We start from the raw sequence: 72089 nt of genomic DNA, 5'->3' as shown, positions 1-72089 counted from the left end.
TTTTTGAAGTTGAAGCCTCTCTGTGTCCAGAAGAACGGCTGTTGCGCTGATTTGCGGAGAATCCATCCCGGTTGCTCCATGAGCTTCTTCCGGCAAGATCCACTCCTTCTGATTTTGGCTTTTGGTGCCTCTTGCTCGAGGGCTACTTCAAAATTGGCCACACGGGCCTTTCATGGTGTTTGTCCGTTGAACTTTCTGAACGCTCTGAACGGGTTCAAAGTCGGAAAACAAATAGGTTGAATCTTGAGGCTGAGAGCGATCCTAGGCTGCGCAATCTCAAGAGCGATTCCACACAGGTCTTCGCAGGGCCGCGTAAAACATCTGTTTTTGAAAGTTTTTAAGAAAGCGAGAAATCGCTCGCGCCGAAGATAGTGTGGAACCAATCTGGATCAGGCCAGGATCCTTCCCAGTACTCACGCCGACAAGCATGATTTCATTCATAAAAAGGCTTAGCACGCCTTTCTTTCTCTCAAAATGATCAAAGTTTTGCAAAACCCGAGGAATTCCTTCCTCTTCGTTTTCATCACCGCAGTGTACAAAAGGTTTGTTTTTTTGAAAATCTTAGGTTAATGCAATGAGTTTGGCACGCAGAGGAGCAGGCGAGATGTACTGTCGACCCAATCGAATTCTCTGGCACTTATGCTGAAAGCGAGCATGAAGTTGAGATAGCAACAGCCGTTCCGTTCGGGTTTGTTGGTGCAACTAGCCCCTCGGCAGAAACAGACTCAAAACAAAAACAAATAATAACAAAATGGCGTTCGGGACAACAACCCCAGAATCACCTAGTATTATATACAACGGGGACTGACTCGATACAACTAGACAGACCCTTAAGCAAAAAAAGACTGACTCAAGACAAAGAGACAGACTCAAAACAAAAGACTGACTCGACATCCAAGCCAGGATTTACAAAACTCGGTTTCACCGATGCTCAAAAATGCGTGCCAGACGCTTCAAAAATACACCAAATGTTGCCCGCAGGCGGTTCACTTTACATACTCGCAGTATCTGAGCCCTCGAAATCCAACAGCTGGGTGGTAACGAGCTTGGCTGAGGTGGGTGGAAGGATAACCTTGTTATCGATCAAATCCTGCACTTCATGACGAAGGCGGGAACATCCATCGGTACTGTGACCGGACCGTTGATTGTACGCGCAGTACAAGGTAGCATCATGAGTGGCGGGGAGATTCTTCGGGAGTGGCCGGGGCTCCAAAGGCTTAAGATGCCCATTCTTCGCCAGTATTAGCAATGCCCTAGACAAAGGCATGTGGAGGTCGTGAAAGACCCTGCCCCCTCGGGGCAGGTACTTTGAAGTTTGAGGATTCTTGCCAGAGGCGCTGGCGAAAGGGTCGGCTGGCATTGCCTTGGCTTTTTGAACCTTTCCCGGTGCAGGGTTGGGAACTACAGGAATTGTCTGGGCATGACGGGGCCCATCCCGGTTTTCTACCTGGCTTGAACTGCCTTTGATCGGAGCGGGAAAAGCATCATCCACAGCTTTGATCACGATTACAGATGTTTGTTGCTTGTTCATCCCTCTGGCTTTCAGAGCCTCGACTGCCCACAGCAGTTGTTCAATAGGGTCGGCGTCTACCTTTGCCTTATCTTTTCCTTTGGCCTCAGCCTAATCAAGGGTCGGGGTTGATGCTGGCATGTCGCGGCTGTAGCTGGAAGCCACCTCTGGCTGGCTGAGCTCTATCACAATCCGCCCCAGTAGCGGGGGTTCCTGTGGCACGAAATTCCCGGCATACGGCGCCGCTGGCGGCGAAGCCGACATTCCATAGGCGAGGTCTGCCACAGACCTTTGGAGGTCACCTATCATTCCCATCAATTCGAAGGTGGTGGGCTCACGAGCCTGGTATAATTGGGGAGCCCAGACCGGGTGCACAACGGGCAATCTGGGTGGGTGTGACATACTGATGCCGGCCTCACTCTGCGGAGCGGTTCCCTGCTCCAATGCAGCCGTCATGACCACAACTTCTTCTGTATTTTGTGCCGCCATAAATCCTGCCTCAGCAAGGGGGAGACACTGGCTATTTTGTATCAACTCTGCGACTCTCTGAACTGAAAGGAGAAATAAACAGCATTTCAGCCTCAAACTGATCGAATACGGGCGTAGCCAAACAACTGTACCCTACTGCTGATCACTGTTCCCAGATTTATGTTCCCAAAATACTGAATCTGATACCCGCGGATAACTGATTCCTGATAACTGATTCTCAACAATACTGATTCTGGTGCCCTCGGGCCCGATACTCAAATTCGCAAACTGGTATATGCGTTCCTGTAGAGATACACTCTAAAAGCACATAGCAAGTAAGTGAGAGCCAAAACACCCCTATGTTGGGGTAGGGTTTCCCTGTCCTATTTTGTCAGGAGCTAGGGTTTCACTACGCACACAGCGGTTTTCAAACAACCTAACATCGGGTAAGCAACCTGTCCTAACTTGGAATAGTCACTATGGATCCGAACATGTACTAGGTCGAATGGTCAAAAAAGGTGCCCCGGTAAACCGGGGTTTGTGTTCCCATGCTGTCAGAGCCCATAGCCGGTCAGCCTTATGGACATGCCTTGACAAGACAAGCCTCCGGCAAACCGTTCAGGAATGGCAGATGGCAAACACTGTGTTCCTAGGCGCACCAATGCACATGCGATGCAAAGAAACACATAAGCGAGATCAAAACAGGATATCATGAATTCGAGTCAAGCTCTCTAAAAATCCCTAGCGGAGTCGCCAGAAACTGTAGACGTCCCCGAACGCCCCGGGAGGATGAGTCCCGTTCTGTTCATTTGGGGTTACTATAGTTCGGACTCGACTTGTGTCACGGTTCTTAATCTGAACCAAAGAGTCCAAATCTGGCAAATCGTTTTGAGAAACAGATTTTTGAAAAAGTAGTGCCAAACATGGACTGCTTTGCCAGATACAGAGTCGCCACCTAAATGTTTTTAAAATGGGGAAATTTAGGAAACCCAGACTCGGTGCCGAAGGCCACATGTCCATCATCACCGGAGTTGTCTCGGCTCGGGAGCTTGGGTACGATCGGGGAAGGTCAGCTATGAGCACCCCCTTTCGTCCGGTCCGAAGACCGGCCTCTACTAACCGTGATATCCGTTTTTGAAAACTTTATGTGTTCTTACTCCATTTATTAACCTAGAATTACTATGTTATGCGCGCAGCAAACAAGTATAGACTAGATTGCCTAATTTGGAAACAAGCATTGCATATCCGTTTGTTTTGGAAAATGCTTTGGATTTGCTACTCGCAAGTAGGCTAAAACACGGATTTTAATGAGTTTTTCCAATTCAAACAATCCAACCTTCACCCACAGGCATTTCAAACAGTTTAACACATAAGCATTTAGCCGCATGGCAAGCATACTGTCATGTTAACATTCACACACATGCGAGATGCTAAAGCATAAATACTTACATCGTACTCCGTGCCAAAACAGTAAACTAGTTAGCAAAACATGCGTGTCCTAGTTCATGCTAAATTGTCTAATGCAACACATACAGGATGCAATTAGATGGGCTTGGCTAATCTTAAACATGGCATGTGAAATGCAATCAACTATCACATAGTCAATTTTTGAATTGAAGTACAAATGCAGTTAGCGTGATGTACCGAGCCCAATGCATGCAATACAAATGCACGGATGCACACATGCATAGCATAAGGTATGCTAAAATAAATGTGCCCTAATCTACCATCATAAGCAGGTAAATAAAAGGGAAGAAAGAAGTGGGGATTGGAAGACATACACACCACCCACGCACACTTATTACAGATTTGCCCTCGCTCGGAGGGACCAAATAAATATTACAAATTAATTAACTACGCAAGCTAATTAATATTACAAATTAATTTAATTAACGAATTAAATAAACTAAGAAAAGCAGATAAATTGCCTCGGGAAACGCACCGCCATGCGCAAGCTGCCTCTGTTTTCTTTCCTCTGCTCCTCTGAAGGCTGTCAAAACCTCAGATCTGCATCCCTGGACACTGGGGAATACCACCGGCTGAGTGGGATTACCACCGGCAGTGGTATGTGACCATCGGCACAAAATGGAGTTGTCGGCAGAGTAAATATTGCCGGTCGGCACCTTACACTGCCGGTCGGCAAAGAAAGCCTGTAGAACCTGCAACTCACAGCAACAGAGGGCAAGACAAAGCATGGCAGCACAATTCAAGGCATATATGCACCAACCATGTCCCTTATCATGATAATGACTCAAAGGGACATGTGCCTCGATTCTTGGACCACCAATCACGCATTTCCATGCATGATGGCCCAAAGAACCAAGTATGCAACTTTGATTTCAAATGCATGCAAACCAATCAAACAAACTAGGCCCAATTCCTATCACCAATTCAAGGAACAAGGCATGCATGCAAGATGCAATGCAACCTAGGCATACAAGCTAAGGATGCGACATGGCATGGCAACAAACTCATGCAAGCATACAAGCATACATATGGCAATGCGAATAGATGGGAAGATGGGCTTAAACATGAATTAGGCAACTCTAAATAGGCCTAAAACAGTGGCCATAATGCCCAAAAATGAAGGCTAAACATACATGCACACATACACATGTTAAGGCCCAACACTTAGGCACAAAGCAAGCAACATTCAAGCACACTTGAAAGAGGCAATCATGAACAATTGGCATGCAATGCGAGCTCTAAAATCATGTTATAAAATGATGCCAAATCACATTAAACAAGACAAGCAAGTGCATGCAAGCATGGTCCAAGTACTTGAAGCAAGTCATGAAGCTTTGAAGCATGTTTATCACAACAAACATGGCATGCATTAAACTACTAAAACAGATTTTTAGCATGTCAAAACAAGGCCAAAGGACTCCTTAGATGGCATCTAAGTGGCTCAAATACAAAGGCATACATAGACACCAAAACATGGAGCATTGCTACACAAGCTTCCAAAGCATTAAAGAGGCATGCAAGGCAATCAAACAAGCATGGAAATGGGACTGAAATAACATGTGGAGGGACCCCAAATCACCAATTCGATGCAAAGATGTCATGCTACACATGCATATACTCAAGGCTAACAAGCCCAAATACAAAGGAGCTATATCAAGCATGCCAAAATCGACCCAAACACTTATGGACAGACCTAAAACATGGCAAAATAAGCACATAATCTTCACAAGACTAAGCCTAAAACATGCTCCCACAAAGGCTAACAACCTAAGGCACATTAAGGCATAAACAAGGCATTACATGGCAACTATACTAAGCATGCATGTTGTACCAAAACCAACTTAAAATCATGTTATATTATGGATATATAAGCATGAAAAACAGACCAAACATGCTCAACACACACTCAAGCATAATGCTCTCTCAAGAGGCCAAAACATGCCCTTTTCAAGGACAACAAGGAGAGGGGGTGGCCCTCTCCTTCTTGGGACTTCAAAGCATCATCCTCACCACTAAAATCCCTCAAGATTTCAGTGGTGAAGAGATCTCAACACCAAAATCCCGGAGCTAACACAAAATGGCTCAAAATGAGGCCTTTCAAGGCTTAAGGGTGGTCAACTACCCTCAAACAACAAAACACTCTTAATAAACAATAAAGAGGGCCTAAAAAAAGAACTTTTTTATGTTATACAATAAGCACAAAAACAACTCTAAGATAGGTATAAAATCAATGCAAAAATGGGGGAAAATGGGACTAGATTCTCACCCTTGAAGCCTTCTTCACAAATGATGCCCCAATGGCCTCCTTTAGCTTGGATCCTACACCAAAACTTCAAAACCAGTCCTTTAGAACCTCAAGAGCCAAAGGAAGGTGAAACACTAGGTGTTTGTGTGCAATAGTAAGACACAAAACACCTAGTGCACAAATGAGAGGGAAAGAGAGATAGAAAATGTATCTAACTCAAACCCTAGAACAAGAGCTCAACAATGGCTGTTTTTTGCTCTCTAAAATGTCTAAAGCCTCTAACCTTAGTCCTCCTCTCTTGTTAGAAGAGAGAGCCTCTCTCTATATGTCTTGTAAAGCTTACAAGACAAGCTTTACAAGAGGGAGATCCCTCCATACACGTGTATGGAGGGGAGCAAAAGTAGGACAGCTGTCTAAAAATATCTGCAAAAGCAGATGAACAGCAATCGGCCGGCCAAAAATGCCATCTTGGCCAAAAAGAGTGCCGACCGGCACAAAATAGTGCTGACCGGCAATATACATTGCCGGTGGCAGCAAAAACCAGCCGGTGGCCTCTAGCCACTGCCGGTGGTGGGTGGGGATGGTCTACAAGCCCTAGCCTGCCTCTCCAAGGCAAAACACAAGTGTTCGGTGTGAAACTGGACACTAAACGGTCGAGTTCGGGGATCCTGAGGCAAGGCGCGCGAGCCAAGACCTCCGGGAACTCCAAACGAACACAAACATGGAAGATCACCGTGTGTTCAAACGGTGACGTCCAAGTCTTGAGGACGGTCAAAAATGGGGTGTCTACAGCTTGCTACATTACCCCCGGTTACGAGACGGAGGCCAGTCAGGCATAGATCACCAGTTCAGTCACCAGTTTAGCGATCACTATCTGCTTCGCCTGTGCGCAGTCGAGCCCAATTTTCTGCTTCCACATCAGAAACAGAGTATACACCGAGTTTGATAGATCAGCACCCTTCAGACAGTATGGAGGATATGATGCGTCAACTCCAACAAACTATCGAGGCCATGTAGTGGGACACTGCTCGCCAAGCGGAGGTTACCATTCGCCAAACAGAGGTTGTAGCCCAGAAGGCTGAGTTAATTGCTAAGCTTCAACAGCAGCACAGCGACAACAAGCAGCAACTTCTACTTCGCACCCACCTAGGGTTCCAATACCCGGGGATACAGCTAATGTCTAGGAGAATACGGACATTCCAACAAGGCTAGTCCCACCTTAGACTTCCAAAGCACCGACTTACCCAACGGATACACCGTTAAAATTTGAGGTTGATCCAACTATTCTGAAAGTAAGTAAGCTCGAGAAGTTATTCAAACGAGCTCAGGAAGTTAACTCAATCCTGGACATAGAGGACGGCTACACAGATTTGGTGGTGACATTACCGGACAGATTTAAAATGCCTCACATAGACCGCTTCGACGGTTCTGGTGTTCCTATGGTCCACCTGAGGTTATTTTCAGATATTTTGCAGCCGATGGGCCTGACTAGACTGCAAAAGCTATCCCTTTTTGGCCGGACCCTGCCGGGTATTGCGGCTATCTAGTATGCTAAACTAGAGGATTCAATGAAGAGGAGTTGGGAAGAGATGGTCGAGGCCTTTGTCGCCCAATATTCTTACAATACTCAAATTGAGGTCACGACTCGTGATCTTGAGGCAACCCGGCAGGAGCCAAAGAAGGGCTTCTCTGACTTTGTCACTCGATAGAGGGCCAAGGCCTCCATGATGACAGCTCAGTCAACCGAAAAGGATTAGATAAGAATGTTTGCTCGCAACCTGCAACCCAAGCTGATGCAAAAGATGACTGTCTTACCCCTCCCCACATTTGCCGACCTTCATGAGATCGGGGTACAGATAAAAGATGCTATGAAGCAAGGTCTGATTGACCATGAAAAGGAGCAGCCCAAGAGGGCGTTTATACGCGGTTCGAATGCAACTATGACTAGCAATGCAGCCGCGAGAACTTATGAAGTCAGTATGGTCACCGCCACACCAAAAACAACCACACCCTTTACCGGCACATCTGGAGCCACCCCACAACCCACAAAGTACCCACCTAGAGGCCAGAGGACTTTCACCCCACTTTACATGTCTCTATCCAAGGCCTTGGGGGTCCTGATTAGAAAAGGACATCTGAAGCCCCTGGAGCCACACCCATTGCCAAATCCCCTCCCTCCTACACATAACCCGGCTAAGTATTGCGCCTTCCATCAGTAGCATGGTCATGACACCGACCAATGCTTCAGACTCCGTCATGATATTCAAGATCTCATCGACAACGAAGTAATAGCACCTCCTGGGAAGCCAAACGTCACTGCAAATCCCCTTCCATCACATAATCAACCTCCTCTTCCATCTAGGCAAGTAAACCTTATCTAAATAGTGGCCGTTCCATACGACCCCAGCATATACATCACTCCCCCCCAACTGCCTAAGCCGACACTGTTCATCCCAGAAAGCACAGACTTGTGCATGATAAGCATGTCCATATCCCAACCCAAACCCGTAGTGGTGGCTATGGAAGAAGAAGGCATACCTAAGGGCACCGTGAGCTTAACTGAAGAAGCATACAACCCTTGCCGCTTTATTGCGCCAGCCAGCCAGGTCAAGCCGAAGGTGGAATTGCCAATGGGGACGAAGGTTAATGTAGTCCGGGAGGATAGGCCAAGTTAGGGGCTGGATGATATAGCTGAGCTTGAGGAAGACATCAGTAACCTGCCGTTCTTTGATGAACAGGATCTGGGGGAGGTACAGATCAATTGGTTTGACATGAATGGGTCAACGGATAATACAGGGTGGCTTAGTGATGAGCCGGATGTTGATAAGGTGGCTCAACCAAAGCAGCAATAGTCAGAAACAGGAACATCTGCAATGGCTGGAACGGTTAATAACAAGGGGAAGTTGTCGGAAAGCACCAGTACTAAGAATTTTTCTCGGGAATTGAGTAGTGTTTATACAGCCGATACGGAACAGGAGGTCGCGCTACAACAGTTCGAACAGGAGAGAATTGAGATTGATCAGAAGGCTAGAAAAGCCAAGGGCCTCGCCGGGATAGAAAGTGTTGTGAACACAGGAACAACTACAGCGGAACCGGACAGTTGTTTGTTAGTTACTGAGGGAATGTGGTGGGAAGACGATGATTTGCATCTTGCCCATACTAATGAGGACTGGGGACAGAATCTGCCGGATAATACGTGGTATACTGAGGAAGTTGATCACATGATTCGAAGTGGGCAGTACTTTAAGCCCCCACACCTGGACCAGCCAGAGGCATCAGGGAAAGACAAGGAAGCAGAAAAATAGAAAGATAAACTATTAGAGAAAGAAGCTGTACTGAAGCAACTGAAGAAAATTGAAGCAGACATTTCCATTTGGGGATTGCTCATGGCCTCACGGGTGCATAGACAAGTCGTCCTATCAAAAATGGGTCGTCTCTGGGCTTTGACATTCACTCCGGTCATTTCATGACTTTCGAGTTCTGTCAAAGAGGGGTAACTATAGACACCCCATTTTTCATCGTCCTCAAGACTTGGATATTCTTGCAGGTACATCCAGTGACAAGTTTGATTGCTTGTCGGGCACTCGAATTCCGCGGTGGAGTGCCATAGGTTTAAGCTTTCCAAACCCTGCATCAATTCTGCCTCATTTCTGGACCATGTTTTGGTGCTTCCAACATGTTATTTTTGGTGCACTGCCGACCACTTTTGGGCACTGTCGGCCATAGACTTTGGCTTGCCAGCCATTGATGAGCCCTGCCGGCCATCAATGAGCCCCTACCAGCCATCACTGATGGTCGGCCGGCCACCAGTGCATCAGTAGATATTTTTCTAATATTTTGTGCCAGTTGTTGCACAGATTGGGTCATCTGCTTACACGTGGATGATTGGATCTTTACGAGAGGGTTTTGTATCTTCTATATATAGAAGTCATCCTCTTGCATGCAGGGGGTTACAAAAATCTTGTGAGGAAAATTTCTCTCTCTAGAATCCTCTCTCTCTCTCTCTCTCTCTCCCCCTATTTTGTGCTTGAAAGTGAGTTTTCTCTATATATTTGAACCAAGACCCTTGGCCAAATACCTTCACCTTGGAGCTAAGGTTCTTTGAGGCCTGGTTTGAGGTCTTAAGCTTCGTTTTGGCCTGGAAATTTAACTGTTTTAGTGCTGTGCTTCAAAGGTAAAGACTTACCTCTTTTAAGCCCTGTTTTTCATTGCTTGGCCATCTTTTTACACTGCTTTCAGGCTGGTTTTAACCTCTAAAAAATTCTATTTTTAAGGTTTTAAAATGGTGGTTTGAGTCTTGTTTAGTTAGGGGGTGGTCTCCTCCCCTTTGCTCTTTGGCTTGTGAAGCCTTTTGAGCCTCTTTTCAAAGCTTTTAAAACAGATTTTCTTGGCCTTTTAACCACTGAAACTTAGAGGTTTTTCAGTGGTAAAAAGTATGTTTTGACGTCCAAAATAAGAGGGGGTGGCCTCCCCTCCTTGTGTCTTGTTTGCATGTGTAGATAGCCTAACATGTGAGCATGTTTTCCTACCTCTTTGTGACTTGATCTCAGCATGTTTTAGCTACTAATTTAGCATGCTTTAGCTCTATTTTGTCTGGTCTTGGTCATATAAGCCTAGTTTTGCATGGTTGTAGTGTAAATGGCCTCACTAGTTTAGTGTGTTAAGGCCCTTAACATGTTGTGCATGAGATGATTGCATGTTGTAGCATCATTTTATACATGATTTCAGTGAATTTATCTCTGTCACACCCTCACATATTCCACTCTTTTATTGCTTTTGAGAGTTGTGCTTTGTGTCTTGTTTGTGAGCCAACATGCGAGCATGTTTTTCGTACCATTTATGCTTCCATCTTAGCATGTTTTAGCCACTGTTTTGGCATGTCTTAGCTCTGTCCAGAGTTGGTTTGGTTATTTGAGCATGATATTGCATGCTTCTAATGTAATGTTCTTCACTAGTTTTGATGCTTTTGGCTCTTAGCATGCCTTGCATGTGTTGCTTGCATGATTTAGTGTCTTTTGCATGCCATTTCAGCACTGAAAAGACTGTAACCTCACTCATTTCTTCATTTTTCTATTTGTTTAAGGGTTGGTTAACCTTATGGTTGTGTTTAAGCTTGAGATAGAGCTTGTGCTCAATGGCTTTAACTCTCTTTTGACGGTTCATCCTAGCTAAAGGCATGAACTCTCTCATGTCTTAAACCATCCTTTGGTTGACTCCTCTCTCATTAGAGGCCGCTCATCTTGGACAAACTAATTAAAGAATGACTTGGTAATGCTAAAATGAGTAAACAAGAATTGGACTAGTAAAACATGACCAAGATAAGCATGTTGTATTTGCATTGCATGTGTTCAACTGGACGTTATATTGAACACAAGGTAGATTGGTCCATTTCATACTCAAAGTGATGAAATGAGCCAAATCATCTTAGTCTCTATCACCCTTGATCATGCATGATAGGGGAGTGGCCCTTAGAGTCTTGTTTTTGTGCATTTATTAAAAAGTGTACAACTTGGATCTTTGGCCATCGTGCATTGAAAATGCTTGATTTGTGGTTTTGGATCCAAGAGCGCTACTCCTTTGATGTGTTGAGATGATAAGGAGGGGCACAGTGCAAACATACCCTTGGAAAACCCTCTGTTTTCCTCTGTTTGTGCTCTGTTACAGTGTGGTGATTCAGCACACCAGTGGCCGACAATGCTTCATCCTTGGCCGGCAGCACACCTTTTTGGCTGACAGGTGGCCGGCAGCAAGCACTCATGGCCGGCAGGCCACTGGTGCATTCCTCAACATTGGTTTGGTAAGGTGGACCAGAAAGTTCTTGGAGTAACCCTGCAAACAGAGCCTCTCAAGAGCAAACCGAAAGGCTTTTCGGGGCGAAAAATCGAATGCATGCATCTTCAATTTCCTAAAGCAAAGCTGAGGCAGTGTAGCTTAATACTTTACATGTTTAGTTACCATCTTGTTGTAATTTAATTAATTAGTTTGCTAATTAGTTAAGTGTTGTACTAAATAAGTAGCTTAGCTTAGCTATTTCTTTATTTCGTTGTGTAATAATTAGTCTAATTAGTTTAATTAGATTAGTTAGCCTAGCTTAGCTTATTTATTCAAACCCTTCTTCGAGAGGGTGCAATGTTGTAATAAGGGTGTGTGTGTGTGTGCATGTCTTCCAACCCCACGTGTTTCTCCCTTTTACTTAACCGCTTTTGATGGTTAGTTTAGGTCATGTTTTGATTAGCATACTTTATGCTTGGATGTTTGCATCATTCATTTGTCTTGCATGCACCGGGCTCGGTGCACCATTCAAACTGCATCGTATTTCAATACTTCTTTGAATATGTGAATCAAATTGTTGCATTCATATGCCATCTTAGATAGCCGAGCCTATTTAGTTGCATTTTGCATGTGTTGCATTAGGCATTTTAGCATAGTTAGGATCATGCATATTTCTAACTTACTTTTGTTTTGGCTTAGAGTACACTGTAAGTTTTACGCTTTAGCATACTTGCATGAGTGTGAGTGTTGCCATGATAGCATGCTTGCCATAAGGCTATGTGCTTCAATTTTTAACAACATGAATGCCTGTGGGTGAAGGCTTTGTTGCCTGAATTGGAACAATTCGATAAATGTGAGTTTTTTTAAGCCCACTTTGCAAAGTGGCAAATAATGTTTTAAAGCCCATCATGTTTGGTGGCAAATCTGTGCTTTAGCCTACTTAAGGGTGGCATTTTCAAACCATTTTCACAAACAAACATGAGTTGATTTGTTCCAAATCTTGTGACTTAGTCTATACTTTCTTGTGTATGCGTCACATAATAAAGTTAGCTAATAACCGGACAAGAACACATGTGTTTATGAAACAACATATCATGCTTAGTAGAGGCCGATCCTTTGATCGGGCAAGCAGGGGTTCTCATTTCAGAACCTTCCCCTCTCGTACCCAAGTTCCCGAGCCGAGGCAAATTTGGTGATGACGGACACGTGGCCTTGGGCACGAGTCAAGGTTTCCTAAATTTTCCAAAAATAAAATATTTAGGTGGCAACTCGGTAATCCGGCAATGTAGTCCATGTTTGGCGCTTTTTGATTCAAAATTGATTTTCAAAAACCAATTGCTAGATTTGGACTCTTTGGTGTTTATCAGTCTCGCATTGCACTTTGTGAGATTAGATTCAGAATCGGGACAGGAGTCCAAACTGTAGGACCAATTCGAGGTTCTTCGAAAGGGGGGCACGAAGAAAGTCGAGTCTACAGTAACTAGCAAATGATACACCTCTTTATTTGGAGTTTGTATTATTAGAATTTTCCACGGCAATATGATATCCAGCTACCGTACCTAGCCAAGTGCGTTGGCTCTACCAAACCTTCTCATCCAAAATTATGTGCATCGCACTAGGGCACTTGAAGCTTCACTTCTATATCTAGTACTCTTTCTATCTATCTATATCTTACACGATGTGCTTCATCTTTAAGCTTTTACAAAATTAGAAGATTTTTTTTTTAAAGAAATTAAGGTTTGGGTTTTGTTTTTGCAAATAGTTTGACAGATTTTGACTTTTTATTTGTTTTTTTGGAGGTCTTGGTTTGAGAGAAGGGTGCTTTGTTTTCTTCAGATGAGTTTTTGGTGCTTGTTTCAAATTTCTGTTCGATTTATGTCTTTTATATGTTTGATAAAATGTCAAAACGAAACATCATATACATGTTCCTCTTGGCCCTACAATAGAGGGGTGTTACTTGTTACCCAATTTGTGAAAGTAATGATATGATATTATTTATTGGGGGCTTTCCATTTTTTGAAAGGATGATGTGCTCTATGATGATAGGTGATTCTTACAATCATGGAGAAAGAATAGACACTTCTTAATTTTGGGGCTGATCTGAACTTGCCAACAGAAGAGGTCTCCTATGAGGTAGGAACATCTGGGAATAAAGGAATAGTTTCTAGTCATGCACATCATTGCAAGAAATGCCAGAGAGTTGTTGTATTGCAAGAGAATATTTTGGATCATGTTTCAGGAGAATCACAAATCCTTTAGGTGGCATAAGAAGAAAAGCAGCAACCCTTTCAACAATGAATCCTACTTTGAATCGTTTAAATACTAGGTCGTTTCCCTTAAGTTACGTGTTGCACCGGCCTCTGGGTGTTTCGAAAAGTGAGCAAGGGGTGCCGCATCGACGCTTGGGTGCGGTGAAAAATTGGCAAAGGTTCCTGTATTTTGTTCAACGAGCGCGGGTAAAGAAGCTACTCCAAGACTATAGGTTTAGGGTAGCCACTTGGAATATAGGAACCTTAATTGTTAAGACGATGGAGTTGGAAAATGTTATGATTAGGAAGAGAGTTAGTATAGCTTGCGTACAAGAAACTAAGTGGACAGGTGAGAAAGCTAGGAAAATTAAGGATACCGATTTTAAACTGTATTATAGTAGTAAGGATAGACGTAGGAATGGGGTAGGAATCTTAATTGCCAATGGTCTTGTGGAGAATGTAGTGGCGGTCAGTAGGAAAGGGGATAGGATTATGTTAGTTAAACTAGTTATTGGAGGGAATATAGTTAACGTTATTAGTGCATACACCCCTCAAGTAGGATTAGATGATTAGACTATGAGAGATTTTTGTGAGCAAATGGATGAGATCTTACAGGAGATACCCGTAGGAGAGAACCTAGTTATAAGTGGTGATTTTAATGGCCATGTAGGCATAGATAAACTAGGTTATGAAAGGGTGCATGGTGGATACGGTTCTGGTGACAGAAATGAGGCTGGAGAGAATATCTTAGATTTTACGTTGGCTTCTGACCTGGTGGTGGCCAATACTATGTATAAGAAGAGGGAGGAGCATTTGATAACATTTAAGAGTGGGTCAGTTAAGAGCCAAATAGATTACTTCTTAGTGAGAAAAGTGGACTGCCTAAAATGCAATAATTGTAAAGTGATTCCTGGAGAGAGCCTAACCTCTCAACATAGGATCTTGGTACTAGATTTATGTTTTAAAGGGCAATACCAAGCTAGGAAGAATGGTGGGCGTCGCAGGGCGAGATGGTGAGACCTAAAAGGGGATAAATTAAAAATATTTAAGAATAGAATGGAGAATGAAGGTACTTGGGACTTGGAAGATGATGCTAACACTATGTGGAACTCGATGGCCAATTCTATGAGGAGAATCTCAAGGGAAGTGCTTGGAGAGTCGAAAGGAATGAAATCCAACTCTAGGGAAACTTGGTGGTGGAGAGAAGAGGTCCAAGCGGTAGTTAAGGAAAAAAAAGAGTAATTTAAAAAGTGGCAAAATGATAGAACTGAGGAAAACCTTAAGAGCTATAGATTGGCTAATAAGGAGGTCAAGAAAGTAATGAGAGAGGCTAAGTTGAAAGCTTATGATGACTTATACACTAGACTAGATAGTAAGGAGTGAGAGAAGAGGGTATACAAACTTGCTAAGATACAGGAGAGGAAAACAAGAGATTTTAATCAAGTCAAGTGCATCAAGAGTGAGGATTCTAAGGTATTGGTGAGGGATGAAGAGATTAAGAAAAGATGGAAGAACTATTTTGAGAAACTATTAAATGAGGAACATGGAGGTACGACAATAGGGGAAGAAATAGCCAGTAATACGATAAACCAAGACTATAGGTTCTATTGCAGAATTAGGAACTTTGAAATGGAGATTGCACTTAAGAAGATGAAATCAAATAAGGCTTTAGGACCAGATGATATCCCTATTGAAGCTTGGAAGTGTTTGGGTAAAAATGGGGTTGCTTGGTTGACTAGGTTGTTTAGCAAAATTTTGTTAACCAAGAACATGCCAAATAAGTGGAGGAAGAGTATTTTAGTGCCAATCTATAAGAATAAAGGAGATGTCTAGAATTGCAACAACTATAGAGAAATCAAGCTAATGTGTCATATAATGAAAGTGTGAGAGAGGGTGATAGAATGTCGATTGTGAGATATAACAAAGGTGTCAGAGAATCAATTTAGGTTTATGCCTGGCAGGTCAACAATGGAAGCAATCTATCTTTTGAGGAGAGTAATAGAAAAGTATAAAGAAAAGAAAAGAGACATTCATATGATGTTTATTGACCTTGAGAAAGATTATGATAGAGTGCCCCAGGATATAATATGGTGGGTGTTGGCGAAGAAAGGGGTGAAAAAAGATTACATTGATGTGATTAGGGACATATATGAAGGGGTAGTGACCACTATTAGATCGCCTGCTAGAGAGACAAATGAATTTCCTATCACTGTAGGGTTACACCAAGGATCTACCTTAAGTCCTTATCTTTTTGCTTTAGTTATGGATGAGTTGACGAGAAATATCCAGGATGTCGTGCCATGGTGTATGCTTTTTGTAGACGATATAGTGCTGGTGGATGAGACTAGAGAAGGAGTTAATACAAAGTTGGAGATTTGGAGAAAAGCTTTTGAATCTAAAGGATTTCGGATAAGCAGAACTAAGACAGACTACACGGAGTGTAAATTTAGTAACAGTAACAATGAAAGCAGAGGAGAAGTGAAGATTGAGAACCAAGAATTGCCTAAGAGTGAACATTTTCGTTATTTAGGGTCGATTATCATAACAGCAGGGGAGATTGATGCGGATGTGGCCCATAGGATTAAGGCGGGATGGTGTAAGTGGAGAAATGCGTCTGGGGTACTGTGCGATAAATGAATACCCACTAGACTAAAAGGTTAGTTCTATAGAACGGCTATTAGACCAGCGATGTTGTATGGGACAGAGTGTTGGGCAACAAAGAAAGAACATGTAGATAAGATGAGTGTGGCTGAGATGAGAATGCTGAGGTGGATGTGTGGCGAGACTAAACAAGACAGAATTAGGAACGAGTGTATTCGGGAATGGGTAGGAGTAGCACCGATAGAAAATAAGTTGAGAGAGAATCGATTGAGATGGTTTGATCATATTCAATGGAGACCAACAGAGGCAGTAGTGAAGAGATGTGATGCTGTAACGGTAGATGGAAGTGTTAGGTGACGGGGTAGGCCTAGTGTAACGCCCTAAAACAAAATACATAAATCAATCATTCACAAGATCTATAGACATAATAGAAATGTTATATTTCCATTCATCAGAGTTAATATTACAAAAGATATTATATGCATTACACTTTCACAAATGTTCATCCTGAAACTATAGCATGTAACTCTAAATGTTAACAACAGAATAAGTGTCCTACGGGCTTACATCTTTCCAAGACTTCGCTTGGTTACAACAAAAGAAAAGTCCTAGTTCTATACATATAATGCCCTCGGCTTGAATAAACATTCAACACAAAAACGAAATCACAAAAGTGGAGGCTTCAGCCCCTAAGCCTCCCAAGCTATGCCCTTGGAGGCGGCATGTCACTTGTACCTGAAAATGGTTTCCCAAGTAGGGTGAGCCAAAGCCCAGTAGAGATATGCTAAACAATATATGAGAATTAACTAAAATATGAGCATCAAATAAATGTGCAACATTCTTAACCAACACATATTCTTTTCAATGTCATTTAATATAGATAGCCAATATCTCAATTCATTTCCATTCTTCCATTTCGGGTAAATCAATTAACCAAATTCATTATTATCAAAGCAACCAATATGAGACTACAACTCAATGGTTCACAATTCATTACATTCATCAATCCAACACTTCTATTTCTTGCCATTTTATGGAACCACGTCTGAGGGAACCGGCATCCATAAATATATAAGATTTCGGGACTTTCACCCTGGACACTCCGGCCAACTTAATTATCAATGGAGTCCATCCTCTATCTCCTTCCAAACAATGGAGTACATCCCCTATCTCTTCCCAAACAATGATACATATACAATGTATTTAAACACTTTGCTATATACAATGACTAATCAAAACACATATTCAATGGTTTAATCAAACCGTTATATTCAATGACATAATTCAATCGATTAGTTTCAATCATCCTAATTCTCATGTAGTTTCTACAACAATCATAGCTATCCTCCACCGATAGCCCAAAACAGATATATCTAAACATATAAATAAATCTATCAACAGATAATTTATCAAATTCCATAGGTGTGTGATTTATGAAACCAAACTACAACGTTCAATCACATATTCCCCTAATTTCATAATTCCCAAACCAATTTCATTATTTACATAAATAGTTATTCCTACTCATGGGAAAAATTTCTCCCTTTTCCAAAACATCAACCCATAGGTCTAAATCTTACCATTTCAACAATAAAGAACCTCATACACCAACCCCCAAGGTTACTTTGTAAATCAACATGAAAACCCCCGTTAGTTTAGAGCCCAAACCTTAACTTTTACCAAAATCTTTCCAAATCCCACCATTTATACAAAATGACAAATATCTAGGTCAAAGCTCATATTAAAGAGTAGAATATCCCTACCTCAAAGTTAGGAGAGCAAAGGAGAAGAAGGAGGAAACTTTGAAGATGACCAAACTCCACATTTTTTGGATCAAATGGAAGCCCACAATTCTCTACCTTTTTCTCAAAGGGAGTAGAGTAATGGTACAAGGATCAAAGAGTATTTGTAAAGAGAGAGAGAGAGTTTTAGAGAGAGGAACTGCCGGATTAGGGTTTTAGGATGAAAAGAAATAAAAAAGTGATGCAAAAAAGCTCTGCTACGAACTGATATACGCGGTCTTCGCTCGAGTAAAAGAGTTGTCGCTCGAGCGACCAAACACAACAATGACCTCGCTCGAGCGCAAGAAGCGTCGCTGGAACGTAGAATGCAAAGCTTCAGGTCTGCCACCAACGCAGACGCACGCTCAAGCGTAAGAAGTCTCACTCAAGCAAAGAAACAATTCCACAAGGCTCGCTCAAGGGCAAGAAACCTCGCTCGAGCGAAGAATTTACATCTTCCCAGAAAAGCTGCGTCTGAGAAAGAAACCTGAAGACCCTCAATCCTCGCTCAAGCCCAAGAAACCTCGCTCGAGCGAAGATGCTAGTTACACATGGCTCGCTCGAGCACAAGAAGCCTCGCTCGAGCGAAGAGGCTAAAATCTGGGCAACAACCATTTGTACCAATAGACAACCAACCTATTCTAAACTCACCCAACAAGTCCCAAAACTCAAATTAAAGAATCAAAGGAAGGAAACAAGACATAGACAACAACATACAATCACGGAACCCGAGTTTTGAACACAATAATGGTCGGAGAAAAATTGGGATCACTATAATGATTAGCGTTGGTTAGCGTTGTAAATAGAGATATGGATCTACCTAATTTGACTAACGAAATAGCCTTTGATAGGGCCGCGTGGAGAAGAAGGATTCATGTAACCGACCCCATTTGATAGGACTTAAGGCTTGGTTTGGTTTTGGCCAAAGATTTGGAGTCTTTGGGCCCACATTTGATGGGTATATCCAAGAATCACGTTGATCAGTGGTGCAGCTTGTGAACGATGGTGCTTATGGTTTTTCTAATAGAACATCATTCCTTTTATCCTACTTCCATTATCAATGCTATTCATATTTGTTCAAATGAGAGGCCCATTTTAGGTTCATCTATTGCTGCAGCATAAAGTCCCTACGTAGACACCCCATTTTTGATCGTCCTCAAGACTTGGACGTCATCGTCTGAACACGCGATGATCATCCATGCTCGTGTTTGTTTTGAGTTCCCGGAGGTCTCGGCTGCGTGTCTTGCCTCAAGATCTCTTAACTTGTCTGTTTTGTGCTTGGTTGTGGACCAAGGACTTGTGCTTTTGATTCTGAGGGAAGAGGGTGGCTTGTTGGCCATCCCCTCAACCCATCAGCCAAGGCATGAAGCCATTGGCCCCTTTTTCTTGCCACCGGCCAAAAGTGTTGGCCGATCGGCACTATATTTGGTCGGTCGGCCACCTTTGTTGGTCAATCGGCCATATTTTTCAACCGAACCCTTTTCATTTGCTTTTTGCAGATATTTTGTGCTAGCTAGCACAGCTGGCATGCACAATTCCCCCCCTCCATACACGTGTATGGAGGAATTTGCCCCTTGCTTAGCTTCTCCAAGAAGCTTTGCAAATTGGATTTCTATAAGAGAGGAGCCCCTCCTCCCTTCTCAGAGGTTCAGGAATATAGGGTTAGAAGTTCTATATCTATCTATCTCTATATCTCCCTCTCTTTTGATTGGGGTTGTTTCCCCCCTCCAAGGCCTTGTTAGGCCTTGTTTTAGGCCATCCATTATGGCCCCTTGCTTTTAGCTTTGCATCTCCTCTCTACCACTGAAATCCAGAGGATTTTCAGTCGTGGAAACGTAGTTTTGGTATCCAAAATGGGAGAGGGTCATCCCCTCTCCATGTTGTCTTTAATGCTTGCATAAATGGCTTATGTTGTAGCATGTTTGCCTAGCTTGTTTTAGCTTTATTTCAGTATATATTAGGCTTTGTTTTGCCATGATATAGCACTGTTTTGACTTGGTTTAGACATACCATGCATGCTTTGTATACTTGTCATGTAATCTCACGATTTGCCTTAACATGTACCTAGCATTTAGACTACCATGCTTGCATGTTTTGGCTCAACAGCATGAAGCTTTTAGGCTTTTTGTAACATGCTTAAGCTCTATTTTTCATTGTTTTGGTCATGCTTGCAGTGTTTTGTATTGCCACCATGCAATCTAGCTTGTTAGCTTTGAGTGTTCAAGCCACTAGCATGTTTTATTTGGCCCATTTCAGTGATTTGGCATCACTTGTCATGTTATTTCAGTCGATATAGTATGCTTGTACACTTGCACTTATCACTCTTTTGATGCTTTAAAGAGTTAGTGCTTTATGCTTCATGAATGTGTCATTGTGTATGCCATCATGCCTAGGCATTTGGGATGCCATCTAAGTGGGTTTTTGGGCTCATTTTAGCATGTCATATCTTTGATTTTTGTCGCTTAAATCATGCCATGTTTGGTTGTCTTGGGTGTAGTGTAACACCTCTTTGGTGGCCTTGCATGCCTCATGATTTCTCCCCTTTGTTTTAGCCTGTTTTGGCTTTGATTCTTGCATGTTTTAGGCTCACGTTGGTATACCTTAGGATTGTTTTAGGTTATGCTTGCCATATGCTCTTTGTTTTGTGTAGCTTTGGTTCAAGTCCCTTGACTAATCTTAGGATTTAAGCCTTAAGCATGCCACGCTTGACTTGTTTATTTGATTTGGCATCACTCCTAGCATCGCTTCAGAGCATGCAATATTGCCACATTTGCATGCTTTTCATTCCTTTTAAGTGTTCTTAAGGGTTGCCCTTTTATGCTTAGGTGATAGGCCAATTAGCATGCATGTTTGTATGTGATTTTGTCCCTTATCTCTTAGCATTTTGGCCACTGATTTGGGCCTATTTGAGAGCTGCCCATTTTGATTTAACCATTCCCGTATGTTGTTGCATGCTTGCCTTGCATGTTGTTGCATACTTGGTCTATTGCATGTTGTTGCATGCTTATCATTGGTATTGTCGTTGCATGCCTATTGCATTGTATGCTTGCATGCTTATGTCACTTTGTTAAGTTCATCATGCATGTATTACATTGGTCTAAATGTGTTTGCTTCACATGTTGTTACATTCATTGCATATTTGCGTGCTTAAATTGCATTTTGCATGCTTGTTAGCTTGCATCTTGTCATCAGCTTGATGTGTTGTCACATATTCTTGCATGTTCGGATGCATGTTAGGTTGCATTGCATTGCATTTGTTATGCTCATGTTACATCGACTTAGCTTGCATGCTTAGGTCGATTGCATTAGGTTGCATTGCTCATGTTGCATTACATTGGTTGCATGTTTTGCATTGTATATGGCATACATACATTGCATTATGTTCGGTTTGGGGTGTCAAGCCAAACATGAGGGACAAGGGACGTTCGTACTTGAAGTGACGAAGCGTGCCTCAATCCTCGGTCGCCGACACTCTTGATCCAACATGATAGAGTTCTAGGCATTCATATGTTTTGTTGCATTCATTCCACATTGATTTGCACACTTGGCACCTTCGGCCATCATGCATTGAAATGCGTGATTGGTGGCCCGAGGGCCGAGAGCCATACTTCTTTGAGTTCACAGCATGATAGGGAGGGTGGTCGCGTATACATTGTCTTGTAAATACCTTGCCATGCATTGTCTGTCCTCTGTTGTAGCAAAAACAGGATTCGGCAGGAAAGAATTGCCGGTCGGCCATCTTTAGTGCCGGTCGGCTACCAAAATATGGCCGATGGCCTATTTTATGGTTGATAGCCATCTTCAAATGGTCGGTGGTCCTATCTTTTGGCCGATGACCTCCCACGGTGCTAAGGGAGTGTTTCAGAAGCATCACAAATATTTTCACAGTTCTTAGAGATGCAGAACAGTGCAAATAGAGACAACATGTGGCATGGCAATGGGTTTCCTAGCGAGGCAATCGAGCATGCATCATCTAATCATTCCGAGGTGGGGTTGTGGCGGCCTCTTTTAGTTTCATATTTGGACAATTTTGTAATTAATTTGTTAATTAATTAAGGGTTTGTAATAATTAATTAGCTAGGATAGTTGATTTATTATTCGATTTGTATTATTTATTCGGACCCTCCGTCGAGAGGGCGACTTTGTAATAAGTGTGCGTGAGTGTGTGAATGTCTTCCAACCCCACACCTTTCTCCCTTTTACTTACCTGCTTTTGATGGTTAGTTTAGGGCATGTTTCAATTAGCATCCTTATGCTTCGCATGTTGGCATTGATTCATTTGTATTGCATGCACCGGGCTCGGCGCATCATACTAACTACATTTTATTTAATTCCTATTTGAATACATGTATCAAGCTACATTTCATATGCCATCTTAAAATAGCCAAGCCTATTCTAGTTGCATTTTGCATGCGTTGCATTAGCCATCTTAACATAAACTAGGATCATGCATTGGTTACTAACTAGTTGTTGTTTTGGCTCGGAGTACTCGGTGAGTGTTTATGTTTTAGCATCGTTGCTGTGTGAATGATTGCCATGTTTAGCATGCTTGCCATGAGGCAATTTGCTTATGTGATATAACTGCCTGATTGCCCGTGGGTGAAGGTTGGATTACTTGAATTGGGATAATTCATCAAAATCCGCATTTTAGCCTACTTGTGAGTAGCAAAACTCAAACCATTTCCAAACAAACGAATATGCGATGCTTGGTTCCAAATTAGGCAATCTAGTCTATACTTGTGTGTTGTGTGCATCACATAGTAATTCTAGCTAATTAATCAGAATAAGAACACATGTGTTCTCAAAAGCAAGATATCATGTTAGTAAAGGCTGATCCTTAGATCGGGCGAGAGGGGGTGCTCATAGATGACCTTCCCCAATCGTACCCAAGTTCCCGAGCCAAGGCAACTTTGGTGATGACGGACACGTGGCCTTAGGCACAAGTCAGGGTTTCCTAAATTTCCTCCAAAATAAAATATTTAGGTGACGACTCTGTATCTGGCAAAACAGTCCATGTTTGCACTTCTTTCTTAAAAATCAGTTTTCCAAACGATTTGCCGGATTTGGACTCTTTGGTGATTTATCAATCTCACATCGCACATTGTGAGATCAGATTAAGAACTGTGACATTTGAGTTTGAACTGTAGCAATGAGGCCCTCGGGGCGCGTCTACAGTTTCTGGTGACTCCGCTGGGGATTTGGAGAACTTGACTCGAACTGATGATATCTTGTTTTGTTTACACTTATGTGCTTCTTTCATTGTATGTGCATTGGTGCGCCTAGGACACCATGTCTGCCGTATGCTATTCCTGAACGGTTTGCCGGAGGCCCGCTTTGAGAAGCGTGCCATAAGGCTGACCGGTTATGGGCTCTGCCACGACGGGAACACAAGTCTCGGTTTTACTGGAGCACCCTTTTCGACCATTCAACCTAGTGCATATTGGAATCCATAGTGACTATTGCAAACAAGGACAGGTTGCTTACCCGATTATAGGTTGTTTGAACTGTTGTGTGCGTAGTGAAACCCTAGTTCCTGACAAAATAGGACAGTGAAACCCTACCCCAACATAGGGGTGTTTTTGGCTCTCATTTGCTTGTTATGTGCTTTTAGAGTGTGCCTCTACAAGAATACACGTATCAGTTTGCAATTCTGAGTATCAGGCCAGCGGGCATCAGTGTTTTGAGAATCGGTTATATCTGCGGGTATCAGATTCAGTTTTGGGGCAGTAATTTGGGAAACAGTGATCAGGTGGTCAAATACAGTTAGTTAGCAATGTTCATGTCTGTATTGATTGGGCTGAGATGTTGCCTATTTTCTCTTTCAGTTCAGAGATTCAGTTCAGAGCAACTAGTATTCTCCTTCGCAAAGGCAAGACAAAAAGAAGCCAGTCAAAGCTCACCGGTCCATCAGATCCGTTAGTCACCAGTCCCAACACCTCTGTCCAGTGCAGTAGACTTATGATGACCTAGAGTTCAAAAAAGATTGTGGTCATGGCAGCGGCACTAAACCAGGAAACCACCATGCAGGGTGAGCCTGATGTCGAAATGCAACATCCACCCAGGTCACCTGCCGCGTACCCGATCTGGGAGCCCCAGTTGTTTCAAGCTCGTGAGCCCACCACATTTGAGTTGATGGAAATGATTGGCGACCTTCAGAGATCTGTGGCTGATCTCGTGTACGGAATGTCGGCTCCGCCACCAACCGCATCGTATGATGGGAAGTTCATACCGGAGGAGCCACCGCTACTGGAGCGAATCGTAATTGAGCTCAGCCAACCTGAAGCTGTCTCAAGCTCCGGAAATGACATGTTGGGAACAACAAAGCTCCACTTTGATCAAGCAACCCAAACCTTTCACCAAGCTATGGCTAGTGGAAAGAATAAGATGAAGGTGGACACTAATCCCTATGAACAATTTCGGCAAGCTGTTGAGGCTCTAAAAGTCGGGGAGTTGAATAAGCAACAAGTACTCGCAGTTGTGGCTAAGACTGTGGATGACATCTTCCCCACTCAGACCGAAAGCGGTTCAAGCCAAAGGGAAAATCGAGATGGGGCCGTCGTACCAGAACCGTTCCTTCCAATCCTAACCCTACACCTGGAAAAGAATAGAAAGCCAAGGCAGCACCTACCGATCCTTTTGCTAGTGCGTTTGGCAAAAGTCAGCAAACCTCGAAGTATTTACCCCGAGGTCGCAGGGTCTTCCATGCCCTCTACATGCCTTTCTCCAAGGCCCTTCAAATCCTTGCTGAAAAGGGGCATCTGAAACCCCTTGAGCCTCGGCCTCTCCCGAATAATCTCCCTCTCTCACATGATGCTACCATGTACTACGCGTACCACCAGCAAACCGGTCATAGCACCGACAACTGCTTCCGTCTTCGCTACGAGGTTCAGGACTTGGTTGACAACGAGGTCATTCTCCCACCAGGCTCAGCAAAGTCTATTGTCACCGGATCTGTGAACCTGGAAGATAATGTGATGTAATTAGGGGTTGGACCACCTGCAGGCAGCACTCGGTCTACTTCAGATGTGGCTCATGGCACGCACTATTTTGACCATTTGCGAATGCTAGCTTTTGTATTTTCTGACTTGGGTATTCAGTCAGTTTTGTTGTCTTGTATATAGTCAGCCTTTTTGTACTATGTCAGTCGGGTCTGTCTTGTTGTATCGAGGCAGTCGTATTGTATAGGAGTTGGGTGATTCCGGGACTGTTACCTCAGACATTACTGTTTTGTTTGGTGTTTGTCTTTTCGTTTCTTTTGAGTCTGTTTCTACCTTGGAGCCAGTTGTGCCAATAGATCTGAATGAAACAGCAGAGACTTTCACACCCTTGTGTTTTGCTTTAGCCTTGCGCCAGTTGTACCAGAAGTTAGAATGAAACGGCGGTCCATTCACCTTCTCTTCTGGGCTTCGAAATCATTGCATTAACCTAAGTTTTTTCAAAACTTTTCAAACACTGTGTTGAAAACGAAGAAGAAGGAATTCCTCGTGATTTGTAAAAATTTGATCAATCGAGAGAAAGAGAGGCATGCTAAGCCCTTAATGTTTGAGATCATGGTTGTTAGTGTGAGTACTGAGAAGGACCCTGGCTTGATCCAGATTGGTTCTACACTTTCTTCAGCACATGCGATTGGTCACTTTTCTTAAAAGATTTCAAAAAAAATGTTTTGCGCGATCCTGCGAAGACCTGTGTGGAATCACTCTTGAGATTGTGCAGCCTTGGATCGCTCTCAGCCCTGAGACTCGATCCCTGGCTTTCAGAACTTGAACCTAGATTCGGAATGCTCAAAAGACAACCACAATGTGAGAACTGTGTGGCCAAATTCGAAGCAGCTCTCGAATTAGGGGCACAAAAGTTAGATCAAGAAGGTCAGACGTCGTTAAAAGAAGCTTGCAAAGCTAGATCAGAAGCAACCCTCGAACTAGGGAAAAAACTATCAGATGCGCTCGAAAAGTCAAAAATTGGGACATTTCTCAAGTTAACAAAGATCGGCAAGAATGCCAAATCCCAGAAGGGAGGAAAGAAGAAAGTATTGCTGAAGAACAACTGAGTTCCTATCCACAACACTAGGGGCAAATTCAGCCCCTATTGAATGGACTTCTGCATCGTCAGCGAACAGCGGCCGTTCTCTTGGATTTAGATGATTTCAGGATTCAAAACCATTTGACATGGACAAAGCTACACTTTCACCCTTGAGAGGCTCGGTGGGCCGAAAACCCGAAGGGGCGACCCAGGCAAAAGTTAGAGCGAGAAAAAGAAGAAAAAAGAAAAGAAAAGAAAAGCAAAAAATGCAAAGAATGAAAAGAAGAAAAGAATAATAAAAAAAAGAATGAAAAAAAAAAATGAAAAGAAAAGGAGAACATAGCTCGCAAGGTTGAAAACCCCGAAGGGCGACCTTGGCAAAAGTTAGAGCGTAAAAGGTGAGGGTTAATACATGAGTGTACCTTAACCTGAACTACGTAACGCTTGATTCCCACGTTTGGGATACGTAGGCAACTTCGCTCTGAAGTCCAGCCACAAACACTTCCAAATTGATTGTGTCCATGTAATGGTTTTTGATTATCTTTGCCTTCTCTGAATTCGAGAGTTTGGTTGTAACTGTCACTTTGGGGACTGTTTACAGTATGTTGCGGCGCTATTCAGACAAGGGGCAACTTTCCGTTGCCATGAGTCGCCATTCAAACAAGGGGCAACTTTCCGTTACCGTACAGTGCCCGTTAAACAAGGGGTAATTTTCCATTGTTTTGGATCTGAGGGTGTGCATCTCAAGAGTAAATTCTGTGTTGGTCGAGCAGTGGCTTTTGTAAAAATAGTTTTTGAGATTTTTTTTTACTAAGGTTGACTAATTTCCTCGAAAATTATCCCATTTTTCCAAAACTGGCCCATTTCTTGGACCCAAAAAAGGAAAATTTTCAGTGCTCATAACCTGACTTGCATGATTTTAAATCAAAAAATTGAACAAGTATGTTAATCTAACTCTCATTTTGGTCAAAATTGTTTTAGTAGAAAGCCAAAACAAAAAATGGTTAAAATGATGGAGTAGGGGCACAGTTGAGTTAGGTGTTCTGTTGTTTCCCCATTGCCAACATACTTGCCAGGAAGGGCACTTTATTCGCCACAAAGGCCATAACTGAGGTTAATAGCCAAAGGGCTGAAAGCTCTCTCACCCTCCGAGCAGCGAGGTATCAAGCCAAGTGCGAAGCACGAATCGGAATGGATCAAGATATTCCACTCCCTCATCCGGGGCATTGACTAAACGTCATCAGAGGAAATAACCGCGAGCTAATAATGTTGGGCATGAGCCCACGACTTCTTGTTTATCCACCAACCACCCGGGATGGGGATAAAAAATCAGAGAATAAAGAATAGAGAGATGTGCGTGGAGAGAAAAAGTGAGGAAAAGTGTTTTTCAGAAAAACAGAGCCTGAGGGCCGAGTGATGTGAGGATCACAAATGAGAAATGGTGGGAAACAATACCCGGAGAAACTGGCTCCTCGCGAAAGGAGGTCTCTCGTCTTTGTATACGTCTAAATTTCGTGTTTGTTGTTTTGTTTGTTTCGATTCTTGTTTTGAGTCGTTTCAAATGTTACTCGATTGTGTTTAGGTTGTTTACCTTTTGTTTTTCTTTGTTGAGTCGTTTTAACTGTGGTCAGTTGCAGGCTCAATACTCGTTTGAGAACCCTTTTCTCATTTCAATTTCAAACAAAAAAATGAATCGTTTTGTGCTCAGAGTGTTGTGTCATTCTCCACATTCGTGCAAAACAGAATTTGTTCTTTCATAAACCGCAGGGTTTAACGCAGGTCATGTGAGAACAGTAGAACCAGGATCTATCTGAAGCTTTAGGTTCCAAACTGCGATGCAAAAGAAAAGAGGGAGAATTCGGAGCATCTGAGTTTGTTTCGACTTCTGCAAATTCCGTCTTTGCATCCCGTGTGTTCAAAATGAACAGAATGCTGTGTTATAGGCTGTGTGTTCAGAATGAGCAGTGTTCGGAATGGGCTGTGTGTTCAGAATTAGCAGTGTCCTGCATGAGCCATGTGTTCAAAATAAACAGAGTACTGTGTTACGAGCTGTGTGTTCAGAATAAGCAGCGTGCTATGCGAACTGTGTGTTCACAGTGAATTGAATACTGTGTCAACTTTTTTCGTGCCAGAATGGTAATCAAAAGTGCTCTTCCGGAGTACCAATCCCTGCCAGAGGCATCTTGGTTGTGTTTCCGATGAGTTCCTGGGAGATCAATCGCGACGGTGGAAACTAGAGTTCGAATGGTTGTTGCCTAGAACACAAAGGTTTGGAATTTCCGAGACTAAAGTATGGTTTGAATACCCAGAGGTGTATCCTCAGCTTGAAATCTGTATGGAAGCCCCATAGGTTGAGGTAGCGGGTATGCACCTCGATTCTGGATACTGATCCAACCTAGTCTGTCACCCCGTTGAAGAATAGGGAAAGTTGTGAGTATGATCAGGAAAAAAAGCGGTATCCGTGGTTTCCCCAGCAGATGTTGCTCCTTGTCAGCATTTCAGAAACTTTGCGCTACGAGGTTAGTGTTTGAGGAACACAGGGGGAGATCTCCGTCAAAGTAGAGCAGTTCACCGCCACTCACCTCGTGAGGTGCTTGCTAAAGCGTCGGTTTGTCTGTTTATCGCTTTCCTTAAGCATCATGCATTGTATTACGTTTCTATCTTTTTAGTTTCTTTCTTATTTATGCATAGTATTGTATGTACTGTTCAGTTAGAGATGTTTTGGTTCAGTTTTGACTGATACCTTTCTCCTCTCGCATTTGGCATGCGTTTGGATCTACCCCTTCCTTCCGCATTTGACACGCGTTTTGTTGTCCTTCTTTTCGCGTTTCGCACGCTTTCGGTTTTCCCTTTCTTTCGCGTTTGGCACGCATTTGGTTTATCCTTTCCTCTCTTGCATGTGATACGCAGAGAGATGCTTCCTTTCCTCTCTTGCGTGTGATACGCATAGAGATTTTTCTTTTCCTCTCTCGCGTGTGCTACGCTGAAAGATTTTCTTTTCCTCTCTCGCGTGTGCTACGCTGAGAGATTTTCTCTTTCCTCTCTTGTGTGTGCTACGCTGAGAGGTTTTCCTTCTTGTTTTGAAACACGGGGATATGTCTCTATGTTTCTCCCTCTCTCCCATTCCTTACATGATTTTAGCGTGTTTGGAATTTATCTCAGGTTGTGTTTTGAACACACCTGGGCAGGTGGTTGTTGGACCTCCTCTCACGATTTCAGCGTGGTTTAAGTGTCCCTTTCCTCACACGATTTCAGCGTGTTTGGAATTTATCTCAGGTTGTGTTTTGAACACGCTGGGCGGGTTGTTTTGGACCTCCTCTCACGATTTCAGCGTGGTTTGAGCGTTCCTTTCCTCACATGATTTTAGCGTGTTTGGAATTCATTTTTGGACCTCCTTTCAAGATTTCAGCGTGGTTTGAGTGTCCCTTTCCTCACACGATTTCAACATGTTTGGAATTTATCTCAGATTGAGTTTTGAACACGCCTGAGCAGGTTGTTTTGGACCTCCTCTCACGATTTCAACGTGGTTTGAGTGTTCCTTTGCTCACACGATTTCAGCGTGTTTGGAATTTATCTCATGTTGCGTTGTATACGCGCACCTAGGCGGGTTGTTTTGGACGTCCTCTTACGATTTCAGCATGTTTGGAATTTATCTCAGGTTGTGTTTTGAATACGCCTAAGCGGGTTGTTTTAGACCTCTTCTCACGATTTCAGCGTGGTTTGAGTGTCCCTTTCCTCACACGATTTCAACGTGTTTGGAATTTTATCTCAGGACGCCTGATGCGTGGGCCTGGGTGGGTTTTATCTCAGGTTGTGTTTGGTACACGCCTGGGCGGGTTGTTTTGGACCTCTTCTCATGAATTCAGCGTGGTTAGAGTTTGTTTCTTCCTCACACGATTTCAGCGTGTTTGGAATTTATTTCAGGTTACACTGTATATGCTCCTAATTGTTTGTTTTTGTACCTCTTTTCATGATTCCAGCATGGTTAGAGTTTGTCACCCTTTGCATCTACAATACCATCGTTTCATCGCACTATTCTGTGCACATTACTTGCATTGTGCATGCATGTTATCGCGCTATTTTGCATTGTGACCATTACTTGCATTGTGCATGCGTTTTATCGCGCTATTTTGCGCTGTGACCATTACTTGCATTGTGCATGCATTTTATCGCACTATTTTGCGCATCGCGTTTTTTTTGCGCTATGACCATTACTTGCATTGTGCATGCATTTTATCACGCTATTTTGCGCATCGCGCTTTTTTGCACTGTGACCATTGCTTGCACTGTGCATGCATTTCATTCGCGCTATTTTGCGCATCGCACTATTGTCTGCACCTTACTTGCATTTTCCCTGCATTTCATTCGCGCTATTTTGCGCATCGGGCTATCTTGCGCACTGCATAAATGCTCCTGTTAGTGCATTGTATTTCATTTCATATCGCGCTATGTTGCGTATCGCGCTATCTTCAGCACATCATATGCACCTGTCAGTGCATTGCATTGCATTTTACATGCATTTCATCGCGTTATCTTGCGCACCTCATCTGCACATGTTACTACATTGCATCTGTAGACACCCCATTTTTGACCGACCTTAAGACTCAGACGTCATCGATTGAGCACTTGGTGATGTTGCATATCGCGCTCGTTCAGAAGTCTCAGAGTCGTGGCCGTCAGCCTTGCCTCCGGATTTCTGAACCCTCTTCTGTGCCTTGCCTCCATTTGCGAACCAGGCTCGGTTTTCTCTGTTTCTTTTCATGAGGGGAGGGAGAGGTCCTGTAAATCATCTCTCAGTGGCCGTGGGCTACATTTTGTGGCTATAGGCCATTTTGCCCACTTCGGGGCCCGGTTCCCGGTTTCCGGGACCGTTGGCCGTGTGCCTCGGTTCGGGACCGCCTAACCATCTCCGTTTGCTCCGGTTTTTGGCATACATCTTATTTTCTCCCTTTTGAGGGACACTGGGGTCTGAGAAACCCACTTCATAGCCGAACGCCACTTTCGGTGCTTAACAGCCCATTTTCGGGACCCCGAATTGCGTGTTTTGGCCCCCGAGCATTCGTTTTGCATCGGTTTTCGTTCATTTTTGGCAGGTACCTCTGTTTTATCACCAGGAAGGTCACTGGAAGGTGGGAGGCCAGCAATTATCTTAGCAACCAGTTATATTCCATTTTCGCCCTCCAGCGCCCGTTTTTCTCACTTCCGAGCCAATGTTGAACAACCTAGGGCCATTTTCTTGAACTTTGAACCACATATTTGTGTTGTACACACATGGGAGGACCCTAAAAGTTGGTGGCCGGCCAGTAATTCCACCTGACCCTTTTGACCCCCTCCTAAAAATGGCCTATTCTCTCTCCTGCTTTACAGTTTCCAAATTCGAACCACAGGGTTGTGATGAGGGGACCTGGGAGGACACCCTTTTGTGGTGGCCGGCCAGAAAATCAACTTGACCTTTTTGACCCCTAGCCGGCCGGCTAGGGGGGGTGGCCGGCCGGCCACCTACAGCTTTGAAAGTTGGCCGGCCTTAATCCTCACAATATGCACTTTACAGCTGTATAGTTGTTTCCCCCAGAAAATATCTCAATCCGGGGGACAGCTGTTGGGGGAGAACTTGGTCTTTTTTCCCCCACTCTTTCCCTCCCTTTTCTCCCTTTCCTTGGTCCATATAATCAGCTGCCAAGATTAGTCTTAGGGGTTAGAAAAAATTTCCTTCAACTCTTGCATCCAAATCTCCTTCTATCTCTCTCATTTTCTCAAAACATCCAAGTCCTACACCTCATTTCTTCATCACCACCAAGCACCACCACCACCACTCCATTTCCAGAAAATTGGGAAGCTTTCCAGAAGCTAAGAGGCACCACTTCTCAAGCCAAGAAGCAACAAAAGACTTGTCTTCAAGGGTGAGTAGCATTTCCCCTTTTTGGTCCATTTCTTGCACCATTTATAAGCCATACATGCTTGCTGTTTTGAGCTCCGGCCCTAACTAAAAGTAGCCTTCTTTTGAGCTCCTTTTCACTTTTTCTTAAGGGCTCAACACTGTTTGAGCTCCCCATATTGCACTTGCTTCAATATTCTTCTTAAATACCGTTATCTTGCGTAGTATTTTTAGCTTGTGTGTGATCTGTTTTGGAGCATGATGTAAACTGTAAATAGGCTTATTTTGAGCCCCTTTTCAACATTGAAGAAGGGATCATCACTTTTTGGGACCTCCATCTTCAACTTCATGTTATATCCCTCTTTGGTCCCCATTTTTGCATGCCTTGGCAGCCCCTTGTGCTTCCGTTTTTGGTCATTTTACAGAACTGAAAATAGTCTTATTTTGGCCCACTCTTTATGTTTCATTAAGGTCATTTCATGTTTTGGGACCTCCATATGCCACTTCATGTTATATCCCTCTTTGGTCCCCTTTTCTTACATGATTTGGCAGCCCCTTGTGCTTCTGTTTTTGGTCATTTACAGAACTGAAAATAGTCTTATTTTCTCCCACTCTTCATGTTTAATTAAGGGCCTTTCATGGTTTGAGGTATATTTTATACACTTCATGTTATATCTCTCTTTTGGTCCCCATTTTTGCATGCTTTGGCAGCCCCTGATGTTGCTGTTTTTGGACTTTGGTCCGAACTGAAAAAAGCCATATTTTGATCCCCTTGTCATGTTTCATTAAGGGTCTTTGGCTGTTTGTTGAATATTTTGTATACTTTGTGTTATAGCCACTTTTGAGCCTCATTTTGCATTGCATTTCTAGCATGTTTGTATACTGATTTTGGGGCTGCTATAAACTGTAAATGTGCATATTTTTGGTCCCTCTTCAGTGTTGTAGAAGGTCATTTTTCAGGTTGGGTTTTTCATATACCACTTGTTTCATTGCCCTCTCTTGGCCCCTTTTTTTTGCATGCCATTGTTGCCCTATCTTTGCTTGCTGTTTGGCCATGATTTGTACTGGTAAAATGCTAATTTTGGGGCTGCCTTGCTACTGTCTATTCATTGCATGTCCATATTGTGCATATTTGGTATAGCTATAGGCCATTTCGGGTGCCAAAATTTATGTTTCGGGACTATTCCATGCATCGGGTGCACTTTCGCCTCATTTCGAGGCTGTTTTCCCCCACATTTCAGTGCTGAAATTCCATTAGCATGTTTGCATATCATTTTCCATGATATTGCATTGTATATGCCATTGTCTCGGTTTGCGTGCCCGTGTGCACGCATTTCGAGGCATCTATTTTTTACAGCATAGTGCATACTAGGTTGTATCTTAGGTCGCATTCTGTCATTTTCTCAATTTGCGTGCCCGTGTGCACGCACTTCGAGACATCTCATTTTCATAGCATTGTGTATACTAGGCTGTATCTTAGTTGCAATCATGCATATCATGCATATTGCATCGTGTTCGGGATAGGAGTTAGTCCGGGCACGGGAAACGAGGTGCGTTTCGCTCTCCGAGTGACGGAACGTGTCTCAATTCCCTAGTCACCGACACTCCGGATCATCCATGATGGAGTTAGGTTCTTGTTGTGTTTATACGTGCATTCATTCTATATTGAGTTGCACATTTCGACTCCTCTGCCATCATGCATCGATATGCGTGATTGGTGGCACGAGGATCGAGGCATGCATATATCTGTGAAAATACATTGCTATGCCCCTTTCCTTCTCTCTGTTGCAGCAAATGAAGAATCAGCAAACTTCCGGAGTTTGGCGCGCTTTCAAGAAAAATCACAAAACAGAGGCTAATCGGGGCATCCCAGTGGATTTCTGCACAAGGCAGCCCAGGCATGCATCATTCATCAGAGTCAAGGCAGTCCCTGGCTTGCACGCCAGTTTTACAGCTTTCTTAGCTAATTTAATTAATTAATTAGGAATTTGTATATTATTTGGACTGTGTTATTTGGACTGTAATATTCTTTTATTCGGGACTGTACTATTTATTCGGACCCTCTGTGCGAGGGCATAATTGTAATAAGTGTGCGTGTGTGTGTTGTATGTCTTCCAAACCCACGTCTTTCTCCCTTTTATTTACCTGCTTATGATGGTTAGATTAGGGCATATTTCAATTAGCATACAGTATGGCAAGCATGTTTGCATCATTCAACTGTTTTGCATGCATCGGGCTCGGCGCATCATACTAACTGCATTGTACTTTCAATTCCAAATTGAATACATGTTAGCTGTAGCATTTCATATGCCATGTTTAGAATAGCCGAGCCTGCTATAGTTGCATTTTGCATGTGTTGCATTAGGCATTTATGTATACTTAGGATCATGCATGATTTCTAATGTAATCTTTGTTTTGGCTTGGAGTACCCGGTGAGTTTTATGCTTTAGCATCCTTGCATGAGTGTGAGTGAATGCCATGATAGCATGCTTACCATGAGGCTATATGCTTATGTGATATAACTGCCTGAATGCCTGTGGGTGAAGGTTGGGTTACTTGGATTGGAATAAATCATCAACTGTTAGTTTTAAGCCCACTAGATAGTGGCAAAACCATCTTTTCTAAGCCCACCCGAGGGTGGCAAAATCTGCATTTTAAGGCTACTTGCGAGTAGCAAACCATCTTTCAAAAAAACAAACATGAAATGTTTTGTTCCAATTCAGGCGATCCAATCTATACTTGTACGCTGTGCACATCACATAGTAACCTAGGCTAATAACCGGAATAAGAACATACAATGTTTTCAAAAATAGATATCATGGTTAGTAGAGGCCGGTCTCTGACTGGGCGAGCGCGGGTGCTCACGAAGTGACCTTCCCCAATCGTACCCAAGTTCCCGAGCCGAGGCAACTTTGGTGATGACGGACACGTGGCCTTTGGCACCGAGTCAGGGTTTCCTAAATTTCCCAAAATAAAATATTTAGGTGGCGACTCTGTATCTGGCAAAGCAGTCTATGTTTGGCACTTCTTTCAAAAAAATCTGTTTTTCTCAAAACGATTTGCCAGATTTGAACTCTTTGGTTCAGATTAAGAACCGTGACACAAATTGAGTCTGAACTGTAGCATGAGGCCCACGGGCACGTCTACAGTTTTTGGCGACTCTGCTGGGGATTTAGAGAACTTGACTCGAACTCTTGATATCTGTTTTTTTACTACACTTGTGTGTCTCTTTGCATTGCATTTGCATTGGTGCGCCTAGGACACCGTGTTTGCCATCTGCTATTCCTGAACGGTTTGCCGGAGGCTTGTCTTGTCAAGGCATGACCATAAGGCTGACTGGTTGTGGGCTCTGCCAGTATGGGAACACAAACCCCGGTTTTACCAGGGCACCTTCTTGGACCATTCGACCCAGTGCATATTCGGATCCATAGTGACCATTCCAAACTAGGACAGGTTGCTTACCCGTTTATAGGTTGTTTGAAACCGCTGCGTGCGTAGTGAAACCCTAGCTCCTGACAAAATAGGACAGGGAAACCCTACCCCAACATAGGGGTGTTTTGGCTCTCACTTATCTGTTATGTGCTTTAGAGTGCGTCTCTACAGGAATGCATGTATCAGTATATGAGTTTGGGCATCAGGCCTGCGGGCATCAATTCAGTATATGAGTTTGGGCATCAGGCCTGCGGGCATCAGTTCAGTATTATGGGTATCAGGCCTGCGGGCATCAGCCAGTATTTGAGAATCAGTTATCTGCGGGTATCAGATTCTGTTTTAAGGGACAGTGATACAGGGATAATAATCAGTGTTTGAGGACAGTGTGTATTCAGCTTATTGACTGTGTGTTGTTATGCCCTGCTGTGTGTCATGCATTTATTTTAAGCTGTTATGCTGTCCGTTTATCTGTTTATTTATTTCCTTATTGCTTTATTTATCATTTGTCTAGGGCAGTTCTAGCACAATTGCTTCAAACCCAGCAGATCCCCCCCAAGCACTTTGGACACGAGGTTGCCGACTCAATCGATCTGAGGATCTAATTGACGGACAGCCAGTGTTCCATTCTCTACCCCCTGTTGTCAAAAGAAGGCAGAGAAAGCGCAGTGTATCTGAACAGAGATCACCAGAACAGTGGTTTCCCCCATTAGTGGACAGTCGGATTGAGATCCCCATCGTTGCTACAGAGCTAAATCTGCCAGTAGTTCAGATAGATCAAAACAGTATGGCGGCACCAACAGGAGTTGAGGAGATGATGCGCCAAATGCAAGAAACCATGCGGGCCATGTAGCAGGATGCCGTTCGCCGAGATGAACTCGCTAAGCAACAGGCCGAGATTATGACCCAGCAGGCTGAGCTGATTACCAGACTGCAACATCAGAATACAGCGTCTGCTTCACATCAAGTCCCTCCTCCACCAGGGGCTCCATTACCTGAGTAGACACCTGCTGTTCAGAACGCTCCTCCAAACACCCAGAATACCGTGCCGACTATCCAGAACCTACAAGAGGACACGAACCTCCCAACGGGGCCAGCTCCGCCCCCGCTTCCGCCACAACTGTCCAAGGCCCATACACCCAATCACCCGGACTCTCCCTTTGAGTTTGAGATTGACCACACAGCTCTGAAGTTGAGCAAGTTGGAGAAGCTCTTCAAGAAATCGCAAGGGGTAAAGGCTATCCCGGATATCGAAGATGGATATACCGACGTGGCCGTGACGTTGCCCGATAGGTTCAAAATGCCTTAAATTGACCGCTTTGACGGGTCCGGGGACCCCATGGTCCATCTCCGACTGTTCTCAGACATCTTGCGGCCAATGGGCCTAACGCGACCACAAAAGCTTTCATTATTCGGCCGAACCCTGTCGGGTGTGGCCGCCCACTGGTACGTAAAGTTAGAGAATGAAGTGAAGAAGAATTGGGATGAAATGGCTGAGGCCTTCGTTGCGCAATATTCGTACAACACTCAGATCGAGATTACAACTCGTGATCTCGAAACGACAAGACAAGAGCCCAAGGAAACTTTCTCGGACTTTGTAATCCAATGGAGGGCAAAGGCGTCAATGATGACTTTGAGGCCCACGGATAAGGACCAAATCCGGATGATTGTGCGCAATCTCCACCCAAAGTTGATGTAGAGAATGATTGTAATCCCCTTTCCTACTTTCTCAGATTTACACGAGATGGGGGTGCAAATCGAAGATGCAATGAAACAAGGTCTGTTTGACCACGATAGGGAGCAACCCAGGAGGACTTTCAACCGTAACAACAATGCGGGCCCGAGTGGCGCTGCAAATACAAGAGCCTCGGAAGTCAGTGTGGTTACCACCATTCCCCCTCCCCTTCCAAGGCCCATGGCGGCCACACCTTTCTCCGGCGCGTCCGGAAGCAACACACAAACCACCAGATTCCAACCTCGAGGCCAAAGAACCTTCACACCCTTATACATGGCCCTGACCAAAGCTCTAGGGGTATTGACCAGAAAAAAGCATTTGAAACCCCTGGTGCCAAAGCCACTACCGAATCCACTCCCTCCCTCTCATGACCCGTCAAAATACTGCGCATATCACCAACAACATGGTCACGACACCGACCGGTGTTACAGATTGCGTCATGAGATCCCGGATCTTATTGACAAATAGGTGATTGCGCCTCCCGACAAACCCAATGTCACAACCAACCCTCTCCCACCACATAACCAAGCTCCCCCTCCCAACAGAATCAATTTTATCCAAACTGGGGTCGCATCTTACGATCCTAGTATCTATATCACCCCATCCTACCTACCCAACCCGGAGGTGTTCCTCCCCGATTGCACTGACTTCTTGTGCATGGTGGACATCTCCAAAACCCAACCAGAGCCAATGGTGGTGACCGTCGAAGATGGGGCAGGGCAGATTTCGGGAGAAAATGAGATTGTTGAATCTGGCGCTGAACAGAGTTTTGCTGGGGAAGCCTATAATCCGAACGAGTATATCCTATCAACAAGTCAGATTGGGTTGGGCATAGAATTGCCAGAGATGGGAGAACTGTGTGTAATCCAGGGAGATGGATTCAGGCAAGGGGCAGATGATCTTACAGCTATAGAGGAGGACTTCGCCAACCTGCAATTTTTCGATGACCAGGAACCGGGGGATTCGACAATCAACTGGTTCGACTATGAGGAATCGGCGGAGGCCACTGGATGGCTCGAGGATCAACCAGATGAAGTGGGGGAATCCCAACCAGAACAGAGCCCGGCAGGGGCGGGAGTATCAGTTGTGGCCGGAATGGCCGGAAGTCAAGTTGTATCGCCGGAGAGCGCCGGTGCTAAGAATTCCGCTCGAGACTTGGGCATTATGGATACAGGAATTGTTGAACAACCAACTGTACTGACGCAGCTGGAACAAGGAAAGTTTGAGGATGCCGAGAGAATTAGGAAAGCTAAGGGCCCTGAGGGGACTGAGAGTGCTGTGTGCACGAAGGTAGAGAATGCTGCGAGCATGTGGACGGAGAGCACTACGAGTGCGAGTGGACCGGAGCCAGACAGGTGTCTGTTGGCTGCCAGCGGAATGTGGTGGGAAGACGACGACTTATGTCTTGCCCACACCGACGAAGACTGGGGAAGTGGCCAACCGGATGATACTTGGTATCTTGATGAGGTGGATCACATGACGAGAAGTGGGCGGTATTTCAAGCCCCCACACCTAGACCAACCCGAGGCATCCGGGAAAGACAAAGAAGCCAAAAGGCAAAAGGAGAAACAGATTGAGGAGGAAGCTGTGCTGAGATAGCTAAAGAAGATACAAGCAGACATCTCCATCTGGGGACTGCTTATGGCTTCGCGGGTACACATACAAGCTGTTTTAACTGCTATGGACAAATTCAAACTCTCCATCGATACTACACCAGAGCAGCTGGTTGGGCTGGTCTTCCCGGGAGGAGGTTCCCCGGCATTGACCTTTTCAGACAAGGAATTACTGCCTGAGGGCATAAATCATAACAAACCCCTCTACATTTCTGTGGAATGTAGAGACAAGTGGATACCGGTGGTACTTGTTGATACCGGGTCTGCTATTAATGTCTGCCCGACCAGAACAGCATATGCAATCGGGTTGAAACCCGCAGACTTTGTGCCAACTACGCAGGTAATCAGAGCCTACGACAACACTAGCAGAGAAGTGATGGGGACTGTCAAGATCCAGACTCAGGTTGGTCCAGGACAACACAACATCGAATTCCATGTCTTGGACGTTCCCGCAACCTTTAACCTACTCTTGGGGCGACCGTGGTTGCACCAGGTCAAGGCAGTCTCTTCCACTTTCCATCAGATGCTGAAGTACCCTCACGAGAAGGGGGTAGCAATTGTTTTTGGGAATTCATCAATCCATCCACCACCGGAAGTGTCCACGCCTGTTTTGGAAATTGAGCACGGCACTGAGGATGTGTTCTTATCCGGTTTCACTTTGGCTGAGGCTCGAGTGGTACAAAATATCATGGCTGTGAATGAGGGAATGTACGTCAGTGCTCAATCCGTCTACCTCATGAACAAGCTACAACACATCCCCAGAATGGGATTGGGAAGGAGCGGCCGGAAGGGCGTCTCAGCGTTGGCCGAAGTGCCACACAACCCTCACACCTTTGGACTGGGTTATTTGCCCACCAAAGAAGACTGGGTGAGGAAAGGAAAGGAAATGGCCGGAAGAGCCAGAGCTAAGTAGGCTGGGAAGCCATTTGAGTTAATGCATAGGCCCATCTGGGGTACCCTAAACGGACGCTTCGTCCGGGAGGGGGAAGACTTTCCATTCTGCGGCTTCCCAGAACCATGGCTGAACGCAGAGAGGAAGCGCGTGCCTGGTTTCGAAATCTTCTTCAACTTACAATTACCTGGGGATGACATTGCCGAAGTGCAGGCAGACCCACCAGCTGAGGTTGAACAGAGCAAGGCAGTGCAGTCTGAGGATGTTGAATATGAGATAGGGGTAGCACTGGCATGTCTACTTTCAGATCCTCCGATCGAACAGAAGTGCTTGGGGGATAGCTCCTCGGTATGTGTGATTGGGAATGAAGCGGCTGTGGGCCTACCATCAGCTATTTTGGATGCATCCATCGCACCTTCTCTCATTTGGCAATATGAAGAAGGCTTTTTATCTAGCAGCACCGGGTCAGGTAGTGAGCCGGAATCTGATTCCACCGAGTCCTGTGGGTCGGAATCAGGTTCTAGCTCGACTGAGTCTGAGTCCGGTATTCCTGGGGGTGATAACCCATATGCCACAGTCCTGTCTAGGTCGTCATTTTCTTTCTCTTTTGAGTTTGTTGTAACAAAAGAATCAGACGGCTTGGAAGTGTTTAATGAGAACGATGTGGATGTGGTTTCTGAGTATTTTTCTGTGCCTTTGATTTATTGCTTGAATCAGGATTTTCAAAATTTTAATGAAAACGACGAGGGAGAAATTCCTCCGATTTTGCAACGGTTAATTGATCAAGAGCAAGAAAGATTTGTTAAACCCTTAATGGATGAAATCACTACTATGAATGTTGGTACTGAGAAGGACCCGCGGCTGGTCCAGATCGGGTCCACGTTGTCTTCGGAGGAACGCGAGCGCTTAGTCGCTTTATTAAAAGATTTCAAAGATGTTTTCGCGTGGTCCTACGAAGACATGCCTGGAATCGATCCTGAGATTGTACAGCACCGGATCCCTCTTGATCCCGAGGCCCAACCTGTCAAACAGAAGCTCAGAAGGATCCGCCCTGATTGGGCCATTAAGATCAAAGAAGAGGTCACCAAGCAAATCGATGCAGGCTTCCTGCTGGTATCCGAATACCCGACTTGGTTGGCCAATATTGTTCCGTTGCCGAAGAAGGATGGCAGAATTCGGGTCTGTGTAGACTTCAGAGATTTGAACAGGGCCAGTCCGAAGGACGACTTTCCCTTGCCGCACATTGATGAATTGGTGGATTTCACGGCAGGTCACGCCTTGCTTTCGTTTATGGATGGCTTCTCAGGCTATAATCAGATAGTAATGGCACCCGAAGACCGGGAGAAGACTGCATTCACTACCCCGTGGGGTACATATTGTTATAGAGTGATGCCATTTGGGTTGAAGAACGCTGGAGCTACTTATCAACAGGAAGCAACTACAATATTGCATGATATGATCCATAAAGAGGTCGAGGTGTATGTGGACGACATGATTGTCAAGTCCAAAGAAAAAGGAGGCCACTACACCGCCTTACAAAAATTCTTTCAAAGGATCAGAGAGTTTCGGCTGCGGTTGAATCCCCAGAAGTGCACGTTTGGTGTTACAGCGGGAAAAATGCTTGGGTTTCTGATTACTCAAAGGGGCATCGAGGTCGACCCTTCAAAAATCAAGGCCATCTTAGAAATGCCACCACCAAGGACTGAAAAGGAGGTGCGAGGCTTTCTGGGTAAAGTGCAATTCATAAGACGGTTTATTTCTAAATTAACCTTGACTTGTGAACCACTTTTTGGTCTCCTGAAGAAAGGAAAGAAGTTCCAATGGGACGGCCAATGTCAAGCAGCTTTTGAACAGATCAAAGAATATCTACAGAACCCGCCCGTGTTGTCACCACCAGAGCCGGGGAGACCGTTGATATTGTACCTTTCGGTAACTGAGACTACCATGGGCTGCATGCTCGCACAGGAGTCAGAAGACAAAGTGGAAAGGGCCATCTACTATCTGAGCAATAAGATGCTGGATTACGAGACCCGCTATACACCGCTGGAGAAGGCTTGTTTGGCCTTGCTATGGGCTACCAAGAAGCTGCGGCACTACCTGTTAGCTCACTCTGTAATGTTGGTTTCACGTTTGGATCCCATCAAATATCTTTTCGAGAAACCAGCACTTACGGGTAGGCTAGCTCGTTGGCTGCTGTTGCTCTCTGAATTTGATTTGAAGTATGTAACGCGCAAGTCAGTAAAAGGAAGAGCGGTAGCAGAGTTCCTTGCCGACCACCCGGTTGAGGGGGATGAAGCGGTTGAGTACCTATTCCCAGATGAAGCCATTTTGCACATCGACGACGAATAGGGGTGTTGCTGATAGCACCCGACAATTCCCGTATTCCTTTAGCCTTCAATCTCCGATTCAAAGTCTCGAACAATGAAGCAGAATACGAGGCGTGCATTGCCGACCTAGAAGCGGCCTTGGAACTGGGGGCAAGACGTTTGGACGTTATCGGGGATTCGAACCTTGTTGTTTCTCAAGCAAACGGAGACTGGAAAGTCAAGGAAGAAAAGATGATGATGTAACCACCAGACCTTGGACTTGTTAATTCCTCGGTTGGAAAAGCTAAACTTTGCTCATCTTCCAAGAGAGAACAACAGGTTCGCAGATTCTCTAGCAACTCTATCTTCTATGATAGACATCCCATTTGGAATCCGGATCCGTCCAGTCGTCATTGATCAAAAATTTGCACCAGCCTACGAGTCGATTTCCGCCATAGATGAGGCTCAAGACGACAACCCCTGGTATTACGACATTTGGAACTTCTTGGAAAAGGAGACGTATCCACTAGGGGCAAATGCCAAGGATAAGAGGGCCATCAGAAGAATGGTTGTTCAGTTCATCATCTGCGGGGGTAAGCTGTACAAAAGGGGTCATCTGGGAATGCATAAGCTCTGTGTAGAAGCTGAAGAGTCGAAGCGCCTGATGGAGGCCATCCATGGAGGGGAGTGCGGTGCACACATGAATGGAGTAATGCTGGCCAGAAAGATCCTCAGACAGGGCTACTACTGGTCAACCATGGAGGAGGATTGTATCGGCTTTGTTCGGCGATGCCATAAAGGCCAGATCCATGCAAACCGTATGAACATCCCGCCGTCAAAGCTATACAACATGACTTCCCCATGGCCATTTTTCCGTTTGGGGAATTGATGTGATCGGAGCTGTTACCCCGAAGGGGTCGAACGGGCATGAGTTTATCCTGGTAGCGATAGATTATTTCACAAAGTGGGTCGAGGCCCAATCGTACGCGGTGTTGAAGGCGTCGCACGTCGCAAAGTTCATCAGAAACAACATCATCTATCACTACGGGGTGCCAAACGAGATAATTTCAGATAATGGTTCCCACTTCAAGAAGGAAGTGATAGACTTGTTGGAAAAATACAACGTGGCTTTCCATAAGTCATCCACATACCGGCCGCAAACCAATGGAGCGGTCGAGGCCGCCAACAAGAATATCAAACATATACTACAGAAGATGGTGGAAACCTACCGGGATTGGCCAGACAAGCTGCCATTTGCTCTGTGGGGCTACAGGACTTCAATCAGAACTTCTACTGGAGCGACTCCGTATTCATTAGTCTATGGGATGGAGGCCGTTCTACCTATCGAGATTGAGGTTCCGTCGTTACGAGTATTGGCTGAGTGCCAAATAGCCGAAGCAGATTGGCAGTAGAGCAGATTTGAGGAACTCATGCTTTTTGATGAAAGAAGACTGAAAGCACTGTACCACATTCAAGGCTATCAACGCAGAATTGCCCGGGCTTTCAACAAGAAGGTTAAGTCCAGGAATCTGAAAGAAGGAGATTTGGTGCTCAAGGACAACCGAGCTCCCATCCACGACCCAAGGGGCAAGTTCAAACCGAATTGGACTGGTCCTTACATCATCAAAGCTATCTGGTCAGGTGGAGCTGTGGTTCTGATGGATCTAGATGGCTTGGAGTTCTTACAACCGATCAATATGGACAAGTTGAAGAAATATTACCCTTGAGAGGCTCGCTAGGCCGAAAACCCGAAAGGGCGACCTAGGCAAAAGTTAGAGCACGAAAAATTGGAAAAATATAAAAACTGAGCTCGCAAGGTTGAAAACCCGCAAAGGGCGACCTTGGCAAAAGTTAGAGCGTAAAAGGAGAGTGAAAATACCCGAGCGAACCTAAGCCTGAACTACGTAAGGCTTGATTCCCACCTTTGGGATACGTAGGCAACTTCACCTTGAAGTTCAGCCATCAACTCTTCCCCAATCAACTTTGTCCATTTTGATCATCTTGGTCATCTTTATCCATCAGCATTTATCGCGATCTCCGGTACAGTGCTATTCAGACTAGGGGCAACTTTCCGTTGCCGCGACGGTGTAAAGTTACTCAGACTAGGGGCAACTTTCCGTTGCCATGCAGTGCCGCGGTACTCTTCAAACTAGGGGCAACTTTCCAGTTGCAGGGATCTGGGGTTGTGCATCTCAGTGACAGATCTTCGGCGTGTCCATTTCTAATCCATATCGAAAATAGTTTTGAAAAGTTTTAATAAAAGTTGACTTTGTTCAAATTATTCTTTTTACGACTAAGACCATTTTTTGACCAAAGCGGAAAATTTTCAGTACCACAACCTTCAATTTCATTGATTTCAAAACAAAGTTCTCCTGCTCTTGCATACAATCGAGGTTGCTTTTCATTACATTCATAAAGAAAAACTTGAAAATACTAATAAAGCAATAAATCTGGGGCATAGTTGAGTCAAGCATCCCTGCGCCCCCTTCCAGAGCTGGTCGAAGCCCCTGACGCCAAGCTAGGCCCAACCTGCGCCTCTTCGTTGAGCCAATCCAAGCACTCGTCAGACAAAGCACAATTGAAAGTGGGAGCAGGAGCCAGAAGTTCTCTAGTCCTCCATGCTGTGGCATACCGGGCAAGTTGTGCGCCTCGGACCGGGAAAGCAGCTGGGTACTCAATCCCCTCTGGTGGGCAAATCTGATCATGACCGAACTGGCGCAGGAACCGGAACGGAAAATAGAATACACAGTGGGTGAGACCAACCAACTGGATCCCAATCAGCCGGGACATACTATAGCTCATTGCCGGGAGATTGAGCCAAGGACAACGCCAAGCAATGCGATCTGCAGACAAATTGCACATCCAGTCAAACCACCACCCTTCATCAAGGGCATCGACTAGGCGCTGACGAAAGAAATAGCCTCGAGTTGAGTAGGCTGGGCAAGAGTCCACAACCTGCAATTTGTCCATTAACCATACCTGGGGAGGGATGAAAAATGAGAGAATAAAGAATAGAGAGGTGTACGGTGAGAGAAAAGTAAGACAAGGGTTTTGTGAGAAAAACCGAGCCTGAGGGTCGAGTGATGTGAGCAAATATATATGTAAGGTTGGGTGAGAAACATTACCTGCAGCAGCAGTGGACTCCCAGCAAACCTAGTCGTCTCCCGGCGATAGACAGAATCCAAGCCCATCAGCGTCTTAGCCAAGGTCATGGCGATACAGCTCTTTCCTTCTCTCAAGCCTTAGGCAACTTCAATCAGACGGATGCTAGCTCCGTCGAAGCCCGAGGAAAGCAGAAAGTGAGACAGCAAGCACAAGCAGAGGGCGTGTTGCCGGAAACCTTGCCAATAATGGTTGCTGCGGTCGTAGGCGTCAGAAAAGCGATGGATCAAGCCAAGGATATCCAGTTCCCCGCTATAGATCAGAGATCAAGCGTCATGCGCGGTGAGTCCGCACATCCGCCCCAAAGCCTGGGCATGACCGAAGCGAATCTGGGGCAAGATCTCTTCAAGGCCTTCAGATTCCATCAAAACTTGAAAATCTTCAAAAGTCGGACATACCTCTTGCTCGCCAAAGCTGAAGACATGCGTCACCGGGTTCCAAAACCTCGCCGCGGCATGGAGGAAAGAAAGGTGCAACGGAGTGCGACTCAGCGTGAATAGTGCATTCAAGCCGAAACCCCGGAAGTTCAGCTTTTCAGAACCATCTAGAGAAGCGATCCAAGCAGTGAGGTTTTCAACAAGAAACGCCTCCATTTCTGATGCAAAACTGAGGTGAATTGAATCAACCATGGGGCTGGGGCTTTTAAAGAGGGAAGAACACTATTCAGGAGGACACGTGTCAAAAACTGGATGGCTGCAGGAATAAGTGGCCGGCCGGCCACCTTTTCTGGCTGGCCGACCATTCTCTTTTTGAAAACTGGCCAGCCACCTCCCCCTCTCAATAAAACTGGCTGGCCGGCTCCCAAAGGTGGCCGGCCATGCTCCAGTGTATCTCCTTGGCCCTGTTTTACCCTCCGAGGGAAAGTTTCGAACATTTCCATGCAACGGGAGAGTCAAAGGCCTTCATTTCTCCCTGTTTTGGATGCGTTCCGTTGCCCAAATCATCCGGAGTATACTTTGTGTTGTTGAGTTTTGTTTATCGAGTTGTCGTTTTGCTTATCGAGTTGTTTGTCGAGCTGTCGTGTTTTGTGTTTTTGAGTCATTGCTCTCTGTTTAAGCAATCCTTTATTTAAGTCTTGTTTATTTGCGTTGTCAACGCTATTGCATTTTGTTTATCGAGTTGTAAACTTGCTAGGGTTCTGTTATATCTTAGTAAGATGAGTTGCTTAGTTTATCGCGTCGGTTCACTACCTGACTTGGTAATTACGCAATGCACATTCCATTCAATCTCATTCTTGTGCAAAATAAAATGATGCGATACGATGCTAAAAGTCTAAAATACAAACACCTTTTCAAAAGCTGTTTCATCCCATCATGCCTCGCTTGTTACAACATTTTACAGACTAAGGCAAGTTTTACAGAAAATAAACTGCCTGATAATGCACAAATATGCTACAACTACTAGCAAAAAGATAAATAAAACAGGGAAACAGACGCGTCTGTGCTCTCAGGAGCGGGAATAAGAGGCCCTCCTTGTCCTCTTCTACGGGACAACCTCTGCATCACCATCATCATCCGGGTCGGAGCTGTCGTCCTCAGGATCCCCCTCAGCCTCGCCCCCACTCCCGGAACCAAGACCGGAGTCTCCCTCCTCAGTAGATGTCTCTGACTGACGGTCTGTGGCCTCATCCTCCTCCTCCTCATCAGGCTCCGCCTCTACAACATGTGCCCTGCGTCTGCGGGAGGACCCTCCTCGAGCTCCTCTGAAAGGCCTGGATGGCCCTGCTTCGTGGAAAGGCCGGGATGGCCCGGCTCCGTGAAAAGGCCCAGATGGCCCCGCTCCCCAAGGAGGCCCAGGTGGCCTGGCATGCGGCTGAGCGTACATCGGGGGCATCTGAAAATAAAGAGTTCAATTCAAATGCATCAGTCCAAATATGTACATCAGATACAGATACAAGCAAAAAACTGCATGAAATGAGTGCATGTAAACACAGAGTACAAATGGGGTGTGTGTCAAATGTGCTCTACACAAGTAGCCTATTAATGCAGTAGAAATCAGCATATCATCAGAAGTATGATAAATGCCAGAAAACTAAAGGGTACCTGAATGCCCGCAATAGACAACTGTGCCTCCCTCCGCAGGACCATGCCCTCGAATGAGGCCACCAATCCGACCACCTCCTCCACGTACTCTCGGGCTGGCTGCAAATAGGAGCTCATAATCATCAGTGAATAAAGGAATGTCTAAATGATTGAATGATAAATGAAAAACAGTGGAGCATACCAGTGGTGAGTCGGGATCAATGGCGTATCGATCACCGGGCATCGGAGGCTCTAACGGGATCAGAGTCGGAGAAGTAGTCCCATACTGCCACCCCATCAGCTCAGTCGGCATATCCGGCCACCCAGGATGAGCAAGAGTCGGAGGAATCGGGGGAATCGGTCTACCCCCACCTCTAGATGTACCAGCCTTGCTGGTGGAAGGGGCGTCTGTAGCCCGAGCCCAGGCCTGGCTCGAAGATGACGTACCAGCAGACCTCGTCATCGGGGTGCGAACTCCCGTCAATGGAGGCATCAAATATGTATGACGGTAGGTGGTGTAATCCCTCTCCTCGAGATGTAACAAGGCATCACTACCCAGCATAGCGCCGACTACCTCGTAGTGAGAGAGCCTATCAGCAGTCCGCATACTGACTGGAGGTGCTGCAGGAGGGTCCTGAGAATTGTACCCCCATACCTGACGCAGAAAGCGTTCCCCCAGAAACCATGCTCTGCCAATTGGTCCTTCGAGCAGGACCCTGTACTGGGAGGTGCCCATTCCTTCGGCATACTGAAATTGGAGACCATCGCCCAAGGGTGCCCAAGGCTGCCATGTAATCTGCGGATAACAAGTGAATAAACCAATCAGAAATCGGGAATATGCGGAACAAATCAAAGATGAAAATGGAAAGAACTGAGGGTTCTGAAGTACCTCCGATGGGCGCACAGTCTCAAAATACTACCGCAGATAAATGAGAGTCTCTCGGGGTCTCGGCCGGTGCGGGCCCTCGAATACCAGTGAATACGGGGTCGTGAGAAGCCCTGTCACCTCCAACTCTGGGGCTAATACCGGGAAGTGTACATAGACCCATAACTGAGAAAAGCAGTGCAGAATGTAAGTACAAAGTGCTGAGAGCAAAATACAGACTGTAAAGTGCGCTGTGTGTACAATGTACAAGTAATGAGGAGCAGAAATGTAAATCAAAAGGACAGAAAGTACCTCCCAGGCTCTCCAATAACCGCCGAGTAAATCTCCCTGCCCGCAGGAGGTCGCGCTCATATAGCAGAAAAGGATAGCCAGGCCAGCGCCACCCCAGTCGTATCGACTGACCTGTGATAGGTCAACCAGAGCGCTCAACAGATATAGCCCAACCGTGTTCCCTCTATCGGCGAACAGAGTAGTCCTGAAGAGGAACATCAGGAAACCACGGGCATACTGCTCTGTCTCCTCAGGAGTCTCGGGCTCCATCTCCGCCCGCCGGAAGTGAGAAGAGAACCAAGTATATCGAACTCTCCCAGAAGCCCTGTCAACAGGCGGGCGAGCCCCCAGTAGATATATCCAGGCGGCCTCCCACTCGCCCATGTCCTCATCATAGGGAATGGACCAACCTCCTATGTCCAGGCCAGTCAATACCGCAAAATCCAGGGGGGTCATAGTCATGTCCCTAGTGGCAGAGAAATGAAAGGAGTTGGTGGTGTCCCACCATCTCTCCACCAAAGCCGCCATCAGCGTCCTCCTGGCAAGACAACGCGATAATCTAATGCAGAAGGCCCCGAACCCTGCCAGATCTACTAAATCTCGGACAACCTCCGGGAGCTCAACATACCAGTCCCTCGCGGCGGTGGAGCCATATCCCTATACACCGCGAGAACCAACCTGCATGTCAAAATGAATACATGTGTCAGTATGAAATGAATGGGCTGTGTGCCAATGAAATGAATGAGCTGTGTGCCAATAAAATGAATGAGCTGTGTGCCAATGAAATGAATGAGTTGTGTGTTCAAAGTGTGATGAACAAGCTGCGTGCAAATGAAATGAATGAACTGCGTGTCCGACTTCTAAAAAACAGTGGACTGCGTGTTCACCTATCAATCTGGGCTGCGTGTTCAGGAAATTAAAGTTTGGGCTGCGTGTTCAACTTTCAATCAAACTGTGGGCTGCGTGTTCACCTATCAATCTAGGCTGCGTGTTCAGGAAATTAAAGTGTGGGCTGCGTGTTCACTGTCAATCTGGGCTGCGTGTTCAGGAAATTAAAGTTTGGGCTGCGTGTTCAACTTTCAATCAGTGTGGGCTGCGTGTTCACTATCAATCTGGGCTGCGTGTTCAGGAAATTAAAGTTTGGGCTGCGTGTTCAACTTTCAATCAAACTGTGGGCTGCGTGTTCACCTATCAATCTGGGCTGCGTGTTCAGGAAATTAAAGTTTGGGCTGCGTGTTCAACTTTCAATCAGTGTGGGTTGTGTGTTCACTATCAATCTGGGCTGCGTGTTCAGGAAATTAAAGTTTGGGCTGCGTGTTCAACCTTCAATCAGTGTGGGCTTCGTGTTCACTATCAATCTGTGCTGCGTGTTCAGGAAATTAAAGTTTGGGCTGCGTGTTCAACTTTCAATCAGTGTAGGCTGCGTGTTCACTATCAATCTGGGCTGCGTGTTCAGGAAATTAAAGTTTGGGCTGCGTGTTCAACTTTTAATCAGTGTGGGCTGTGTGTTAACCTTTAATCTGGGCTGCATGCTCAGAAAATCGGAGTTTGGGCTGTGTGTTCTACTCTAAGTCAGTGTGTGTTGTGTGTTCACCATTCAATTCGGGCTGTGTGTTCGACAAGTCAGTGTTTTGAGCCGTGTGTTCACTTCTTGACTAATATGCGCCGTGCGTTCGCAATCAATTAATGAGCCGAGTGTTCAGAAATTCAAGTGTTTAAGCTACATGTTCAGAATGCAAACAGAAGTACTATGTCATAGGCTAAACTGTGTGTTCAAACATGGCAAAAGGCACGAAATGTACGAAAAATGCAGAAAATGAAGTAAATACCTCTCGAGCCTCATGGGAGAGGTGATGCTCTGGCTCCCGCAAAAGTAGATCCCCAGGTGCTCACTCATCAAAATCAGTGAAATGATGAAAAACGGCACGGGGAAGGACATGTGCTGGCGGAGCGTACCTCCCGGGAATAAAGGGTCGAACCCTCGGGGGCAAAGCCATAGCATCAAAATCATCTCCGGCACCCGGAAAACCTCCGCCATGAGGAGAATTACCCGCCATTTTCAGAAAATCTGCAAAAGGAACAAAAATGAGCAAAAATGAGCCAAAATTGGAAAAAGTCAACAAAAGTCAACTCCCAAGAAAATCTTCCAAATATTGAGACAAACTCACCTCAAGTGGCGAAAATGAGAAAAGAAGCCTCGAAACCAAAATTTAATCAGTGCAAAGTGCTTGAAACTGAGTATTTTCGCGAAAACAACTTGCGCGGGGTGTTGGAAAACGCATATGGAGCTCAGATCTGAAGGAGAAAATGGTTTGGGAAGCTAGTAGAGAAGATTTCATGGCTGCATTTATAGGCTCAAAGTGTTTGGATGAGAGGGCATGAAGAAAGGGAGGTGAAAAGACCGAATTGCCCTAAGATTTGGGCAGGTGGCCGGCCGGCCCCCTTTTCTAGCTGGGCGGCCATTCTCTTTTTGAGAAACTAGCCGGCCACCTCCTACCCTCCATAAAACTGGCCGGCCATGTCCCCCACAGGCTCACCTAGCTCTCTGCAAATTTTGAGGAGGATTGGAGTTCCCGGGACCTGAAAAAGTTCAAAGAAAGTGCACTTTCTGTTGCGAAATTGCTCCGCCGGAACTTCAGCTTCAAGTTCTGACATGTGTCTTATCATCATTCATCGAAATCAAAGTGTATCCTTTTTGAATGAGGTGTAGCCTTTCCAGGAAGTGGATCGGAGGCCGTGATCGAGTCACCTTCGCCGAAACACGCGTTTCCTTGCTCGTCATTTCGTAACAAACGGGCACCTTGGTTTATGCTCGTTTTGCACTATCATGCACGTAACTTGCATTCTCACGAGCATACTTGCACTGTTATGCACATTTCTTGATATTGCCATACCTCTGTGCTTGAGCATGCGTTGTCACGCGCGTTCTTTTCTCGCATCGCGATGCATTCACTCGCCGGCACTGCGTGTGCCAAACTTTCAGAATCACGTTGAATATATGTTGGTAGCATATTGTTCTTGTTGAATTTCTCTCTTTTGCAGGCACGATATTGTATGTACGGTTCATTTGAGGCTGGTGCGACCAGACGAATCGTGCAGGTATCGTATCTTCTCTGTGTGAGACGTGGCGAGGATTGAATAATTCTCCGCATTCTTAACTGCATGAAATGTAGTTGTTGCTTTGCATTCTTGCTTAAAACTGTTGCATCTATTTGCGAATACTTGCTTCATTACAGCTTGCTGCATTTGCATGATCATTGAGTTACTCCAGGCTCTGTGCATATCGCTTTGCATTTTGCCCCCCTTTTTCCTGCGGGCATGCCTGCGGGCACATCTTTGTTTATCTTGTACGTTTGTCTAAGTCTTCGGCCTTGTCAAAAATGGGTCGTCTCTGGGCTTTGACATTCACTCCCGTCACTTGTGACTTCCGAGTTCTGTCAAAGAGGGGTAACTGTAGACACCCCATTTTTGACCGACCTTAAGACTCAGACGTCATCGATTGAGCGCTTGGTGAAGTTGCATATCGCGCTCGTTCAGAAGTCTCAGAGTCGTGGCCGTCAGCCCTGCCTCCGGATTTCCGAACCCTCTTCTGTGCCTTACCTCGGTTTGCGAACCAAGCTCGGTTTTCTCTATTTCTTTTCCTGAGGGGAGGGAGAGGTCCTGTAAACCATCTCTCAGTGGCCGTGGGCTACATTTTGTGGCTATAGGCCATTTTGCCCATTTCGGGGCCCGGTTCCCGGTTTTCGGGACCGTTGGTCGTGTGCCTCAGTCCGGGACCGCCTAACCATCTCCGTTTGCTCCGGTTTTTGGCATACACCTTATTTTCTCCCTTTTGAGGGACACTGGGGTCTGATAAACCCACTTCGTGGCCGAACGCCACTTTTGGTGCTTAACAGCCCATTTTCGGGACCCCGAACTGCGTGTTTTGGCCCCCGAGCATTCGTTTTGCATCAGTTTTCGTTCATTTTTGGCAGGTACCTCTGTTTTATCACCAGGAAGGTCACTGGAGGGTGGGAGGCCAGCAATTATCTTAGCAACCAGTTATATTCCATTTTCGCCCCCCAGCGCCCGTTTTTCTCACTTCCGAGCCAATGTTGAACAACCTGGGGCCATTTTCTTGAACTTTGAACCACATATTTGTGTTGTACACACATGGGAGGACCCTAAAAGTTGGTGGCCGGCCAGTAATTCCACCTGACCCTTTTGACCCCCTCCTAAAAATGGCCTATTCTCTCTCCTGCTTTACAGTTTCCAAATTCGAACCACAGGGTTGTGATGAGGGGACCTGGGAGGACACCCTTTTGTGGTGGCCAGCCAGAAAATCAACTTGACCTTTTTGACCCCTAGCCGGCCGGCCGGCCACCTGCAGCTTTGAAAGTTGGCCGGCCTTAATCCTCACAATATGCACTTTACAGCTGTATAGCTGTTTCCCCCAGAAAATATCTCAATCCGGGGGACAGCTGTTGGGGGAGAACTTGGTCTTTTTTCCCCCACTCTTTCCCTCCCTTTTCTCCCTTTCCTTGGTCCATATAACCAGCTGCCAAGATTAGTCTTAGGGGTTAGAAAAAATTTCCTTCAACTCTTGCATCCAAATCTCCTTCTATCTCTCTCATTTTCTCAAAACATCCAAGTCCTACACCTCATTTCTTCATCACCACCAAGCACCACCACCACCACTCCATTTCCAGAAACTTGGGAAGCCTTCCAGCAGCTAAGAGGCACCACTTCTCAAGCCAAGAAGCAACAAAAGACTTGTCTTCAAGGGTGAGTAGCATTTCCCCATTTTTGGTCCATTTCTTGCACCATTTATAAGCCATACATGCTTGCTGTTTTGAGCTCCGGACCTAACTGAAAGTGGCCTTCTTTTGAGCTCTTTTTCACTTTTTCTTAAGGGCTCAACACTGTTTGAGCCCCCCATATTGCACTTGCTTCAATATCCTTCTTAAATACCGTTATCTTGCGTAGTATTTTTAGCTTGTGTGTGATCTGTTTTGGAGCATGATGTAAACTGTAAATAGGCTTATTTTGAGCCCCTCTTCAACATTGAATAAGGGCTCATCACTGTTTGGGACCTCCATCTTCCACTTCATGTTATATCCCTCTTTGGTCCCCATTTTTGCATGCCTTGGCAACCCCTTGTGCTTCAGTTTTTGGTAATTTTACAGAACTGAAAACAGTTTTATTTTGGCCCACTCTTCATGTTTCATTAAGGGCATTTCATGTTTTGGGACCTCCATATGCCACTTCATGTTATATCCCTCTTTGGTCCCCTTTTCTTGCATGATTTGGCAGCCCCTTGTGCTTCTGTTTTTGGTCATTTTACAGAACTGAAAATAGTCTTATTTTGGCCCACTCTTCATGTTTCATTAAGGGCCTTTCATGGTTTGAGGTATATTTTATACACTTTATGTTATATCTCTCTTTTGGTCCCCATTTTTGCATGCTTTGGCAGCCCCTGATGTTGCTGTTTTTGGACTTTCGTCCGAACTGAAAACAGCCATATTTTGACCCCCTTGTCATGTTTCATTAAGGGTCTTTGGCTGTTTGTTGAATATTTTGTATACTTTGTGTTATAGCCACTTTTGAGCCTCATTTTGCATTGCATTTCTAGCATGTTTGTATACTGATTTTGGGGCTGCTATAAACTGTAAATGTGCATATTTTTGGTCCCTCTTCAGTGTTGTAGAAGGGAATTTTTCAGGTTGGGTTTTGCATATACCACTTGTTTCATTGCCCTCTCTTGGCCCCTTTTTTTTGCATGCCATTGTTGCCCTATCTTTGCTTGCTGTTTGGCCATGATTTGTACTGGTAAAATGCTAATTTTGGGGCTGCCTTGCTACTGTCTATTCATTGCATGTCCATATTGTGCATATTTGGTATAACTATAGGCCATTTCGGGTGCCAAAATTTATGTTTCGGGACTATTCCATGCATCGGGTGCACTTTCGCCTCATTTCGAGGCTGTTTTCCCCCACATTTCAGTGTTGAAATTCCATTAGCATGTTTGCATATCATTTTCCATGATATTGCATTGTATATGCCATTGCCTCGGTTTGCGTGCCCGTGTGCACTCATTTCGAGGCATCTCTTTTTTACAGCATAGTGCATACTAGGTTGTATCTTAGGTCGCATTCTGTCATTTTCTCAGTTTGCGTGCCCGTGTGCACGCACTTCGAGACATCTCATTTTCATAGCATTGTGCATACTAGTGTAGACACCCCATTTTTGACCGCCCTTAAGACTTGGGCACTACTGATGGTTTGCTCGGTGTTGAGAGATGTGCAGGGCAAAGAATCAGTTTCTTCGGCTAGAAGAGAGGCAAATCTTTCAAAACACTTTGTTTAGGGTTTTGGATTTGAAGAAAAGAGGAAAGGAGAGGAGAAAACTAGTTTGGGAGAAGTTCGGCATGAATCCGGGTAGAAGCGAGTCGAGCAGCCCTCGCTGAATTGGACTTATCCATCTGTACACTTGGGGTTTAGCTATGAGGCCACCACCGTTGAAAAGCTTACTTTCGGGGCTTCATTTTGCACTCAAGAATCTCCTAGAGCCAAGTCCGGGTGAGGGAGATATGATCAGTTGAAGTCGGGCATCATCCCGGTTGGATTGAATCTGCGCGGCTTCACGGAAAAGGGCATAACGTTTTCCACAGGAGGAATTTTAATGCAAGGTTTGCGCCATTGGAAAGCTAACTTCCGGGGCTTCAATTTGGACACCCACCGGCATTTGTTTGACCTTGGAATCATCTATCGGCAATCTATTTTGTTGACCGGCAAAATATTATGCCGACCGGCACTTTATTTTGGCCGACGACCAAATTTTCTGGCCGGTTTGCACCATTTGCACCCTCCAAGCCTGGTGCATCCCAGCTGTGCCAGCTGGGATGCACAGACCCTACTCCACGTGCATATATGTGGCTATTTTGAGCCTTTGCACACCCTTTGGCCCCTTTTCTTGCACCCTTTGCTCAAGGCTTCTTGAGGAAGCCTTGACCCCTTATCTTGGCTTCCTCAAGAAGCCTACCAGCTGTCCAAGCTTCTCCAATAAGCCTTGACCTCCCCTTTAAACCCCTTTGACCCTTTGAAGCTTGTCTTGGAAGCTTAGTATTGCCTATATAAGGAAGCCATCCTCCTCCTTTGTTTTGGTTGAGCAAAACCAGACCTAATACATACATATAACATATATATCACCCTCTCTCTCTCTCTATATCTCCCTCTCTCTCTACATTTGGGAGTGTTATAGTGATCAAACACCCTTGTTCTTGGGCCATTTCTTCATCAACTCATAGCACAAGGCATCCAACGCCCATTCCAGCAGCTTGAGGCTGTCCTCCAGAGGTTAAAAGCTCCCAAACTCAGTCCAAAGGTTGCTAAAGTTTGGTTCTACAAGGGTGAGTCTCATTTTCTCTCTTTTGCGCATTTTTTTGGCCTATATCTAAGCCATAGTTGCTTGCACTTTTGGGCTCCGACCTAAACTTCAAATCATCATATTTTGAGGTCCTCTTCATGTTTGATTGAGGACCTCTTGCTGTTTGAGCCCCCCCTCTTGCACTTGCTTCATTATCCTCCTTGAATGCCATAATCTTGCATAGAATTCTTGGCTTGTGTGTGATCTGTTTTAGAGCCTGATGTAAACTGAAAATAGGCTTATTTTGAGCCCCTCTTCAACATTGAAGAAGGGCTCAACACCATGTTGTACTTCCCTTTATATCCTCTTTTTGGTCCCATTTTTGTATGTCTTGGCAGCCCCTGATGTTGCTGTTTTTGGACCTTGGTCCGAACTAAAAGTGGCTTTATTTTGACCGCCTGAACATGTTTTATTAAGGGTATTTTCTTGTTTGGTGAATGTTTTGTATACCTCATGTTATAGCCCTTTTGTGGCCTTAATCTTGCATAAATTGTTTGCCATGCTTGTATCTGTTTTCGAGCCTTGACATGAACCGTAAATGTGCATATTTTGGGCCCCTCTTCAATGTTGTTGAAGGGCCCTAACATGTTTGGGGACAGCAGCTGTGAGTTGCTTCATAATCTCATGTTTAGGGCCGTTTTTTGTATGCCATTGTTGCCCTATCTTTGTTTGCTTTTTGGCCATGCCATAAACTGTAAAAATGCTTGTCTCAGAGCTGTATTGCTTCTGTCTTCATACTCCATGTCCATATTATGCATGCTTTGTATAGCTGTAAGCCATTTCGGGTGCCTAATTTCGCATTTCGGGAGGAATTCCATGCATCGGGCGTACTTTCGCCTCATTTCGGGGCTGTTTTGCCCCTCATTTTGCTGCTGAAATCCCATTGGTATGTTTGCATATCATTTCCATGCCATTGCATTGCGTATGCCATTGCCTCGGTTTGCGTGCCCGTGCGCACGCATTTCGAGGCACTTCATTTTCATTCATCGGCCTCTTATGTGAGTGTGGCTGAGGCTTTCTCATGTTAGTATAAGTCCATGTTGCATTCTATATGCCGTTTTAGCCATTGCATTGCGTATGCCATTGCCTCGGTTTGCGTGCCTGTGCGCACGCATTTCGAGGCACTTCATATTCTTCCATTGGCCACTGTTTTGGGCCTAACTAGAGCTGCCTAATTCATGTTTAAGACCATCCCTTGCTTATTTGCATGCTCACCTTGCATGTTTGCTTGTATCGGCATGTTGCATCCTTAGCTCGTATGCCTAGGTTGCATTGCATTGGCGTGCATGCCTTGCCTCTTGATCATGTGATAGAGGTTGGGCTTTAGTTTGTTTGATTGGTTTGCATTTCATTTGACATGAAAGTTGCATACTTGATTCCTTGGGCCATCATGCATGGAAATGCGCGATTGGTGGTCCGAGAATCGAGGCACATGTCTCTTTGAGTCATTACAATGACAAGGGACATGGTTGGTGCATACATGCCTTGAATTGTGCTGCCATGCTTTGTCTTGCCCTCTGTTGCTGTGAGTTGCAGGTTCTGCGGGCTTTATTTGCCGACCGGCAGTGTAAGGTGCCGGCCGGCAATCTTTCTTCTGCCGACAGCTTCAATTTTGTGCCGGTGGAAACATCTCAGTGCCGGTGGCAATTTCACCCAGCCGGTGGTGTCTCCCAGCATCCAAGGAAGCAGTCCTGAAATTTTGGCAGCCTCCAGAGGAGCACAGAAAAGAAAACATAGGCAGCCTACGCATGGCGGCGCGCTTCCCGAGGCGGTTTACTGTTTTCTTAGAATAATTAATTTGTTAATTAATTTGTAATATTTAATTAGCTCGCGTAGTTAATTAATTTGTAATATTTATTTGGTTCCTCCGAGCGAGGGCATATTTGTAATAAGTGTGCGTGCGTGTGATGTATGTCTTCCAACCCCACTTCTTTCTTCCCTTTTATTTACCTGCTTATGATGGTAGATTAGGGCACATTTATTTTAGCATCCCTTATGCTATGCATGCGTGCATCCATGCATTTGTATTGCATGAATTGGGCTCGGTACATCACGCTAACTGCATTAGTACTTCAATTCAAAAATTGACTATGTGATAGTTGATTGCATTTCACATGCCATGTTTAAGATTAGCCGAGCCCATCTAATTGCATCCTGTATGTGTTGCATTAGACAATTTAGCATGAACTAGGACACGCATGTTTTGCTAACTAGTTTACTGTTTTGGCACGGAGTACGATGTAAGTATTTATGCTTTAGCATCTCGCATGTGTGTGAATGTTAACATGACAGTATGCTTGCCATGCGGCTAAATGCTTATGTGTTAAACTGTTTGAAATGCCTGTGGATGGAGGTTGAATTACCTAAATTGGAATAATGCATTAAAACTGTGAGTTTTAAGCCCACTAGATAGTGGCAAAATCATCTTTTCTAAAAGCCCACTTGAGGGTGGCAAAATCTGCATTTTAGCCTACTTGCGAGTAGCAAACCATTTTCAAAAATGTTTTGTTCCAATTTGGGTGATTTGGTCTATACTTGTTTGCTGCGCGCACAACATAGTAATTCTAGGCTAATAACCGGTTTAAGAACACGTAACGTTTTCAAAATTGGATATCACGGTTAGTAGAGGCCGGTCTTCGGACCGGGCGAAAGGGGGTGCTCATAGCTGACCTTCCCCGATCGTACCCGAGCTCCCGAGCCGAGACAACTCCGGTGATGACGGACACGTGGCCTTCGGCACCGAGTCAGGGTTTCCTAAATTCTCCCATTTTAAAATATTTAGGTGGCGACTCTGTATCTGGCAAAGCAGTCCATGTTTGGCACTACTTTTTCAAAAAAATCTGTTTCTCAAAACGATTTGCCAGATTTGGACTCTTTGGTTCAGATTAAGAACCGCGACAACAAAATCGAGTCCGAACTGTAGCATGGGGCCCACGCGGGCGCTGTTACAGTTTCTGGCGACTCTGCTGGGGAATTTAGAGAGCTTGACTCGAACTCGTGATATCCTGTTTTGATCTCATTTATGTGTTTCTTTGCATTGCATGTGCATTGGTGCGCCTAGGAACACAGTGTTTGCCATCTGCCATTCCTGAACGGTTCGCCGGAGGCTTGTCTTGTCAAGGCATGTCCATAAGGCTGACCGGCTATGGGCTCTGACAGCATGGGAACACAAACCTCGGTTTACCGGGGCACCCTTTTGACCATTCGACCTAGTGCATATTCGGAATCCATAGTGACCATTCCAAAGTAGGACAGGTTGCTTACCCGATGCTAAGTTGTTTGAAACCGCTGTGTGCGTAGTGAAACCCTAGCTCCTGACAAAATAGGACAGGGAAACCCTACCCCAACATAGGGGTGTTTTGGCTCTCTCTTACTTGCTATGTGCTTTTAGAGTGTATCTCTATAGAAATGCATATACCAGTTTACAAGTCTGGGCATCAGGCCTGTGGGCATCAGCATCAGCGTTTTGAGAATCAGTTATATCTGCGGGTATCCGGATTCAGTTTTGGGGACAGTGATTCTGAGGAACAGTGATCGGTAATAAAGTACAGTTGGTCGGCTACGCCCGTGTTTGATCAGTTTGGGCTGAAATGCTGTCTGTTTTTCCTTTGAAGGTTCAGAGAGTCGGAGAGGTGATACAGAATAGCCAGTGTTCCCCCTTTGCTGAGGCAGGACTTATGATGGCGCAGAATTCAGAAGAGACTGTGGTTATGACAGCCACATTAGGTCAAGGAATCAGTTTGCAGGGCGAGATCGATGGTGGTACACCACATTCGCCCAGGTTGCCTGTTGCGCACCCGGTCTGGGCCTCCCAGCTATACCAGGCTCGCGAGCCTACTACATTTGAACTGATGAGGATGATCGAAGATCTTCAGAGAACTGTGGCAGATCTGGCCTTTGGGGTTTTGGCCCCATCATCAACCACATCACGTACCAGGGAGTTCATGTCTAAAGGCTCCCCAACTTTGGGACGGGTTGCATTGGAAGAAGGCCAATCTTTTGACAAAGTGGAAGCGACTGGTAAGAACAAGGCAGGAGCAGGCATCGGTCCCCATGAACACCTTCAGTGGGACATTGAGGCTTTGAAAGCTGAGGGACTGAACAAAGAGCAAGTCCTCGCGGTTGTCACAAAAACTGTGGATGATACTTTCGCCACTCAGAATGATAGCACTCTGAATCAAAGGGCAAGCCAGGAGAAGGGCCTTTGTACCAGGAATGTTCCCTTCAGCCCTAATCCCGTGCTCGGAAATGATCAGCAAACCCAGTCAACGCCTGCCAATCCCTTTGCTGGTGCATCCAGCAAAACTCCAAAAACCAAATATCCACCTCGAGTCAAGACGATTTTCACCCCACTCCATATGCCTTTGTCAAAGGCTCTAGAGGTCTTACTCCGGAAAGGACATCTGAAACAGTTGGAACAACGGCCCCTACCCGATCCTATCCCTGCAAAGCATGACCAGACTAAGTACTGTGCGTACCACCAACAAACCGGTCATGAGACCGATAGCTGCTTTCGTCTTCGCCATGAAGTACAGGATCTGTTTGACAATGGAGTCATCCCCGCACCAGGTCCTGCAAAGTCTATCGGCACTTGATCAGTGAACTTGTAGGGGATAATGTGATGTGATCGAGGGATGAACCACCTGCGGGCAGCGCCCAATTACTCCAGATATGGTGGATGGCATGCACTGTTTTGAGCATTGGCGAATGCTGGTTTCCGACTCGGGTATTAGGTCAGTCTTGTTGTGTTGTTTTGAGTCTGTTTTGAGTCAGTCCTTTTGTTTCAGGTCTGTCTTGTTGTATCGAGTCAGTCCTGTTTTGTTAAGAGTCGGGTGATTCCGGGGGTGTTACCTCGGACATCACTATCTTGTTTTGCGTTTGTCTTTTGCTTTCTTTTGAGTCTGTTTCTGCCTTGGAGCCAGTTGTGCCAACAGATTTGAATGGACAGCAGTGATTTTCACACTCTTGTGTTTGCTTCTGCCGTGTGCCAGTTGTGCCAGAAGTATTGAACGGAATGACAATGCTCTTCGCCTGCCTTTTCTGTGCCTTGAAATCATTGTATCGACCTAAGTTTTTTTCAAAACTTTTTTTGAACACTACGGTGAAAACGAAGAGGAAGGAATTCCTCGGGATTTGCAAAATTTTGATCATTTGAGAGAGAGAGGCGTGCTAAGCCCTTAATGAATGAGATCATGTTTGTTAATGTGAGTACTGAGAAGGATCCTCACTTGATCCAGATTGGTCCCACACTGTCTTCAGCACGAGCGATCTGTCGCTTTCTTAAAAACTTTCAAAAACAAAATGTTTTGCGCAGTCCTGCGAAGACCTGTGTGGAATCGCTCTTGAGATTGTGCAGCTTAGGATCGCTCTCAGCCTCGAGATTCGACCCCTCACTTTCAAACCTTGAACCTGAGTTCAGAAGGTTCAGCGATCAACCACAATGTGAGGCCTGTGTGGCCAGATTCGAAGCGGCCCTCGGACAAGAGGCACCCAAAGTCAGATCAAGAAGATCAGATCAAAGGAAGCTTGTAAAGCTAGATCAGAAGCCCCCCCTCAAACTAGGGGCAAAAATGTCAGATATGCTCGAAGAGCTGAAGATGAGTCCTCTTGCAAATCAACAGCCACTCTCCTGGATACGGATGGCTTCGAAACCCTATAACCATTTGGCGTGGACCAAGCTACACTTTTACCCTTGAGAGGCTCGCTGGGCCGAAAACCCGGAAGGGCGACCCAGGCAAAAGTTAGAGCAAGAAAAAGAAGAAAAAGAACAAAAAAAGAAAAAAGAAGAAAAAGAAAAAAAAGAGAGAAAGAAAAGAACAAAAAAAGAAAATCAATGAAAAGAAAAGAAATGAAAAGAATTGAAAAGAAAAGAAAAACAAAGCTCGCAAGGTCGAAAACCCGCATCGGGCGCCTTGGCAAAAGTTAGAGCCTAAAAAGGAGAGGTTAAATACCCGAGTGTACCTTAACCCCGAACTACGTAAGGCTTGATTCCCATCTTTGGGATACGTAGGCAACTTCATTCTGAAGTCCAGCCCTGAAACACTTCAAATTCAACTGTGTCCATGTGATGGTTCTAGTCATCTTTGTCTTTTCTGTATCCGGGAGTTCGGTTGCAATCATCGCTCTGAGGACTGATTACAATACACTACGGTGCCATTCAGACAAGGGGCAACTTTCCGTTGCCATTCAATGCGCTGCGGTGCCGTGCAAACAAGGGGCAACTTTCCGTTGCCATGTAGCTCTCTTCGAGCAAGGGGGCAATTTTCCTCCAAATCTGAGGTTGTGCGTCTCAAGAGTGGGTTCCATGCTTGTTAAGCATTGGCCGTTTGCAAGAATAGTTTTTGAAAATTTTTACTGAAGCTGACTATTTTCTCGAAAACTATTTCATTTTCCAAAAACTGGACCATTTTTTGGACCCAAAAAAGGAAAATTTTCAGTGCTCATAGCCTGACTTGCATGATTTCAAATCAAAAATCGAACAAGTGTGTTAATCTAACTCTCATGTTGGTCAAAATTGTTTTAGTAGAAAACCAAAACAAAAAATGGTCAAAATGATGAACTAGGGGCAAAGTTGAGTCAGGCTTCCTGTCTTTCCCCCGTTGTCAATACATCTGCCAGAAAGGGCACCTGCCAGAAAAGGGCACCTCTGAAGCTGACCGCAAAAGGGTAGAAGGCTCTCACATCCTCCACGCAACGAGGTATCAAGCCAAGTGCGAAGCATGGACGGGAACGGATCAAGATATTCCACTCCTTTGTTTGGACAGATCTAATCACGTCTGAACTCCCCAGCAGGGCATCATCAACCGATGTTAGCTGCAGATTTGCTACACACCCAGTTGTAGCACAACCCCCTCTGTGGGAGGAATTCACTGTTGTGAACAAGAATCAAAAGCTGGTAGAACACCAGGGGCAAGAGCCCACAATTTCCAGCTTATCCATCAACCACCCAGGGGAGGGATGAAAAACGAGAGATTAAAGAATAGAGAGATGTGCGCTGAGAGAAAAGCGAGAAAAGGGTTTTGAGAGAAAAAAACGAGCTTGAGAGCCGAGTGATGCGAGAATCACAAATAAGAAAGGGTGGGAATAATACCCGGTGAAACAGGCTCCCTGTGCACGTCTGTGTGTCGTGTCTTTTGTTTTGTCTGTCTCGATTCTTGTTTTGAGTCGCTTCGAGTGTTACTCGATGTGTTTAGGTTGTTTACCTTTGTTTTTCCCTTGTCGAGTCGTTTTGGCTGTGGCCAGTCGTCGGCTCAATACCCGGTTAAGAACTCATTTCTCAATTTTCAAAAATCATCTTGTGCTCAGAGTGCTGTGCCATTCTCCACATTTGTGCAAAACAGTATTTGTTCTTTCATAAAACTGCAGGGTCCACCCCCGGTAAGTGTGAACAGTAGAACAAGGACCTATCCGAAGCTATGTAGGTTCCACACTGCAAAGCAAAAGAAAAAAAGGAAAATTCGGAGCATCTTAGGGTGTTCCAGCTTTGGCAAGATCCGAGACTGCATTCCAGGTGCACCTTCTCAGGCCTCGCCATTTCTCTGGAGTATGAGTGTATCTCGACCCCAAGTGTAAGCCTGCTTCAAGTCAGAATGGCAATTAAAGCAGCAGCAGATGTTATCTCTTGCCAACATAAACAGGGTGTCCCCTTTTGAGCTGAGCGTATTACAAAGTCCTCCGAAAGGTAAATCGGAGGCACCAGAGTACGTGTTTGATACCCTTCCGTTGCATAGAATGTGCACTTTCGTATACACTTCTGTGATGTGTGCCGCACATCGTTATGATTCATGCATAGAATATGCTTGCTTTCGATTCTGCATAGAATTTGCTTTCAATATTGCATAGAATATGCTCCTGTTTCTTGCATAGAAAATGCTCGTATCTTTTGCACAGAAAATGCACTCTTCCATACTTGCATAGAAAATGCACCTCATTTGCATAGAACATGCATTCACTCGCGCTATCATGCGCACCTTACTTGCACTTGTTAGTGCATTGTATTTTGTTCGCGCTATTTTGCGCATCGCACTTGTTAGTGCATTACATTTTGTTCGCGCTATTTTGCGCATCGCACTATTTCGTGCATTACATTTCCTTCGCGCTATTTTGCGCATCGCACTATTTTGTGCATTGCATTTGCTCGCGCTATCATGCGCACCTTACTTGCACTTGTTAGTGCATTGTATTTTATTCGCGCTATTTTGCGCATCGCACTTGTTAGTGCATTACATTTTGTTCGCGCTATTTTGCGCATCGCACTATTTCGTGCATTACATTTCCTTCGCGCTATTTTGCGCATCACACTATTTTGTGCATTGCATTTGTTCGCGCTATCTTGCGCACCTTACTTGCACTTGTTAGTGCATTGTATTTTGTTCGCGCTTTTTTGCGCATCGCACTTGTTAGTGCATTACATTTTGTTCGCGCTATTTTGCGCATCGCACTGTTTTGTGCATCACATTTCCTTCGCGCTATTTTGCGCATCGCACTGTTTTGTGCATCACATTTCCTTCGCGCTATTTTGCGCATCGCACTATTTTGTGCATTGCATTTGTTCGCGTTATCTTGCGCACCTCAATTGCACTTGTTAGTGCATTGCATTTGTTCGCGCTATCTTGCGCACCTCAATTGCACTTGTTAGTGCATTGCATTTGTTCGCGCTATCTTGCGCACCTCAATTGCACTTGTTTGTGCATTGCATGTGTTCGCGCTATTTTGCGCATTGCACTGTTTTGTGCAGTTTACATTCGCGCTATTTTGCGCACCTCAATCGCACTATTTTGTGCAGTTTATCATTCGCGCTATTTTGCGCATTGCACTGTTTTGTGCAGTTTACATTCGCGCTTTCTTGTGCATCGCACTGTTTTGTGCACCTTACTTGCATTTTGCATGCATCCATTCGCGCTATTTTGCGCACCTCAATCGCACTGTTTTGTGTAGTTTATCATTTGCGCTATTTTGCGCACCTCACTCGCACTGCCTTGTGCATTTCAAGTCACTCGCGCTTTCTTGCGCATCGCACTGTTTTGTGCACCTCACTTGCATCTTGCATGCATTCTATCGCGCTATCTTGCGCACCTCACTTGTACTTGTCAGTACATTGCATTGTTTTGAATACAAACCGGCTTCGCGTAGCGTATAAGTCCAACTTTCAAAATCGGCCTCGCGTAGCGTATAAGTCCAACTTTCAAAACCGGCTTCGCATAGCGTATAAGTCCAATCGTCAAAGTCTCCTTTCATATCATTTGCATCCTGCCCCTGAACTACGCTGGTTTGATTCCTTGCAAAGGGATACGTAGGCAGCCTGCGGACACAACCATTCATTCATTTGTATTTTGTTTGTTTGTCCAAGTCTTCGACCTTGTCAAAAATGGGTCGTCTCAGGGCTTTGACATTCACTCCCGTCACTGTTATGACTTTCGAGTTCTGTCAAAGAGGGGCAAGTGTAGACACCCCATTTTTGACCGCCCTTAAGACTTGGGCACTACTGATGGTTTGCTCGGTGTTGAGAGATGTGCAGGGCAAAGAATCAGTTTCTTCGGCTAGAAGAGAGGCAAATCTTTCAAAACACTTTGTTTAGGGTTTTGGAGTTGAAGAAAAGAGGAAAGGAGAGGAGAAAACTAGTTTGGGAGAAGTTCGGCATGAATCCGGGTAGAAGCGAGTCGAGCAGCCCTCGCTGAATTGGACTTATCCATCTGTACACTTGGGGTTTAGCTATGAGGCCACCACCGTTGAAAAGCTTACTTTCGGGGCTTCATTTTGCACTCAAGAATCTCCTAGAGCCAAGTCCGGGTGAGGGAGATATGATCAGTTGAAGTCGGGCATCATCCCGGTTGGATCGAATCTGCGCGGCTTCACGGAAAAGGGCATAACGTTTTCCACAGGAGGAATTTTAATGCAAGGTTTGCGCCATTGGAAAGCTAACTTCCGGGGCTTCAATTTGGACAGCCACCGGAAGTTTTTTGACCTTGGAATCATCTATCGGCAATCTATTTTGCCGACCGGCAAAATATTATGCCGACCGGCACTTTATTTTGGCCGACGACCAAATTTTCTGGCCGGTTTGCACCATTTGCACCCTCCAAGCCTGGTGCATCCCAGCTGTGCCAGCTGGGATGCACAGACCCTACTCCACGTGCATATATGTGGCTATTTTGAGCCTTTGCACACCCTTTGGCCCCTTTTCTTGCACCCTTTGCTCAAGGCTTCTTGAGGAAGCCTTGACCCCTTATCTTGGCTTCCTCAAGAAGCCTACCAGCTGTCCAAGCTTCTCCAATAAGCCTTGACCTCCCCTTTAAACCCCTTTGACCCTTTGAAGCTTGTCTTGGAAGCTTAGTATTGCCTATATAAGGAAGCCATCCTCCTCATTTGTTTTGGTTGAGCAAAACCAGACCTAATACATACATATAACATATATATCACCCTCTCTCTCTCTATATCTCCCTCTCTCTCTACATTTGGGAGTGTTATAGTGATCAAACACCCTTGTTCTTGGGCCATTTCTTCATCAACTCATAGCACAAGGCATCCAACGCCCATTCCAACAGCTTGAGGCTGTCCTCCAGAGGTTAAAAGCTCCCAAACTCAGTCCAAAGGTTGCTAAAGTTTGGTTCTACAAGGGTGAGTCTCATTTTCCCTCTTTTGCGCATTTTTTTGGCCTATATCTAAGCCATAGTTGCTTGCACTTTTGGGCTCCGACCTAAACTTCAAATCATCATATTTTGAGGTCCTCTTCATGTTTGATTGAGGACCTCTTGCTGTTTAAGCCCCCCCTCTTGCACTTGCTTCATTATCCTCCTTGAATGCCATAATCTTGCATAGAATTCTTGGCTTGTGTGTGATCTGTTTTAGAGCCTGATGTAAACTGAAAATAGGCTTATTTTGAGCCCCTCTTCAACATTGAAGAAGGGCTCAACACCATGTTGTACTTCCCTTTATATCCTCTTTTTGGTCCCATTTTTGTATGTCTTGGCAGCCCCTGATGTTGCTGTTTTTGGACCTTGGTCCGAACTAAAAGTGGCTTTATTTTGACCTCCTGAACATGTTTTATTAAGGGTATTTTCTTGTTTGGTGAATGTTTTGTATACCTCATGTTATAGCCCTTTTGTGGCCTTAATCTTGCATAAATTGTTTGCCATGCTTGTATCTGTTTTCGAGCCTTGACATGAACCGTAAATGTGCATATTTTGGGCCCCTCTTCAATGTTGTTGAAGGGCCCTAACATGTTTGGGGACAGCAGCTGTGAGTTGCTTCATAATCTCATGTTTAGGGCCGTTTTTTGTATGCCATTGTTGCCCTATCTTTGTTTGCTTTTTGGCCATGCCATAAACTGTAAAAATGCTTGTCTCAGAGCTGTATTGCTTCTGTCTTCATACTCCATGTCCATATTATGCATGCTTTGTATAGCTGTAAGCCATTTCGGGTGCCTAATTTCGCATTTCGGGAGGAATTCCATGCATCGGGCGTACTTTCGCCTCATTTCGGGGCTGTTTTGCCCCTCATTTTGCTGCTGAAATCCCATTGGTATGTTTGCATATCATTTCCATGCCATTGCATTGCGTATGCCATTGCCTCGGTTTGCGTGCCCGTGCGCACGCATTTCGAGGCACTTCATTTTCATTCATCGGTCTCTTATGTGAGTGTGGCTGAGGCTCTCTCATGTTAGTATAAGTCCATGTTGCATTCTATATGCCGTTTTAGCCATTGCATTGCGTATGCCATTGCCTTGGTTTGCGTGCCCGTGCGCACGCATTTCGAGGCACTTCATATTCTTCCATTGGCCACTGTTTTGGGCCTAACTAGAGCTGCCTAATTCATGTTTAAGACCATCCCTTGCTTATTTGCATGCTCACCTTGCATGTTTGCTTGTATCGGCATGTTGCATCCTTAGCTCGTATGCCTAGGTTGCATTGCATTGGCGTGCATGCCTTGCCTCTTGATCATGTGATAGAGGTTGGGCTTTAGTTTGTTTGATTGGTTTGCATTTCATTTGACATGAAAGTTGCATACTTGATTCCTTGGGCCATCATGCATGGCAATGCGCGATTGGTGGTCCGAGAATCGAGGCACATGTCTCTTTGAGTCATTACAATGACAAGGGACATGGTTGGTGCATACATGCCTTGAATTGTGCTGCCATGCTTTGTCTTGCCCTCTGTTGCTGTGAGTTGCAGGTTCTGCGGGCTTTATTTGCCGACCGGCAGTGTAAGGTGCCGGCCGACAATCTTTCTTCTGCCGACAGCTTCAATTTTGTGCCGGTGGAAACATCTCAGTGCCGGTGGCAATTTCACCCAGCCGGTGGTGTCTCCCAGCATCCAAGGAAGCAGTCCTGAAATTTTGGCAGCCTCCAGAGGAGCACAGAAAAGAAAACAGAGGCAGCCTACGCATGGCGGCGCGCTTCCCGAGGCGGTTTACTGTTTTCTTAGAATAATTAATTTGTTAATTAATTTGTAATATTTAATTAGCTCGCGTAGTTAATTAATTTGTAATATTTATTTGGTTCCTCCGAGCGAGGGCATATTTGTAATAAGTGTGCGTGCGTGTGATGTATGTCTTCCAACCCCACTTCTTTCTTCCCTTTTATTTACCTGCTTATGATGGTAGATTAGGGCACATTTATTTTAGCATCCCTTATGCTATGCATGCGTGCATCCATGCATTTGTATTGCATGCATTGGGCTCGGTACATCACGCTAACTGCATTAGTACTTCAATTCAAAAATTGACTATGTGATAGTTGATTGCATTTCACATGCCATGTTTAAGATTAGCCGAGCCCATCTAATTGCATCCTGTATGTGTTGCATTAGACAATTTAGCATGAACTAGGACACGCATGTTTTGCTAACTAGTTTACTGTTTTGGCACGGAGTACGATGTAAGTATTTATGCTTTAGCATCTCGCATGTGTGTGAATGTTAACATGACAGTATGCTTGCCATGCGGCTAAATGCTTATGTGTTAAACTGTTTGAAATGCCTGTGGATGGAGGTTGAATTACCTAAATTGGAATAATGCATTAAAACTGTGAGTTTTAAGCCCACTAGATAGTGGCAAAATCATCTTTTCTAAAAGCCCACTTGAGGGTGGCAAAATCTGCATTTTAGCCTACTTGCGAGTAGCAAACCATTTTCAAAAATGTTTTGTTCCAATTTGGGTGATTTGGTCTATACTTGTTTGCTGCGCGCACAACATAGTAATTCTAGGCTAATAACCGGTTTAAGAACACGTAACGTTTTCAAAATTGGATATCACGGTTAGTAGAGGCCGGTCTTCGGACCGGGCGAAAGGGGGTGCTCATAGCTGACCTTCCCCGATCGTACCCGAGCTCCCGAGCCGAGACAACTCCGGTGATGACGGACACGTGGCCTTCGGCACTGAGTCAGGGTTTCTTAAATTCTCCCATTTTAAAATATTTAGGTGGCGACTCTGTATCTGGCAAAGCAGTCCATGTTTGGCACTACTTTTTCAAAAAAATCTGTTTCTCAAAACGATTTGCCAGATTTGGACTCTTTGGTTCAGATTAAGAACCGCGACAACAAAATCGAGTCCGAACTGTAGCATGAGGCCCGCGGGCGCTGTTACAACTAGGCTGTATCTTAGTTGCATTCATGCATATCATGCATATTGCATCGTGTTCGGGATAGGAGTTAGCCCGGGCACGAGAAACGAGGTGCGTTTCGCACTCCGAGTGATGGAACGTGTCTCAATTCCCTAGTCACCGACACTCTGGATCATCCATGATGGAGTTAGGTTCTTGTTGTGTTTATACGTGCATTCATTCTATATTGAGTTGCACATTTCGACTCCTCTGCCATCATGCATCGATATGCGTGATTGGTGGCACGAGGATCGAGGCATGCATATATCTGTGAAAATACATTGCTATGCCCCTTTCCTGCTCTCTGTTGCAGCAAATGAAGAATCAGCAAACTTTCGGAGTTTGGCGCGCTTTCCAAGAAAAATCACAAAACAGAGGCTAATCGGGGGGCAGTCCTTGGCTTGCATGCCAGTTTTACAGCTTTCTTAGCTAATTTAATTAATTAATTAGGAATTTGTATATTATTTGGACTGTATTATTTGGACTGTAATATTCTTTTATTCGGGACTGTACTATTTATTCGGACCCTCTGTGCGAGGGCATAATTGTAATAAGTGTGAGTGTGTGTGTTGTATGTCTTCCAAACCCACGTCTTTCTCCCTTTTATTTACCTGCTTATGATGGTTAGATTAGGGCATATTTCAATTAGCATACAGTATGACAAGCATGTTTGCATCATTCATCTGTTTTGCATGCACCGGGCTCGGCGCATCATACTAACTGCATTGTACTTTCAATTCCAAATTGAATACATGTTAGCTGTAGCATTTCATATGCCATGTTTAGAATAGCCGAGCCTGCTATAGTTGCATTTCGCATGTGTTGCATTAGGCATTTATGTATACTTAGGATCATGCATGATTTCTAATGTAATCTCTGTTTTGGCTTGGAGTACCCGGTGAGTTTTATGCTTTAGCATCCTTGCATGAGTGTGAGTGAATGCCATGATAGCATGCTTACCATGAGGCTATATGCTTTTGTGATATAACTGCCTGAATGCCTGTGGGTGAAGGTTGGGTTACTTGGATTGGAATAAATCATCAACTGTTAGTTTTAAGCCCACTAGATAGTAGCAAAACCATCTTTTCTAAGCCCACCCGAGGGTGGCAAAATCTTCATTTTAAGCCTACTTGCGAGTAGCAAACCATCTTTCAAAAAAACAAACATGAAATGTTTTGTACCAATTCAGGCGATCCAGTCTATACTTGTACGCTGTGCACATCACATAGTAACCTAGGCTAATAACCGGAATAAGAACACACAATGTTTTCAAAAATAGATATCATGGTTAGTAGAGGCCGGTCTCTGACCGGGCGAGCGGGGGTGCTCACGAAGTGACCTTCCCCAATCGTACCCAAGTTCCCGAGCCGAGGCAACTTTGGTGACGACGGACACGTGGCCTTTGGCACCGAGTCAGGGTTTCCTAAATTTCCCAAAATAAAATATTTAGGTAGCGACTCTGTATCTGGAAAAGCAGTCCATGTTTGGCACTTCTTTCAAAAAAATCTGTTTTTCTCAAAACGATTTGCCAGATTTGGACTCTTTGGTTCAGATTAAGAACCGTGACACAAATTGAGTCCGAACTGTAGCATGAGGCCCACGGGCACGTCTACAGCATCATTCGCGCTATTTTGCGCATCGCACTGTTTTGTGCACCTTACTTGCATTTTGCATGCATTTCATCACGTTATCTTGCGCACCTCATCTGCACTTATTAGTGCATTATATTGTTTTGCATCCCTTCCGCATTGTTATGCGTCGCACTTAGGTTGCATTGTCTTGCACCGTTTCACCCGCGTTGTCTCGCACCCTCGGGATTGCATTGTCATGCACTCCTCTACTTGCATTGTCACGTGCTTTTCACTTGCATTGCTATGCAAGTTTCTAACGATATTGTACCTGTTAAGTTTCTTTCTTTTGCAGGCACGATATTATATGTACGGTTCATTTGAGGCGGGCGCGACCAGACGAACCAGACAAGTATTGTATATTCTCCGCGTGAGATGTAGCGAGAATTGAATAATTCTCTTACATCATTTCTGCATGAAATGTAGTTAGATTTGTATATGCTTGCTTAAAACTTTGCATGTTATGCTTCATTACAGCTCTCTTTGCATGATCATAAGTTATGTTCGGCATTGTGCATGTCATTTGCATCTTGGCCCTGCCTTCAGGCACATATCTTTGCTATCTTGTATGCTGTGTCTAAGTCTTCGGCCTTGTCAAAAATGGGTCGTCTCTGGGCTTTGACATTTACTCCCGTCATAGTTATGACTTTCGAGTTCTGTCAAAGAGGGGCAACTGTAGACACCCCATTTTTGACCGTCTTCAAGACTTGCACGTCATCGTCTGAACACTCAATTATCATCCATGCTTGTGATCATTTTCAGTTCCCGGAGGTCTCGGTCCCGCGCCTTGCCTCAAGATCTCTCAACTTGTCTGTTTTGTGCTTGGTTATGGACCAAGGACTTGTGTTTTTGATTCTGAGGGAAGAGGGTGGATTGTTGGCCATCCCCTCAACCCATCGGCCAAGGCATGAAGCCATCAGCCCCTTTTTCTTGCCACCGGCCAAAAGTGTTGGCCGATCGGAACTATATTTGGTCGGTCGGCCACCTTTGTTGGTCAATCGGCTATATTTTTCAGCCGAACCCTTTCCATCTGCTTTTTGCATATATTTTGTGCCAGCTGGCATAGCTGGCACGCACAATTCCCCCCTTCATACACGTGTATGGAGGGATTTCCCCCTTCCTTAGCTTCTCCAAGAAGCTTTGCAAATTGGATTTCTAT

This window comes from Camellia sinensis, chromosome 5, assembly GCF_055761805.1.
Source record: "Camellia sinensis isolate YWXY chromosome 5, ASM5576180v1, whole genome shotgun sequence".
Lineage (NCBI taxonomy): Eukaryota > Viridiplantae > Streptophyta > Magnoliopsida > Ericales > Theaceae > Camellia > Camellia sinensis.
Note: the sequence above shows the minus strand (reverse complement) of the source record.